The sequence below is a fragment of the Lotus japonicus genome, chromosome 3, assembly GCF_012489685.1.
Source record: "Lotus japonicus ecotype B-129 chromosome 3, LjGifu_v1.2".
In the NCBI taxonomy this organism is placed as follows: Eukaryota; Viridiplantae; Streptophyta; class Magnoliopsida; order Fabales; family Fabaceae; genus Lotus; species Lotus japonicus.
Genome location: NC_080043.1, coordinates 89,744,483 through 89,816,571, shown reverse-complemented (window position 1 = coordinate 89,816,571; position 72,089 = coordinate 89,744,483). Strand labels below are relative to the sequence as shown.

General features: G+C 35.1%; 4 protein-coding genes, 1 long non-coding RNA gene and 1 other non-coding gene across 7 annotated transcripts; 4 read left to right on the top strand and 2 right to left on the bottom strand.

The window, feature by feature from the left end:
- Positions 1-10,912: 10,912 nt before the first annotated feature.
- Positions 10,913-10,993, top strand: TRNAL-AAG (transfer RNA leucine (anticodon AAG)). Its single transcript has one exon. It is a non-coding gene; the product is annotated as a tRNA-Leu (tRNA).
- A 6,388-nt stretch (positions 10,994-17,381) lies between these two features.
- LOC130747185 (arogenate dehydratase 3-like) lies at positions 17,382-18,941 on the bottom strand. The gene has a single exon (XM_057600037.1). The coding sequence runs from the start codon at positions 18,788-18,790 to the stop codon at positions 17,498-17,500; it is 1,293 nt and encodes a 430-aa protein (XP_057456020.1). The 5' UTR covers positions 18,791-18,941; the 3' UTR covers positions 17,382-17,497.
- An 11,593-nt stretch (positions 18,942-30,534) lies between these two features.
- LOC130747183 (nucleobase-ascorbate transporter 12-like) lies at positions 30,535-37,715 on the bottom strand. The gene is made up of 10 exons (XM_057600035.1): positions 36,959-37,715; positions 36,750-36,847; positions 36,496-36,666; positions 35,757-35,857; positions 34,680-34,815; positions 34,489-34,539; positions 34,103-34,390; positions 33,595-33,829; positions 31,780-32,066; positions 30,535-31,199 (listed from the first exon to the last, which is right to left on the bottom strand). Exons 1-10 carry the CDS (start codon positions 37,410-37,412, stop codon positions 30,978-30,980), a joined length of 2,043 nt encoding a protein of 680 aa, XP_057456018.1. The 5' UTR covers positions 37,413-37,715; the 3' UTR covers positions 30,535-30,977.
- A 1,754-nt stretch (positions 37,716-39,469) lies between these two features.
- On the top strand, positions 39,470-44,224 carry LOC130747182 (probable 2-carboxy-D-arabinitol-1-phosphatase). The gene is made up of 9 exons (XM_057600032.1): positions 39,470-39,891; positions 39,999-40,104; positions 40,825-41,041; positions 41,143-41,261; positions 41,495-41,593; positions 42,827-42,880; positions 42,949-43,047; positions 43,252-43,359; positions 43,772-44,224. The coding sequence occupies exons 1-9, from the start codon at positions 39,554-39,556 to the stop codon at positions 44,144-44,146; spliced, it is 1,515 nt and encodes a 504-aa protein (XP_057456015.1). The 5' UTR covers positions 39,470-39,553; the 3' UTR covers positions 44,147-44,224.
- Positions 44,225-46,021: 1,797 nt separating this feature from the next.
- Positions 46,022-50,653, top strand: LOC130747181 (uncharacterized). Of its 2 annotated transcripts, none has more exons than XR_009022336.1 (5): positions 46,022-46,498; positions 47,623-49,348; positions 49,733-49,976; positions 50,052-50,147; positions 50,232-50,653. It is a non-coding gene; the product is annotated as an uncharacterized LOC130747181 (long non-coding RNA). The 2 variants fall into 2 exon arrangements; XR_009022335.1 differs by having other exon boundaries at positions 46,230-46,498; positions 49,271-49,348.
- Positions 50,654-56,360: 5,707 nt separating this feature from the next.
- Positions 56,361-57,927, top strand: LOC130747180 (uncharacterized). The gene has a single exon (XM_057600031.1). It carries the CDS (start codon positions 56,728-56,730, stop codon positions 57,658-57,660), a length of 933 nt encoding a protein of 310 aa, XP_057456014.1. The 5' UTR covers positions 56,361-56,727; the 3' UTR covers positions 57,661-57,927.
- The last annotated feature ends 14,162 nt before the right edge of the window (positions 57,928-72,089 follow it).

Below are 72,089 nucleotides of genomic sequence, written 5' to 3'. Positions count from 1 at the left end.
CCGCTATTCGCCGCCAAATAGCGGCCGAAATGGCGTATTTTTTGCTCACCGCGATGGTCCGCGATCGCGATTTGATAACATTGAGATCAAACAAGATATTGATGCTGAACTTGGTTGATGATGGTTGGGACCACTCAGAAAACAATGTGGGTGTGTTTTCTATCTTCTATATAAGTTTTTAGCTTCCAGAGGACCTAATCCTCTTTCATCATGTTTCGTTAATTCATTGAAGAAGTTGATGATAGTTGATTTATATTTTGCAGTCAACATACTGACAGTAGCATCATACTGACAGTTTGTGATCTTTGGTAAAATGGAATTTGGTAAAAATAAAAAGAGCAGGCTTGAAATTATGAAAACAAGATCACTTTCTAGATCAAATTACTGTTACTTCACATCACGGGTGACTTTGATGCTTCTCTAGCCTGAACTTCTTACCATATTCCACTATAGGTATAGGGTAAAATTACTTGCACAATATTTTGGAAACTGATTGTAAACTTTTAGCTCAAGTTTAAGTTAAAACTGCTTTACAATGACATTCCTTCTTTCCTTTATTGACAACATGAATGTTTGTGTCCATTGCATTTCATTTCTCTTCTATGAGACGACATGTCTATATGGATTCGAGATTAAAAGGTTCTTTACTTCAAGTTTTGTAACGTTTAGTTTTCAGTTGTTTACTTCACTCTTCTAGCCCCTCAACCTTTTCATAAATATCAGTGACTTGAAACTACTGTAGATTTGTGACCAGTGAAGTTAATGGTTACTCCTCATTATTTTCTATATTCCTGACCAGAATGGTTCCAGAAGGGGACATACTGAACCTGTCTGTATCTGTGAGTGCAATTGCCTTCCTAAAGTGGCCAATTACTTGAACTAGGTCATTAAGGTGAATGACTACCAGAAAGCTCAGATTGTGAACTAAGTGGTTTCTTCAATGTTCAACATAGTCTCAGGGAAGAAGACTGTTGTTTTGGGTTTTGCTTTCAAGAAGGACACTGGTGACACTAGGGAGACCCCATCCATTGATGTGGGTAAGGGGCTGTGGGGAGACAATGCTAGGTTGAGCAACTATGATCCTCAAGTTCCTAAAGATCAAATCTTAAGGTGTTTGTCAATGAAGAAGTTTGATTAGGATCACCCTGCTCACCTTTGGCAACAATCCCCACGTCAAATAACAAGCAAGTTTCTGTGGTCTAGGATGCCTTTGAAGCAATAAAGGATGCACATGTTACTTGTATTCTGACTGATTAAGACGAGTTCCAAAAGCTTGATTACCATAAAGTTTAGAAAAAGTGCAGAGCCTAGCCTTTGAAGCAATAAAGGATGCATATGGTATTTGTCTTCTGACTGATTAGGACGAATTCAAAAAGCTTGATTACCAGAAAGTTTATGAAAATGTGCAGAGTCCGCCTGCATTCATGTTTGATGGCCAGATTGTTGTAGATGTTAACAAGCTAAGGGATATTGGTTTGATTGTTTATTCCATTGTCAAAGCACTAGACTCTTGGCTCAAGAACATGCTTGCAGTGGCTTAAATGAGAAAGCACAATCTGAAGTTGCTGCCTGTAGGGTTGAATTTGTTGGTATTTCAGTGAGAATGCCCCATCCTAACATATTATCATTGTATTCTTATAGTTAAGGTTTCTGTTGTTTTCTCTTGATGTTTTTGATCAGTTTTGTTTGATATTTTTCTATCCCCCTGATAATCTCATTTCATTTCATTCCCATGGATCAGTGTTCGAAGGCACAAGTACAGCTTATCCCTTTCCTTTCCCAATGATTACCTTTTTAAGCCTCCAAAAGTCAAATTTGAATTCACCTGCTTCAATCCCAATCACAATGCTGATGTGCATGGCAACATATGCTCGGAAATACTTCTGGTAATGTGAAAATCATGACATTGGAGGAAATTGCTCTTCTTCCTTTGGCATTGTATACTTATCTCATTTGTCATTTGTTATTTATATGATAGGATAAGTGGTCATATGCATATGATGTCACTGTCAGAGCAATTCTATTATCTATCCAAAGTCTACTTGGAGGTAACAATTTAAATAAACTTACTTTGATGCTCTCTTAATTCCTTTTTTAATTTTTTCCTTTTTCATGTATTTAATTGTCTTTTACTTTTTTCTCAATTTAGAGCCAAATATTTGTTCACAACTAAATCCACAAGCGGTAAAGCTTTGGAAAATCAAGAAGGTAAACAAACATTAATAATCTACAGGGTATATTTGTTGAATATATAAAGCTATATAGCTTTTGAAAAAGCTCAAATCATTTTTGTGTTATGTTGTGCTCTGCAGAATACAGGAGGATGGTGAAGAAGTTGTGCAAATTTCATGTTGCTTAGTCTTACCTACGAATTCATCAAAGTTGTTGCACAAGGCCTTTTTTTTTGTCTTTGGGAACGAGAAAAGGATGAACCCAAATTTATTTTTAAGGTGTTTCATTCGTTCCTTATCAGATGGTCCTTCAAATTTTATCTTACGGCCATGCATTGTTTATCTATCCTAATTCAAAGTGAAAGTTAAGAGTTATTTTTTTTTGAAGAATATCCTCATGTTTTATGTTTTTCCAACATGTTCTATACTTCTCACGCCATATGTTGTAACTTTTATCGTTGTATTGCACTTTTTAAAGTTGGATACAAAAATTTAGAGCTTTACCTTAAAAATGGGTGTAAGGGTATATGCAAAAACGTTTGTAAGAGTAATATTAGTTAAATACACATTTGTTTTTCACTCCCCACTAGCCACTGTTATTAAATATTTAATATGATCAATGAATTTTATATTGTAATGTGATATGCCAAAAAATAAACAGAATGAAATTCGCCCAAGACGGAGATTGAAAATAATGGTAGCAAACATAGTGAAGAGTTCTATTTGGCATTATTCCTATTATCAATTTATTTGATATAATGTTAGTATTTATAGAATCCATGGATATATATATATACATATGAAGACTTTCAAAAAAAAATATATATATATATATACATATGAAGTATGAAGTGTATCAAGTGACAACAATGTTTATTGTGAGAGATGCGAATATTAAATTATGACTATTAAATCTAACATGAATTGTGATCATTATATATTTTTTAGTGTGTTAAATTACTCTCGTAATTTCGACTCGGATGTGGTGAAGGCCAAATGTTTCTCTAGACTTCTAAGAATCAAACTTTCGACCTGGGGATTTAAATAACCAGTTTTTACCACTGCGGGCGGCAACCGTTGGGAATATATATGTATATGTGTCAAATACATGAATATTAAAACGAAGAAAATATAAGATATAAAATGAGTATGATATGTAAATTGATTAATTAATTTTAATAAATTGTGTAATTCATTTTAATAAATTGTAGAGTCTCTTTTTCGTGCATCGCACGGGGATATAATCCTAGTACAAGTAAGTAAGGGTGTCCATTGATTCAGGTTGACCCGATGATTCTAATTAAAGTAATGTAATTTGTTCAGATTTGTTTGAGCATTCGGTTCATTTTATCTTAAAATCAAATCAAACCAGTTATAATCGGTTTAGTTCTTAGATTGATTTTTTAAAAGCGAACCAACACGATCACCCGATTAACATTTTTTTATTTACTTTTTTATATATTTAAACTTTATTATTTATTACTCTTTTTATTTTTATCCTTTCTAATGTATTTTGACTATCAAGTGTCTATAGCTATACATATTATATAATTTTAGTATTATATTTTAGATTAGATAAAAATACTAATGAGTTATGTGAATTTATAATTATAAAATGAATTTTTATAATGTGATTTGTAATATAGCACAACACTCACATGAACGAAATATATAAATAAAACTACAAATATAAATAAATAAATAATCATGAGAATTGATAAATAGAAGAAAAAAAAGTAAAATGCATTGAAACATGAAAGTAAAGACATCACTTGTATTTTATGAAAATACGATACGTCATCATGCTAGTGAGTGTTTCCCTTATCATATCATAAAAACTCGTAATAAATTAAATCAATAAATTGAATAATAAGACATTATTCATTGAATTTACTTTGAGAGTTATTAACACGTGTTTACTTTAACGCTTTTTCCGGTTAATGCCAGCTCAGCTCAGCTCAACCTTATCCCTTTGCGTTTTCATCGTTGAAAAGAAAGACACATTTCCATACACTTCAATGACAACTTAAATACACGCATATAACATGTTTGGTTGGAGAAAAAAGCAAGGTTGGAACTTTGAGCCAAAATCAATTTCGACCATAAAATCCGTATAGGCAAAAGCTACTCACGTTTAACAAACACCATTTTGATCAACCATCTATAATGTTTGGTTATATTTATGTTGGACTATATTTATAATATAGTTCGTACTATAGCACAACTCTCACATGAACGAAATATATAAATGATACTATAAATATAAATAAAAAAGTAAACCACAAGAATTGATAATTAGAAAAAAAGTAAAATGCATTGAAAATACGATACATCATGAGCGTTTCCCTTATCATATCATAAAACTCATAATAAATAAATAAATTGAATAATAAGACACGGTTCATTGAACTTATTTTTAGAGTTACTCAAGCTTGTTTGCTTTAATGTTTTTTCCGGTAAAAGCGAGCTCAACCTTATCCTTTTGCGTTTTCATCGTTAAAAAAAGACACACATTTCCATGCACTTCAATGGCAACTTAAATGCACGCATATAACATGTTTGATTGGGGAAAAAAGCAAGGTTGGAACTTTAAACCAAAATCAATTTCGACCATAAAATCCGTATAGGCAAAAGCTACTTACTTTTAACAAATACCATTTTGATCAAACCATCTATAATGTTTGATAGAATTTATGTTGAACCTAATGTGAATCCATGTTAAACTGAACGAATCAAAATTATTATTCTCTTATTCACGTTTAAGTGTTAAACTCAACCTAACAAAGTATAATTTCTTCATTAATATATTAAAATGCCTGAAATCAGATGGCGTTGCAAATCAAAACATACACATAATCTAAAGCAAACATGCACATAATCTATTGATACGATTTTGCCCCAAGTAAAGCTAGCTACTTCAATCATGGTTAACTGATAATAAGTCTAAAACCTTATAGAAAACAGCAAAAAATATCTGAAAACAAAAAGGATAATCATGAAATGAAATATGTCCCTCCAGCAATAGGCCGTGACCATGACTGGGTTGGTCACACCTTTTGACAGTTCAAAATGTCATTGTCCAATGTCCATCATAAAACTATAGACTCATAAATAAAACTATGAAGACTCTAATAAAATTGAAAAAGAAAAAAGAAAAAAAAAAGCTTTACCGTTTTGTGTAGTAAATGACTACGAAAGGTGTCGTTTACTCACTCACGTCAGCGTTTGACGACGGTCCTCCGGCGACGTTTCAACGGCTCCACCACCGAGTCTCTGAACCGTTGCGGCAGCGCTTGGCTCCTTCCTCTCTTGGACCGCACCACAGGCTCTCTGTCCTCCAAAACGTCGCCGTACAAATCCATCACCATCCCCCACCTCTCCTTTTGCTTCTTCTTCACAACCCTCCCTTCTTCACTCACTCTCGACTCAGCACCACCGAGTTGACCCTCTTCCTCCGACTCGTCCGCCAACACCCTCGCCGCTTCAATCAGCAAATCCAGACAATTACCATCCTGCCCCCTCTCAGCAAACGGCGCCTTTTCACCGCCAACCCCATTGTTGTCTGCCTCAAAGCTCTGAACCTTGGTCTCCATGCTCTCTTCTCGAACACCCTCTTCAGATTTCTCTCCTCCTTCTTGATTGTTGCTGCTAATGTTTCCTTGATTAGTTGCAGAGGCTTCGGGTTCAAGTTCAACACTCTGTTCGACGGAACAGAGTTCCTGGTTCAAATCAATGCCCACCCCTCTGTTGTTGATCGGGGAAGAATCTTCCTTTGGTGGTGGAATCGATGAGATTGTGTGGAGAATCTTGAACAGGCACATTTGGGTCTTTGAACAATTAACGTTGGGGTGATGAGAAGAAGAAGAAGATGAAGCCATTGACGAAAGGTGAGAGAGCTTTTCAGAGGAAAAGGGTTACCTTACCCCACCACAGTCATGGACCACGAAGCGAGTGAGGATGAAGAGAAGACTAGTATTGTGTTGTGAGGTGAGTAACCGAAAAAGTAAAGGGCTTTGATTAATTAATTAATTAATTAATATTAAAACTTTTTGTGAGATTTTTCATTTTTTTTAATGTTTTTTGTGGGTTCTTATGAATGTCTTTTTCTGAGGGTGTAAGGTTGTCGGGCTCTAATTGGAGGCTGATGACGTGTCACTGTTGTTGCCATGTCATGAGACACATGGCGGGATGGGATTCACTGTGGAGATGAAATTGTAGGCACTGTCGCTGGCCCCCTGTGTGTGTCTGCACTCACAAACTGGCTGCTTCCTTTGTCTGCTATCAGTATTGAGCAGTGTTATTTATACCTGAAATGCAGTGTCAAGTCTGATTTTTCATAAGTTTCATAACTTGTAATCAAACTAAAATTGATGCTTGTTATTGTTTATGTACGAATGGAGTCTATGAATGTTATGGTTTGATTTCTACTTTCTCCCCCTCCCCCCATTTTTGTTGACCAAAACATTATAATGGGTGGACTGGCCTAGGAGATGGTGCTATGTCAAGCCAAGCGGTTAATGAAACGTACTTCACCTTCTCATGCTTCAAGCTTAGTGTGTTGTGTATTGGTTAGGAGCGTCCCAACTTTTTTTTTGTCAATAGGAGCGATTCTCCCTTCCACTTTACCTTAATTGGGTCATAACAGGCAAATGACCCACTGAGAAGCTCGAGGCAATTCGGCAAGCGTCGCCTAGCAAGTGATGACTCCTTCATTCTGTGAGCCGTATCTTTATTAGGCAAGCAACTACTCGGTGGAGACTCAATTGATATTCTTGCGAGCCAATGTTCAAAGTATAATCAATTTTGTTAGAATAAGCTATACCCAAAATTATTTCTTCCAACACTAAACCAAACATGTACTTTGGGTCATGTTGGTCTCTCAAGCCATAATGGATGACAATTACCACTCTTAGAGAGAGGCATACAATATTGTCCCTTATCGTCATGAATAATTAAATTTAACTTTATCAATGAAAATATAAATGGAATTTTGCCGATGTATATTTCGTTGCTTTTCTCTTAACTTTCATTCTATTTCTCTTTGTATTGAGTTGAAGTACCCCTTATACTTCTATTCAATATATTTTTTTAGCTTATAAAAAGAATAACAAAACTAGATGAAGCTGAAGATTTCATCTTTCAAGCATGGAAAAACACCACAACAATGTAGTGGCTCCATGGTTTGATTAATTCATTGTTCAAAGAAATCAATGCCTCCACCATATGCTCTTCCACTACAATAGGATATTAGGAGTGAGTTCTTAGAAGGATTTTGTAACGCCCCAATTTCTCAACTGAGGAGTCACATTAGTAACCTAACAAAGTCTAAGGACTATTTCGTAATCCTAAGAAAACACGATATATTTTTTTTTCTTTTCAAAACAACTAAACATAGTTGAATACATAACATAGTCTTAATTAAACAACTCGTTCCCGACCTATAATAATAGTATCTTACAATATCATAAGCAAGTTTCCAAAATAAGTACGCACACTTAAACAGTGGCAAAAACAGGGTTTTAGTAGCAGGGTTTTCAGATAACGAAGAAGACTCAAAGCATAAACTACTAAGAGGAAACTATACAGCTTCTTCCATCCTTGCTCCGCCAGTTACTATCCCTCCTCCATCTCAGCATGGCTAAGCATCGTCGGAAGGCTCTCCATCGCCTAATAGCGTTAAGTGTCCAAACAACAAATAACAAACAGAAAGGGTTAACTCCATACAACTACCACATATAAAAGAGAAAAGCATGCTATTCAAATTTGATTACTTAGCATGGTAAATAACCTAGAAACTTAACTCAAATTAGATGACAACTCATCCTATCGATCATGAAATCAAATCTTATATCAGCATATCAGCAAAATCAACGATATGGTTTTAAAACAGATATCAACAAAACTTAACAACATAAATTAACTCAGGAACCAATAACTCAAACACATAGATTAATTCAGATAACGATAACTTCAACAGTATAGATGTAGATCAAATTTCAACAAATCCAACAATACAAATCAACTCATATATCAACAAAACCCACAATATAAATCAAATCAGATATCGTCAAAACAACAATTTAAACCAACCCAGATATCAATAGAACCAACAATATAATCAATTCGGATATCAATAACCTCAACAATATCAATCAAACAATAACGTCTCGCAAGACGGGACAATCACGTGGGACAAACCCACCTCATCGCCACTTTATCGTCTCAAAGGACGGGAGAATCACGCGGGACAAACCCACCTCATCGCCACTTTATAACGTCTCGACAGACGGGACAATCCCATGGGACAAGCCCACCTCATCGCTACTTTAGCGTCTCAAAAGACGGGACAATCGCGTGGGACAAATCCACCTCATTGCCACTTTATAACGCCTCGACAGACGAGACAATCCCGTGGGACAAACCCACCTCATCGCCACTTTAGCGTCTCAAAAGACGGGACAATCGCGTGGGACAAATCCACCTCATTGCCACTTTATAACGCCTTGAAAGACGGGACAATCCCGTGGGACAAACCCACCTCATCGCCACTTCAAGCAAAACAAAACATCTCATCCAACTCAGTAGTCACTCAAACAACAATCTCAAATCCAATAATCAAATTAACATAATCACATGTTATTCATATTATCAACAAACATAATTCAGTTCAATAGCATACCAACTCAGTTCAATGACAGAAACCAGTAAACGGTCGAAGCCTCTCAGAAAACGGAGACACACGTCTCAATAAGTTCACTCGGCCGAAGCCTCTAGAAAACATTTTCCCAGTTCAGCATAATAATCATAATCCAATGCCAATCAATATAAACATCTTCATCTCAAACGCAGGCAGTGCGATAAAAGCATGCAAGACTCAAAGACACTCTAAAACCGAGTTACCCTTACCTTCGTGAGTATAAGTTGTGCATGGAAATTGCGAACCTAGAACAAAGAAAACACAATCATCAACACAAGCCTCACTAGGAGGAACACGATCTAATAATACTAATCGAAATCGTAAAGAAAGCTTTTAAAGCTTCAGAGTTCACATTTGGGCACGAATGGACAACGGAGACTTCGTTCGCTAAAACGAGCATAACTCGAGCTACAGAACTCGGAATGACACGAAACCAACGCCAAAATTTCGACAATTGAAAAAGCTACGCAATGGCTCAGGTCATAGAGACCCAAAAATTGTTTTTGGACACATTACCCTAACAAATAGGTTTCGGCCACTCTAAAAAATAGGGTTTCCGAACTTTTTCTTCGATCTAAATCAATTCCTAGGTATTCTTAGGCGATATCTAGGCCAGGGAAACTCTCAGAAAAATTATCGGATCGAAAACTGTCGCAGGGGTATTTTGGTCAATATTTTTAACTCGGAAACTCAAAATCAGAATTTCGAAAAACAAATTAGATGAGCGTGATCCTAACGACATTTATAAAAACTAATCCTACTGACGCTAAGCTCAGACGAGAGTTTTTGATTCAAAAGGCGGAACCTTTGTCAGAAATGAGTATTTTGAGCAGAATTGAAGTTCGGCGGCATTTCGGCGACATTCGGCAAAATGTAATCCGCTAAACATGCTCTTGGACATGCAGGGAATAAGTTTAGGCAGAGAAATCAAGTTATTTGGACAGTTTTACAAAAAGCTCAAAACTTTGAGCACAGAAAGACATAGAGAAAAGCGACAGAATTTACGATCAGAGGTAAGGAAAAACATCAGTACCTCGAGGCCTACGCGTAGCAATGAACTGTGGGACGATCAGGCAAGAATCGGCGAAAAACTCTTCTCCTCCTCCTCCTCTTGAAGCCGCGGGTTTGGGTGTGTGTGTTGGGGATTTTTTTGTTTTTTTTTTTCATTTTTCATGCTATTTATAGAAAATGAAAAATGCGGAAAAATGAAAATTTCGCGATTCCGATTTCTCCTGTGTCATCCTCTGTGAATTCTAAGATAGGTTCTGGCGACAGAATTCCAGAACTCAAAACAGGTTTCTCATAATTAAAGCAAACGATCCAAAGTCGGTGTAAATCTATTTTACCCGAAAAACTACTTTTTGCAGCGAATGTCAGATGCAGAAATTTCCTTCTGAAGAAAGATTGGAAACATCGAAAGAAATGGGTGAACGCGTGTGGAATCTTCATTTGAAGCTCTGAATAGAAAAAGACTTCATCAACAGTTTACTTTAAGGTTTTTGAGCTAACAGGAACTCGGTTTCGGCAAACTTCCGAGAATCGAAATCGATCGTTCGTACAGTCCAGGGTTTCTTGTCGAAACACTCGTCGTGGAAAGGAATAAGAGAAGTTATTATATTCTTCTGAATATTTTTGAATATCGTTTCTACAGTGCTTTAAGAGCAGATTAGTCATTTACTAACGTTTTTGCCCTAAGGCGGAAGTGAATAAGACTCGTGCTATAACCTATAACGACTATAAAACTATTCTTAGTCATTCCCTGAACTTTCTTTCTCATAATACTAATCCAAACATCAAACATAAGTCAAGTTCCTCTCACGCTTATACAGAATCCTATGCGTGAGGTGTAAATTAATTAATTTATTTTAATTCTAAAATCCTGGGTCTTACAGATTTAGCTAGAAACATGTTTGTAGAAGTTTTTAACAAAAAAATGACTTGCTTTGTTGAACTCAACTCAACTTCAAGAACTTGGAGAGAAAATATCAGTGTTTAGGCATTAGCTAAGAAATTTATAGTTGGAAAATAATTAGCCTCACAAGTCGTTGAGATGGCCGAGTTGGTCTAAGGCGCCAGATTAAGGTTCTGGTCCGAAAGGGCGTGGGTTCAAATCCCACTCTCAACAAATCTTTATTTTTGCCTTATAATTGTTTTTGGTCATAACTTTTTTTTTTGGTCTAAAATTTTGGTCATAACTAAAACAATGATTTATTTTTTGGGCTCATATAATTGTGGACCCAACTCATGGATTTGATATCTGCTAATTGCTAAACCCAATCCATATTTCTCCAAAAAAAAAAACCAATCCATATTGACCATAAAAATAAACCAATCCATGAAAATAGCATCACCGGATTGAAAAAAATGGTGTGGCAAACTCTTCTAAGCTCTAACCCCATCTTTTCTTGACCAAAAAAAGGGGGAGAAAAAACTCCATCTTCTGAAAACTGCAATTGCTTTGGTCAGAGAGGGCTCAATAGTCTCTCTTTGATTTTACTTGACCTCTTAATTTACTCTATCACCCTCTTTCTTAGAAATAAATAAGAAGTATTTTTTGTATTGCATGACATGCAAGTTAAACATTCATATGAAACTATAAATGGATATTCTTTATAGAGTAAAAAAGTTAAACATGAATTTGAAAAAATGAAAAAAGACACATGTCATTCTTGGAATAGCACGCAAAAAAATATAATTTACTCTCAAAAGAGTATATCTCAAATTAATAAAAAAAATTAAATTAAATTTAAGAATATAAGAAGCTGATATATGAGGAAAGAGGAGTTTACACTTTACACATAAAACTTAAAACAATATTATTTTAAGAAAAAATGAGATATAATTTTTTTAAGAGTAAGTGAGATATAAAGATATAAATAGAACACAATTATCACCTCATTTTCCTTATGTCATAAATAATTTGTTAACATTTCATGCAACATATTGAGTAAATGTACTATAAACTGCAAATAAATCTTTAAAATTTATAATTTTTTGTAAAATTATTCATAAATGAAAGAAATGGTGAATTAATATTACGTGCGTTTAAACAATTTATAACAATCCCCATAGGATAGCTCAAGTGGTAGGAGCTGGGGGACATATGGGTTGAGTAGGGGGAGGTCCATGGATCGATTCCTAACGCGTACAACTTATCTTTCCGATGTAAAAAAAAACAATTTATAACAAAAATTGTACGAATAAAGGTTTTGTAAGGGTTGTGCTGCACTATAGAAAAATGCAATGTGGTTGACATTGAGTAAAATCCAATTTTTTCATAGTGAATTTTAAAAGAGTAAATAATATAAGACGTTATTTTGAAATATTTTATTCTAGTGTAACCAAAAAAGTATATATTTTATTATAGTGTGAATACAAGAAAGATTCCCATTCCCGTGTCCAGGTCCTACGTTTATTAAAGTGTTTGTTAGGTAATCCAACTGTAATTTTTCAAGGGATACGTTGAAAGCTTTCTATACGCTTTTCTCATCGACCTGGTGATTGAGATACTTGAACTCTTACCAAGTTACTATCTCAATTTCGTAGTGACATAATCAACAACGTTTGGAACTTTTGCGCCATGTTTCTCATATTATTACATCTCTAAACATTCTTACACTTTAATTTTTCCTAATTCTTTCCCTTCATTCACACTATCACCAAACACAACCATTAAATTATCATCATTACCCAAACACTATTATATCCTACTCTATTCGACATTGCACCTTAATTTCGAGATCTCATTATCTCAATGGAAGAAATATTTCCCATTCCGTGAAGTTACATTGTTAGAAAAATTACGTAAAAATATGGCATTTTCATGTGAAAACAAACTACTATTATAATTAATTAATTTCGCATATTATGTGGTATATGTGTGAAAAAAATCTAAACTATTGTTAAAGGAAATTATATCATGATCCAAACTCTCAAATTATTAAATGGCTTTAGAAAGATTGTGATACTTCAAGTATCTTTGACTATTCCACACAACAAATGTTTAAAAATATTCTTTATCCTTAAAACTTTTATTTTAAGTTGGTTGAATCTGTCCTTTATTTTTTATTTTATTTTTGTTTTAGTTTTTATATTGAATGAAATAGTATTTTTTAATCTCTCAACTAAGGCTTGAGATTAAATAAAAAATAATAATTTGTGGAAATGAAAACGGCAAAAATAATAAGAGGAACCAATTGTAGAAAAATATTATATTCATAGAGACTATACAAAAATTTAAGCCTTTGCATCCATCAATGAAATTTTAATCGCCACTAATATTTGCATATGTTAAAAATAACCACTAATACATAGTATATGATATATGTGTTGGGTGTCACTATTTTTGTTTTATGTTTACATATCATTAAAAAAATATTGACTTTGATTTCATTAAGAGTAATGATAATTAAGTAGACATACAACTTCTATCATACAATCATTAAATCATTTTTTTTTAAAACCCTTTACAAAACTGATGTTTAATTAACAACTGTTTGTAAATGGTAAATTTCTAACTGTCATCATTATTGTTTCATCAATTCAAACCATTATAGTAAACGTTCTCACTTCTCATTGAATCAAATGTAGTGGACAAATGAGGGAAAGTTCCAACACACATAAAATTGGTTTAGATCTAGAGTTCATTTAGACCTTCAATGTTGATCCTTGGCCAACAACAAACAGCTCAAAACCAAAACTGAAGTTAATTAACTCCATTCTTGTTTCGCTTGAGTCAACTTAACAAATTGAGCATAAGTGTTTTTTGAGCAAGTTGAGCATAAGTGTTTTTTCAAATGCACAAGTGGAGCACAAGTTATTCCAATTAGAACTCACTCAACTCAGCTAATTATTCAGTAATAATACTAACAATATTCCGCTGGTTAAATTATAGATGGTCCCTTCCAAAAAATCAATAAATAATTTAACCAAAAATCAATAAATATGAATACTAACAATACTAACAATATTCCGCTGGTTAAACCCTAACCTAACAAAATCAATAAATATGATGGTCCCTTCCAAAAATATGCATCGATACCAACTATGGAAATGGAAGATCCACGCAATGCATGAGCAAAGCAGACATGAGAAATTAAAACTGAAAGGGACCGATGGTACGGACTACGGAGATTTTTTTTGGGACGAAGACACTTGTTTTCTTTTTCATTTTTTCTATTTTTCTTTTCTTTTCCTATTACATTACTAATAATATCTCTTATTTAATTTTTCTTATTTTTAAGTGTTAAATATATTTTTATTCTCTGACTTATGAATTTAAATTTTCAAAAAAAAAACATTTGAATTTAAACTGGTCTTTGATTTTTTTTATAGATTTAAAAAAAGCCTATATGTTTTAATCAAGCTTATGAAGTGAGTTATTAAAAAAAAAAAAAACTTATGAAGTGAGAATTCTATTACCCACTCATCAACCAACGAAAAATTATAGTTAGGTGTAGATTGTACACGCAGACTTTTTCCATTAAATTTAGTCCTTCAAATATCTTTTTAATTATTTTTAGTTCTTCTCTTTATCTTCCCTTCACTTTCTCAACTATGGATGGCACCCGTGCAGAGTGGGGCGGGGAGTTCCCTTCTCACTTATCGTCTCCACATCTCTCTTTAGTCCACGCACTATCCTCATCCTCTATGGCGGAGTGAATTTGTACCCCACTCTCATTCTCCATCTCTTAACGATTCCCATGACCCCCAACATGTTATTAGAAATTTAAATTAAATATATTAAATACATAAGTTAATTTAATAAAATTAAAAACCACAAGTGATTATGCAACTACACCAAATACAATTCAAATTTGTGTATAAATAACATTAAATAAAATTCATCACACGATATGTGAAGTCTACAAAATAAATAATTTGAAGTGTAATACAATGTTCAACTCATTAAAAATGTAAAATCTAACACTTAAAATATTTTATCGAGCATTCAACTCATCCAAAATGTACAGTCTTCATCCTAAGTAATTTAATATTTGAAAGTGCGCGTGTTATTGTATTTTTACTAATTATATGTAGCTGAAACCCTATAAGGTAGGGGGAGCAATCCTATCCTCGTCCCCAAATTCTTTTCAAGAAGATTTTTCTTCCCGTCTCCATTCCTGGAGGAAATTTTTCTCAAGCTGCACTAACCCAAAAATGAGGTAAAAAGAGAAAAGAAATAAACAAATAATATAATATATATATATATATTTGTATATGTGTGTGATATAATAATAATGATATATATATATATATATATAATAAGAAAAAAATGTAAAAATGAGATAAAAAAAAGTTGGTGTGAATGATGTATATTACTCGAATTTTTTAAGAAGATGACTACATAAGATTAGGTAATGGAGCGTCAGTGCCTATATCAACCACAAATCACATATAGTTAATTTGAGAATGATTTATTAACATAACAAATCAAATCCTCACCTACCACTACACGCACACCCTTTTCATCATCACCCTCTCTTCCTCACCAAACCCTCTTTCTCAACCCACCATGCCGCCCAGAACAAAAAAAAAATCAAACTATATTCCTATGTTATATTGATTCCATTGATGCATTCATACTCGTCACTCTCTATACCAACATTATGATATGATTACTACCAAACTAGAAATTATGATATGACTACCTCCTTTAGAAACCATAACTGCCAACAAAGTCTCTACCATTTAATACTTTTATCAAAAATTTAATAATTTGCATTAAAGTATCTTTACAACTGATAGTCATGAGACTAATTCTCTCACGAAAAGACATTGAAATCAGTCAAATCACATTTTATGGATATGTCTATTCCAAATTCTTCATACACATAGATAGACTTTGTATAAAAAATTGATCTTCCATTCTTTTAGTAGTTAAGATTATTTGATGAATACTGATTATATTATACCACTATATATACATTCTATTTCTTGAAGAACACAACACACCTTAAAAAATTGAAAAATAAAATCCCCATTAATTTATATCTGATTGACTTGATAATTGAAGTACTATCAAATTAAAGGATGATCAAGTTTTTTTTTGGACTACCAAATTAAATTAGTGTAACTTATTTGGTTTATACCTTTTGAAACCAAAATGTTCATTTAATTATTTATAATATATTTGTAGCACAAATTGTTTATAATATATAACATTGGAAATTGATACAAAAAGATTAATCTGCTTAAGATATACCTATAATATTGATCGTGGCTAATATAATTGACTATATATCCATGAAACATGAAGAATAGTTGAAGTTCTAAAATGTTTCCCATTACTTCACGAAAAAATCATAACTAGTTTTGTTTTGATACCAGCAGTTTCAGTACAATTTAAAATTTTATCCAGAGTAAAATATGATAAATAATATCATAACGTGTTTTCAAATTTAATGCAGATGGAGGTCGATGAGTTCAAAATTGGAGGGGTTGTTAAAATAGTTCCGAAGGCGTGGAGTGTGGAAAATTCAATTTGTTGGCGCAAAGGTCAGAAACCAACAATTATTTAGCATACATACTCCTTCTAGGAATCAAGTTTTGAGGCTTCTAAGAAAAAGGAATCAAGTTCAGTGCCAAGCTGAAGTTTAAAGTAGATATATAGACTTTATTTTTTTTGGTGAATAGATTTTTAGAGTTAATATTTACACCACATATTAAGGTAGTGAACAGTAGAACACCTCATAACAATATTGGCATGCATGGCTCATTTGTGCTTTGATTTTGTTTTAAACACCTCATAACAATAACCACCATGTTTCCTTTTTTTTTGGGTCAAAACCACCATGTTTCCTTTGTGTCTATCACTACTACCTAGTTTGTGCTATAAATGGAAAGCAATGGTGAAGTTGTATCTCGTTGAAATTATATAAAAGGATTAGTTTATAGAGTGTATTAATCTTTGCCCTTCCAAAACAATAACTTTGGGCAAATGAGTGAGTAACAAAGGAATCAACCGTAGGTCCGTAGCAACATAAGAAAAATAAAAGAGGCTAAAACAAATTAAATATTAATATAACAGCCTAGTGGAGAAAACAAAGAGAGACGTGCTGGTACATATATATATATATAATGCACATTTTCACCAAGACTGAGTATACAAATAACTTGAATTTAAAAAAATATACAAAAACCTTAATCACTCTACTCTATTTTCTCTCCTCTACACAACGTGCAAACCTTCAAACATAAAATATTCACACCAACATATACACAACACAAGGACAATTTAATTTGGTGGAACATTATATTTATGAAGGCACGTTTTGTTGATATATAAATTATAGTAGTATTAATTTATCAAGGCACCTAACTTTTACACCATTTTTTTGACCGACATCTACATCACCATCTCTAATACAATGTACAAGCACTCTCTTAAATAACACAACAACCCCCTTTCACCATATCTCTTCCCCTTCCTAATTACAAATATGAAGAGTTCTAAAAAACTTAACCAACAAAAAAACAAAGAGACTAAACCAAAATAAGAGTATAGTCCAAAATGGAATTGAAACAATCTTCTTAATTTGTTCACAAACTTAAAATTCAGAACAATGGGTATATTGACATGGCACATTTATGCTTTAACTTAGATTTAGAAGGGTGGTGTTGGGAAATGCTAATGATCTCCCCGGTGAGAAGAACAAGAAGGGCTCCAAGGTGTCATATCCATAGGGTAACTCCCCAACACTCTCAAGAAAGAAGTGAACTCTTGAACCTCAGCAAGTGCATTTTGGGCCCTAACCTCAGCCAAAGAGGCATCAAAATCAATATAGAACAAGTACTCAAAGTGTTTCGCTGTACCCTCACTCTCACCATCAACCACCCTAATCGGACGGCTACGATGAGGCCTTGACTCAATCTTGGTCAAACTTATGTTCCTAAACGCAAAAGCAGATAACACTTTGAATAGCACCGAAGTTCCCTTATCATGCGCGAACACGATGCTCGTCTTGAACGGACGATCCGTTCTCGGGATAATGGGTTCTCGGGCCAACATCACGAACCGGGTCACGTTATTCGGGTCATCTTGGATCCCATCGGCGAGGACCTGGAGGCCGTAGAGTTCTGCGGCGCGTGCACTCGCGACTGCGGCAGTGTCACGGAGGTTGTTGGCGGCGATAAACTCGGCTGCGCCGGCGGTGTCGTCGACGGCCTCACGCGCCACGTTGAGGCCGAGCTTTGTTAGCGTGTGCTCGCACTGCGCGAGTGCCTGAGGATGCGAGATCACGCGCGTGAGATACTCCTTCCGGACTCCAGGGAGGGCGAGGAGGCAGTGGTGGACTGGAAGCTGGACCTCGCCGACGATGTGGAGGCGGTGGCGGAGGAGGAGGTCGTAGTTCCGGTGGATCGATCCGCCGAGGGAATTCTCCACTGGAAGAACTGCGCGATCGGCGATCCAGAGCTCCACCGATTGGAACGCTACCTCGAACTGGTCGCACGGGATCGCGTCGCTGTTTGGATAGGCTTTTCCGGCGGCCGCCTCGGAGTACGCACCGGGGACTCCCTGGTACGCCACGCGCAGCTGGGACCCATGCAGCGGCGCCGGAGATAGGTCGGAGATTGTCAGCGGCGACCGGATGAGCTTCGTGTTGGCGCCGTCGGTTTTTTTACCGATAGGGACGAGTTTCAGATCCGCCATGGCAGGGTTGTGACCGTTGACGGCGCCGACGTGGTCGTTGCCAGCGGCGGCCGGAGTTTCTTCCTGTGAAACGACCTTGCTGGCTAAGATGGCGCACGAGCTTTGCCAATCGGCTCGGCTCGAGCCGATTCCTTGAGCGTAACTCGCGGGTTCAAACCCGTACCCGCATTTAACCATAAACCGGTTCGGAGTGACCCGAGTAAAAGAGGGACGCGCCCGGTTCAGGTAGTTAAGAGAATTGGAGTGCGGTGGTGGAGTGAGTGTCTGCATATTAGAGGACTTAAAATGAATTAAGAAGAAAGAGTAGGGACTTAAAGTAGGAAATGAATAATCTAATTTGGTTTGAGATGATGATTCAACTTTGAAGCTCAAGCTTGGTGTTCTCTTTGAAGAAGGGAACCTCAAGCTGAGAAAAGAAAGAAAGGGGTGAAAGGGGTTTATATAGTGGTTGGTGAATGCAAGTGGGTTATGGTTTTTGAGGAGTAAATGGGACATGTCAAGTCTGAGGGGATGGTGTGTGCGTGAAGGTGGTTCGGTCAATCCCACACCTACCACCTCTTCGCTAAATTATTTATTTTATTTTTTATTTATTTCACATTTGTTCCTGGTGTTTAATTGCTTTTTTATGACTAAGATTAATTTATTTGAAAGTTATTTTATATTTTTTAAATTGTTAAAGGTTAGCGTTCAATGCATACATGTAGTCACAACAAAATTTCTTAGAAATAAGGTTGGTTGTCTTTATTTGATCGATGGAGAAAAACGCTACAAAACTCCAAATACAAAAAAAGCACCCTTTTCCAATTGTGCTTGAGGATCTTGATTTCTTTGTCAGTGTAAAATATTCAAAATCTCACAAAAATGGAGGTTTTCATTAATATACACCATTTTTAGAGAGGTATAATTTGCACCACTGCATAAAATGGTTAAGCAGGTCAACATATATTTTTTATATATCATTAAAAATTTGTTATATGTTAATTAAAAAAAATGGATGTGTTAACCTGTTATGACAGGTTAAAGCAGGTGGTGTAAAATTACACCACTGTGGTGCACATTAGAGGTTATATAAAATGTAAGTGTTTTAAAGAATATTAACTGCTTGTATGCCAAAACTTATACTTTAATATTTTAGGAAGTACTTCTATAATTTTTTTTTTTTTGAGATTAAAGGAAGTACTTCTATAAAATCAATTTACTAACTATATTGTGATAACATACAATATTGGCACAGACGCACAGTCAATGCTAGCTGGAGGAAATATGTTTGGAAATAGGTAAGTTTGTGCACAATTATTTCATATGATTGTGTTCCTTGAATTGAAATAATGAATCTTTGTTTGCATTGTGATTGGGTAGTAAGGAAATTTTATGTGCATAGGTGTTCTTCCAAAATCTGAATTGATTAATTCTCTCGATTTTCAGTCATGATGGATGGTTTTGAGAGAATCTTTCACAACAGTAGTGTGATTTTAGCATTATGGGAGAGTACCTGTAAAGACACTCTGATACTCAAGTTAAAATGAAAACATAGAGAGTAACTCAAAGTTACATCAGAACAATGAGTTAGCAAAATGAGCAATGCTTATATAAATGTACGATAAAATTTATAGATATGGTAAGAGTCACATTCAAGACGTTAGGCTTTAATAAAGTCTATGTGCATAACTTTCGAGATGATGACTATAGTGTTCTGGAATGAACAATGACAACGGTGATAGGCCCCAAAACCCCAGAGGAAGTAGGGTATGATAATAACATATTCATTTATGTAATAAAGGCCAAAAAGTCTCTTCTCACGGTACAAGTGTTCCATTTTGTAGGGGTACATAAAACTAAGCTAATTGGGCTGGCAGGGTCTCGCTATTATCGACACAGCAGCCTTACATTCATTTTCCTGCCTTATGGCGGTCATTCTCTACCCTTCAAGTGTTGATAACTGCTCATCGCTCTTAGTCGCCCTAAGCTTGTAGGTTTGCGCGCGAAACGTTCCACGTTTTAAAGGCATTTGCGTGGTGCGACTTCATGCTAAGGGATGTGCGGAACTAGATTAAGGCTCAAGTTTGTCGTCCTCAAGTGTATCTTTTCGTGGCAGCTCTATGGGGAATTTGGAGATGGAGAAATGATATTGTGTTGGGTGATAACAGTTGGACAACTATGAGCATTGTGAACTGGACTCGCACAAAGAAGAATGACTACTAACTTTACCAAGCTAGTAGGCGTCTCCGAGGGATTGGTGAAAAGCGTGCTAGGTGGACAGCTCCGTCAGTTGGGAACCTCAAGCTTAATGCCGATGGTTCTTATGACCTGCAGCAGATGAGGATTAGAATGGGAGGGATTGTTAGAAACAATTTTGGAGACTTTATGACTGGCTTTTATGCTGGAAGTGATGGAGGGATCCTTTTAAGGCAGAACTTAGTGCCTTAGTTCACAGACTCAATATCTTATGAGATGCAAACATTAGACGCGCAACCTGTGAGGTGGATTGCCTCGAGATTTTGAAAACTTTGGCTGGGAATAGGTACCAGTTTCATGAGTTATTATTTTCATATTTTCTAGACCTCCGGAAACTCCTAGACTGTGATTGGAGCATTGGCCCGTGTCACACATCTAGGGATGCTAATGAGGCAGTGGATTGCCTCATTGGTTTCGGGGCCAGGTTGCAATATCACCTCACCCGTCATGAGGCTCCACCTTCTTAGTTTATTCCTATCTTTGCTAGAGATTTGTTAGCTTGAGGTCTTTTAGTTGTTCTTTTACATTTCCGATGTAAAAAATAAAGTATACAAACTTTTATAATATTAATCAATTTTTCATCTAATAATGGTATATAAAAAAACTACCCCATATGCCTAGCAGCACTTACCTATAAAATGTGTCACGTTTAGCACGATTAAGTTGATCTCAAATGAGGGATCAGGGACGAGTGAGTTGTGTTATAGCCATTATTTTTTTAATCAATTATTGAAATTATAACTAAATATATGCACATTGCCTGTCAAATAAAAAAAATGCACATTGCACATGTGTCACAAATTTTAAGATAATTAAAATTCTGACATAGTGGATTTCGTTATTAACAATTATAACACTACACTTTACTATCTACCGGATCCAATGCAATGGTAGATATACATGTTTGTTTGTTTTTGTTTAATGGCATGTCGTCGTGTCATCCAACAATATTATTAATCTTAATCACTATCCATCTATAATATACTGATCAATTTAGAGTAATCTGATCCCACCTGATGTAAGAATTACTGCTTAAAAAAATTACAAACACCACGTGAATTAGCCTCAATTACTTGATGCACTAACTGTGAGGTGAAAGATTAAGAGAGATACTTTAGCTATGACAAATAAAAATAACATCAAAGAATGAAATTATTTGAGGTGCTTATTTAATACACACAACGTACTATATTAAAAGCATTATAGTGTTTTATTTATGATTTATGGAATACTTAACTTATTTATGAGAGTGTCCTGCTGTCTCCCAAATTTTCTTTTTTCTTTATGAAATCTATAAAAAAAAATTATCAGAGAACTAGAGTTGGATTTTTTTTGAGGAATCGGAATTTTAGAATAGTGAAGTTTTGAGTAAATTAATCAAATTAGTTGAATATAATATATATATATATATATATATATATATAATAACCTGATAGCCTAACTTATATGAAAATAAGCTGACATATGCTAATTATAAGCTATGAGAACTAAAACAAATAGGGTTAAAATATATAACCGTCCCTGAACTTTGAGCGAAATCTGAAAACCGTCCCTCGCCGGAAAATTATCTGAAATCCGTCCTCGTACTATCAAAAACAAATTTGACCCATCCCTCCGGCCGCCTTAGCTCCGGCAAGATCCATTTTTTATTTTTACCCATCCCTGAACTTTGAGCGAAATCTGAAAACCGTCATTTTTTATTTTTATTTTTTAATTAAAATTCCCTAATTTCTAAGAATTAAATCTAATACCCTTTAATCTAAGCCTGAATTCCCAATTTAACCACAAATCCCTTAATCTAATCCTAACTCATCCCGGTTTAACCACAATTCCCAAGTTCTCTCTCCTTCAGACCTTGTTTCTCTTCTCTTCTTCTTTCTTCATCTTAATCTTCATCTCATTTCCTCCACCAACAACAACATCGTCTTCTTCTCGTTGTTAGAAAAAATTTGCAATTTTAATTCTTAGAAATTCGGGAATTTTCAGATTTCACTAAAAGTTTAGATTTCAAATTAGGGAATTTTCAAATTAGGTAGATTTAATTCTTAGAAATTAGGGAATTTTAATTTTAAAAAATAAAAATAAAAAAATGGCTCTTGCCGGAGCTAAGGCGGCCGGAGGGATTGGTCAAATTTGTTTTTGATAGTACGAGGACGGATTTCAGATAATTTTCTGGCGAGGGACGGTTTTTAGATTTCGTTCAAAATTCAAGGACTGTTATATATTTTAACCCAAACAAATATATAACAAGATTAGGAGTAATTTGTAGCTAGGGACAAAAGTAGATTAGGTCAGGCCTAAGTCAGGCGATGTAGGTCATTTTTTAAGTTTAAATTGACCTATAGGCCTAAATATACTAATATATATATATATATATATATATATATATATATATATGAGCTTAAATATTTATACACATTAATATGTTTAAGTCAATAACTAAGTTAATAAGAACATAATTTTAAGATATTATTGTTCAAGCAAATTCTCCAAAGCCAAACTCGCCCAGGAACATTTATATCACGAAATATTGTTTTTTATTCTCAATACTCAGAATTCAAAATCTCTCAAGTATATCATCTAAATCAACCACCGGAGTTCATTTATACGTAATTCAACTGCAACTACTCAACTTGTCTCTGCATATGAAGGGGATAGTTTTTTTTCCTTCAATAGTAGTAGGAAGGAGACAAGTTAATTAAAAAAAATCCTTTAGAAATGAATCATTTGTCTAAATATATAGTTTGATTAAAACTTCCTCATACTTATATTATGTTGACAGGTTAGAGGGGAAAAAACTCCCCAAAAGTTGTTAGTTTATGAATTAAGATTAGAATGTACTTTAAAACAAATCCACATTAGATATAGTATTATTTACTTTAGAGATAATTTTAATTTATATCCACCAAAGTAAAACAATTTTCATGAATCATATGCACTGAGTTTAATTATTTCTACAGCAAGTACAATGGTAGAGGGTTGCATTCTCAATGGGCTTCTATAGCTACATCATTTATGGGCCTCAAGTTACTATGCCAATTATAATTAGTTATTATTATTTCTATGTTTATTTCTAGTTTATTATTTAGATCATGTTCTAGAATATTCTATTTTCTATGATGGTGCCACATGTAAGGTCACCTTTCATCCCTTAGAGTGGATAGTTAGTATAAGTTGTATGAATTCCATTATGAAAGATCAACAAGAAAATTGACAAAGTTTTATCTTATCTTCTTTTCTTAGTTTTCTTTTGATTTTCTTCCTTTGATTTTACTTGGTAGAGTTTCTCTCTACCAATTTGGTGCTTTCATTATCTATCTCTTTCCTCCATTACATCATGGTGCTCAGCTATGATGTGTTATCAACCATCCTTGCAGCTCAACATGATCCCAGATCCATTTTCTACACCCACTCTTCACCTTCCTACCCCGCCATTAATGGTGGATTTTCTGGGCACATATCTGCAGATCCTTGGTTCATGGACCAAGTAGCATACCAGCATACCTAACCACCAACAATCCCACCACAACCACCACCTCTTTCGTACTACCAGAATGGATCTGCTGAACCTGTCCCTGTTTCACCTCAATATTCATCCTACCCACAAAATTACCTGCCCACTTTCCCACACCATTCTTCTCCTCCCCATCGAACTTACACACAACACCACAACCCAACCAGGCCCAATCCAAAATCTGCCCCAACATTCACCCAGAAACAGAATCCTACGTTCACAATGTTCAGCGGAGAACACCCAGACTTATGGCTCTTGAATGTTGAGCTCTATTTCATGTTCCACCCATACCCACTTGAAATACGTTTTCACATTATTGCCATGTATTTAGAGGGGAAAGCTCTAACATGGTTCAGATTGTGGGAACACCAGCTGGATTCATGGGATAAATTCAGAGAAGTGTTCACATTTCAGTTCGGAAACCCCATATCTGAACATTGGGAGGAGTCAAGTGCGCCTGTTCTTGACAGCACAACAGTGGTTGTGTCTTCTGGCCAATCGAAGCATCATTTTCCGCAGCCATCTACAAACCTAACAGAAGCTGAATTTGATGAATTTGATGACGGTTCCAGCCACGAGGAGGACAACCTATTGGAGAATGCAGAACAGGTTCAGAATCTAGAAGATCCTAACCATCTGGATGAATTATGCTTTGAAGATATATCAGAAGTTTTGTCTGATGGTCTATCAATACAAATTTCTACCCAGGAGTGTCCTCTATCTGACAAGATAAACAATGGTATTATCAATGATCTGCACTGTGAATCAATTTTCTATAAAACTGTCTTGGATTTGAAGACTACACAGTACATGTTTGATAAAATGGATGCCAAGCAAAACTTTGAACACAATGCTCACAATTTTGATAATGTATTTTTGACATTGGCAATTGCTCGTTCTGCATTTCGTTCACAGTTTATAGGCTCTGAATCTGCACTATCTGGCCTACATGGATTTGTTATACAATTGTTTGATCCTGGAATTCTTGTTGCAAGGTTTATTTTCTCACTGGCTAAGCTTCAAATACTTGGTTTAATTCAGAAATTGTTTGACCCTGGGATTCCTTTGATAACATATGGTTCTGTCTCTACCTGGCTTGATTCTACTATGTTGCCCCTGGACACGGGAGACTTTCCATGTTCCCATTCACACACACTTGAGTTATTTTCATCGGGTGCACTCACACATATTAACAGCATCAGTGTCATCTCCAGTGTTTCAATTTTTGGGGAGTATTTTTGTTCCTACTACAAAAATGTTACACCAATCAGGATCATCAACAACATCTATTATAGAGGACAACAAACCTCATGGAGTCTTAAGGCACGTTCAGCCAGCACACTATCTACACTCTTTGCTGTCATGTTCTCACAAGCCACCATTGATCAGTTTGGTCATCGGTTTACCTCACCAGCACGACAAGATAGGATCAGTAACAGCATATTTAGTGCATATTATATAATCCAAAGGAGATTACTGTATTATGAGAAAAGTTTATCCATATCTTTTCTTCCTGGACATGTTCAAGGTCTTGGTGTTGCTCTTGTGGGACAACTTTATCAACCATCTGAGCTCCTTGACCACCAATGCTATTGTTGTCCTTCACCAACAGTCACCAACCTGATCAGAAACAATATGCTACATTTGAATCTTTTTATTTCTGGGATAGAAGGAAGGGTTGCATATGTCAGGGTGGTTGAAGAGACAAGCAAGTTCGGCTTAAGGGAGTGGGAACTAGTTCAACATTCACAAGAGGGTTATTTTTTCTCTCATGTTCAACTAACACATACAAAGATACAACTGGGATGGATGCTATCTTGGGTCTTTCAAACAGCTGTTTATGAGCTTCAGGCCAAGTGCTCGACTCCAATGCATCAGCCAATGAGATTCACCATTGAGACGAGAGTTTTGCTATTCACCAAATCCAAAGAAGTCTCTCTTGCAGCTATCATAGACAAGGTCCCATCCAAAGCTGCATTGGAACACATTTTGGGGCTCTTGGGGACTGCAACAGTAGCACAATTAATTGTTACTTCTGTGCTTCTTCAGGGACATCCACATCCACAATGTGTATCATTTTCCCCACCAATGGACAGACAAGCCTTGCATAACACTGTGTTCACAAGGGGTCAAACGAAGCTTGCTCACCACACTCAACATCCTTTCAATTGGGTTTTGCTTATATTGGGCTGGACTTATGAGACTCCCCTATGGCCACCACTTGAATTGTCTTTCCAACAAGGCTTAATAGTGTGGCTAGGCTTCCCCATCGGCCATGGAATTAAATGGCGTGAACTTCTTGCTTCATGGGACAGCACACAAGGCATTTTTTTCTACTAGGATGGGAATTGTCGCTACACACCACATCAAGTCACTCTATTGGCCCTTCATGCTACCTTGAGGCTTCCATTAAAAATGACAGTTTCTTATTTTCATGGACTTGACCTCATTGACAGTACTCTCCTAGCATGGATCTTTCTTGTTGCATGGCTAGCTCACTTTTCCATCCTTGAGGACAAGGATGTTTTCAAGGGATGGTAATGGTAGAGGGTTGCATTCTCAATGGGCTTCTATAGCTACATCATTTATGGGCCTCAAGTTACTATGCCAATTATAATTAGTTATTATTATTTCTATGTTTATTTCTAGTTTATTATTTAGATCATGTTCTAGAATATTCTATTTTCTATGATGGTGCCACATGTAAGGTCACCTTTCATCCCTTAGAGTGGATAGTTAGTATAAGTTGTATGAATTCCATTATGAAAGATCAACAAGAAAATTGACAAAGTTTTATCTTATCTTCTTTTCTTAGTTTTCTTTTGATTTTCTTCCTTTGATTTTACTTGGTAGAGTTTCTCTCTACCATACAACAATCAACAAACTTATAAATAGCATGCGGCAATAGCTAATCAATACTTATTCTTCGACAAATTAAACATCAATAAGTTTCAAAAATTATGATAGTTGAAACATCAAAACCTTGAAATAAACTAACTAGCTTCTATGCCCCTATAACATCAAGGGTTGAGAATTACTAATATAAAAGGAAATTCAGTTTTTTTCAATGTATTTAATTGCTTCCGCAATTTTGAGCACTAAGATATCTGTTTTAGCTAGAACAATCATATGGCTAAGTTGATTTACACATACGTGAGAAAATGAAATTCAATTAAAACTTAAAACAGTAACTATAAAATATCTTTTCCGAAAAACAGTTCGTCAATTCTTACCACACATTACAAGATATCAATTCTTTTCATTTACTAAGTATGTTATGTGTTCCAATCTTGTAGATCATGTATGTATTAAACACCTATAACTTCAAAATCTGAAGGCTTTTAGTTGGTCGAAACTAGTACTATAGTAGTAGTAGTAACAATCAATGATGATACACCACACAATAATATTGTTGAAATCAGCAAGAACCGGTAGTTTGATTAAGACGACACTGTCCGAGGAAGAAACGATGTTCCGGAAAATGATACTAAGACAGAGGCAGGCTTAAATTAATGTAGGCATTTGTCCCCCATTTTTGTAGACATTCATTCATTTTTTTTATGTTCAATATTTTTAAAGCCCAACACTAGACCTCAGAAATGATCGAGGAAAAGAGACACCTTGGATATTTATTTGTCAAAGGAAACTAAGAAATTAGGACAAGATTCCAATATATGATATCTTAGTGGACTACAAAGACTCAAGTTGGCAAAGAAAATCTATGGGGCATATCAGGTGAGATAATTTTTTTATTGTGAGAGATGAGAGTATCAATTATTGGGTGTTGGATCAAAATCAACGATTCAGATTAAAAATTCCATTCAGTCTCACATGCCTCTCTTCATCTATTTACCGTCTTCGTATGACACCCACATCGTCCAGGAAAGCTGTGACCACCATGACACCATCTGCATCTGTCCTCCACCTTCTCTTCAAAGAATAGTTCAAAATATTTGAAAGAGAAGATGAATTAACTGTTTAATCTTTTCCAATTACACCCAATAAAATCAAAGTAAAAAATCCCTAAACCAAACAACACAACCATTAATAAATCAAGTTAAATTATCATGTGGTTTCTTTTCGTTCCCATTAGAGGGTGATGCCTCCTCAACGTGAGTGGGTGGGAAGGATTGAAACGGTGATGGGTGACTATCGAGCGCACAAGTTCGTTGTTGCTTGCGAAACAGCCATGGCGTGCAGGAAGCTGGAAATCGTATGGGCAAGAGAAGGAGAAGAACCGGGAGACGCTACCTAACCATCTTCTCGTGCGCGTGAGGTTTTGAGAGGGTTACCGGAAAGTGGAACGATTGGGAAACAGGGTCACGTGACTCTTTTAATTACAAATTAAATATGAAATCCTTCAAATTAATCTAATGTTTGAGCTACAAATATTCACATCATTTTAGGGCTATGTCTCTGTAAAAAAAAATTTATTCGCAAGACTCAAACTAACCTGAGACCATTCAGAAGAAGAATTAGGCATGTGCCATATACCAACCACTAATTGGTCAAAATCTCATATTATCTAACAGAAATGGAGTAATTTGTGATTAAGACGAGGATGCATGCATGAGTGGCCATGCTATTTACACCACATTGACAGGTCTTTGCAAATTAGACCCCTTCATAACATATTAACATATCAGAAAAAAAAAGTAAAATAGAAAAGAAATAAAAGTATTGAATAAAAAACCAAATTCACTTGAACAAATCAAATTCAGTAACAACATATCAGCTCTTCTAATTTAAAAATATAAAAATGAATTCACTTTGAAGGGCTTTAGCTGCCTCTCTAGGCTCCTTCAACTTAGAAAGTGGGCATGGGTTGGCGTGAGTGGTGGTGGATGGGAAGAACCTCCCAAACTTCTCCTGGTGCGGTGAGGGGAGAGCACATAGGAGAGAAAGAGGTGGTGGCCAAGGTTTTGAAAGAGGAAAGATGGGAGAGGTTAGAGTTTTTTATTCTTTGATGAATATTTACAGGGGCTAAAACTAATGCCAAAATGTCCACGTGGGCGTCAGGTGACTAGGCTCACCCCACGAACGGTTGACTAGTCAAAATTGATACACATCATAAATTGAATTGAAAACAGCTTAATTAAGCGCTTATGACCATAAGCGCTTATTCATAAGTTATTTTAAATTTTTTATTGAAATAAATTAAAAATAAATTATACATAAGCATAAGCTGTTTCTCATAAGCTATCATGAATAACTTATGAAAATAAGCTCAAAACAGTTTATGGTAGGTCATAAGCTGTTTGCATAAGCTCTCCCAAACACTGACATAAACGCTTATGCTATCAGATAAGCTCTTTTAAACAGGGCCTTGTTCTAGTATATTTTAAGTTTTTTTTTTGTTACAAGAGGAAAATAAAAATAGTATATTTTAAGCTGTTAACCAAAAACATTTCGATCTTTTTACGCATATTCTCAAAAGTTTAATTATGAGTCACACTTTAAATAGGTTATGGGGTTAGATTAAACTTTCAAGAAGATCAATTCAAAAAATGTGACAGATAAAAAGTTAGATTTAAGCCTGAAAATTTTAAACAAGACATACCTATTTATGCAAAATTCAATCAGAGCTAGCCAATTTCCACCCTAGTTCTAAGGCTTTGAGAACTAGGTTAATTTGTTTTATTTTGCAAGTCAAGCAAGGCTAATTTTTATTTTTGGTAACACGGAGGGACATGGCCCTGAAAGGCTAAATTATTTTGATTATTTTAACTTACGGTAGTTTGGGAGACGAGTTTTTGAAAATACAAGCTATGAACTGAATAAAATAGCATAAATATAATACACTAATAATTACTTTATTATCATAAATGTCATATACTTCTCTTAATTTTAAAGTAAAAAGATTTTCCGATGAATAAGAAAAAAGTAAAAAAATGTTACTCCCTCCGTTACTAATTATAAGACTTAATTTTAAAATTTTCTAGTTCCTAAATATAAGACCTTTAACAATAATTTAGCAAAAAGTATTCTACTCTTCCATATATAACCTTTACATTAATGGTGTGTTTTCAATTTCAAAGTTTTAATTACCACCTACCATTTATTAGTGAGAGAAAATAACAAAGGGTAAATATGGAAGAATGTATGCATTTTTAAAAAACCAACACACTAATTAGACACATTTAATGTTTTCTTAATAAGCGCAATTTTTTGTATTAGGTCTTATAATTAGGAACTGAGAGGGAATATTCCCTTCCCTCCAAATACCATCTCCCAACTACCCCATAGACTTGGGGCAAAAATGATGTAGAACATGATTACTCTTGGTCGGAACACTGCCATTAATTTCGTTCATGAGTGTACCGACAAGAAATGCTATAGATTCTACAACCCACACGGGACAACTGAATATTATACATAGCTTGTTACATCTATGAATACAATGAAGCTAGATAAAACTGCCCAAAAAAAAACATATATACATTCAAAATGATTGGCAAGTCCTCGCCAATAAAGCAAAAAGAAATCTAGGTGGAGATTTAGAATGAATCAAAACTAGATACGTGGTAAATCTAAAAAATTACAACAAAAATAGACCCCTATGATTCCCCCAATGTGTACAAATTTACTGTGTAACATGACCTAATACTACTATCAATATCATAGAGCCCAAGACATGTCAAATTAGAGTGCCTCTTGAGCAGATAAGGATATTTAATGAAGTGAAAATGTCAACCAAGAAGCCCCAGTTCAGAGGCCAACCCACTTCACCCATCTGAAAATCCGACCAACTCCTAAGGGCAATTCGTAGTCACTGGCAACAGCAGGCTCTCTTTTAGCAACCTCAGATTCGGACCAAACGTATACCCCACGTTCCTGCCGACCGCCAGGTACAGTATTATCCAGGATAAAAGCAACAAGAAACGCTATCACCATGTGTAGTGAAAGAAGCGTGTTCAAGACATAGTTCAACTGCAAAAGGAACAAATTAACTAGTGTTCTTTCAGAAAAACAAGAAATGTAGACATCATTCAAGGGCTTAAATAACAAGGGAACCACATAATTAAAGCTAATTCTGCAAAAATATTCAAGATATCCTATACATGCTAGTCAAAACTATGCAGCAGCAGTAGGTCATATCCGACTACACTAGAAGTGGGGCAATGATGAAGTGGCCCTTTGTAAGTTACATCACTAGCTAGCAGTGAGATATTATGATGCCGGCCCGGGAGCAGTAGATATTCCCAATATTACTAAAGTTTAGGAGAGACAATGACTGATAACAAAGTTATATGTAAAAGTAGGGACCAAAACTATAAAATTAGATGTTAGGTACTATAATGAAATCTGGCTGTAAAATGAGGGATTAAAACCTTATTTAAGTCTATTCAATAATATAGTTTTGTCAGCAGAACTCACCCAAGAGATGAAAGTGGCCTTTATCCTTTCTAAACAACCTTAAAGTAGGTAACAAATTGATAGCATTTTTTGACATGAGCAAATTCAAGCACAAGATTCATGATAGTAAATAAGACATGACACAACGACCTACCCCTCCATATTTGCAGTGGAAAGGCCCGTGAGAAGCTACAATGTAGGGCTGAAAGTAACTAGGCACAGACAAGTTGGAATTTGGAGAGATGTCGTATTGTTGAAAGTAAGCAGGCACCGAAAGAGAGAAGAACAATGATAACCCAACTATGATGATATTGCGAGAGCTTCCAGCCTCACTGTAGCGTAGATTTGACAAGCCCAAAGCTGTGAGCATTGCCCACATAAAGCAAAGGAGACCAGCAACCATGACTTCAGGAATTGAAGCAATGAACCCTCCAACCTTACCTGTTGAATGGCATAAACATAATTAAACATGGATAAATTTGCAAATATGTGTACAATCACTGGGAAAGTATCTCAGAAGCTCCATACCACTTTTATCACAGACACTGTGATAGGTAACTGGGGTTAGCTTGTTAGTGGTTAAGTGGGGTCAGTAGTTTGTTAGTTAGTTAGAGGGTTAAGAGGCATGTTTTCTATAAATAAGTGTGATTAGAGAGCATTAGGTTATCTTGGTATTCAGTTAGGAATTGGGTTTAGAGAGAGAAGTGGTTCTCTTTCTAGGGTTAGAGAGGGTGTTTGGCATCTCTCTCATGTATCTTTCCCCTAATCCCCAATTGGGAATTAGGGTTCTATCAATAAACTACTGCTGATTTTCTGAGTTCTATCACACTGTTTTCCTTAGAATTAGAATTTATGCAATGCTATTAACAATACTGCTTTAGGGCATTCTGAATTAACAGAAAAATTTAAGGCAAGATCTTGGAAGATAGATCACTCTCAATCATTAGTTATAAAAGGCTTATACCCAGTAGTTTTTAAGTAGGTAGGTCAAAGTAGTGGAAAATTTCTCCCACAAGCATTCCTCCAGTAGTTCATAGAATTAAATCAAAGGTCCATAAACTGTGATAATTGTTTTCACATTTTTCTATTTGGTCAACATCATATAATGAATATTTCAATCTACATAATTGCTCATTTCCTTCCTAACATTTTGTAAGTTTCGGGCTTAAAGACCAGATTATTCAGTAGCATTATTAGAGCACTGTTAAATGCAATATAAAACTGCTAGAGTTTTAGTCTTGAATCATATATAGGTAATAAGTACACGTGTTTTTCTAAAATGCAGGTATGGAGATAGGTGCTCCTAACTAAAGTAACATTCCTAATGTAATCCCTAAATGGTATCACAATTGTGGTTATATATGAATCTCGAACATTCTACATTAGATTTGACTTCCTCCCACGGTCTCTCAAGCTAAATATTCACAATAACCTAAAAGAATTTCACACTAGTATATAATTTGACATATATTCAAATATTTAGTACTAAGAAGACTTGGACCACAAAAACTATAGCCCTTTGTTTTGGAAATTATTGATCAAGTACATATTGCAGTAACCATTTGTTTGGACAAGAACTGACAGGACTAAAAATTAAGAACTCAGTTGAGTGTAACAATAAATGAAATTAATGAAGGATTTGTTACTCAATTACTTCCTCTCATTCTTCAGGCAGCATGATTTCAAAAAATTATGCTTGCAAACGTAACATGCTAAGCAATAGGCCTAATTGCCACAGACCAGCAACATGAAATTTTAATGTCATTGTGGAACCAAGGAAACCAAGAAATTGCATGATAAATAATGCCACAAACTGCAAGAGCCCCTTATGAGAAATATCAACAATGCATACAATCCAAATGGCTTTTCGGTTATCATCCCAATAACTTGTTGCTCATATAGTAACTAGTAAGTGTATTTCCAGTGAAGGTTAGATCCATCCAAGAACAAAGAGATAATAAATACTTACCCACAAGAGACAACACTATCAGAAAGCATGCACCCAGTTGAACTGCCCTGCGGCTTCCCATTTTAGTCACCGCAATTGTGTGAACATTTTCAGTTAAAGTTGTAGACCCAGTTCCAGTTCCCCAGAGACCAGCCAAGACACTAGAAAGACCTTCCAAACCAATTCCTCGACTAAGAACTCCTGGAGTTGGAGGTCTGGATGCTACCAATAATGAAGATGCATGGTATGACCCAACCTACAATGTTTTAAAATGAAGTCACAAATAGGCTTGGGTGAACAGCATATGCAAGTTCCTTAATTCTGAATCAAACCCATCGGTTTTATTAAACACATTATTTATGTAGGCCCAAATAGTAATTTTCCATCAAAGAACATCGTACAAAGACGGCACAAGGACTCAGTAGTTAATTAGTTTCTCTACAGTAACACAAGCAAGTTAAATTATCAGCATACTAAGACCCAAGATAAATAAATTACAACAACCAAATAGAAATGGAATAAAACTAACCGAATCCACAGATGAGATTAAGGAAACCACACACATTACAAGAGACATTTTCCAGTTGAAGAGAGGGGCACCCCATTGTAGTGGATATGGAAATCTAAACCATGGAGAGGATTTCAATGCCTGACTAGTATCCACCCGACAATGGATCATCCTTGAAAAATGCTTTCTGCAGTGCTCTGAAACCATATTGGATGCAGGTACATTTATATCACATCCTTTGTGACTGTATATTCCTGCTTCAGTCAGCAAGAAAGCAAATGCCCATGTAATTGCTAGACCCAAAGGAACCTGGCAGTTAGGTGAAGAAAACAGAAAACCAGTCATTACACCAATACAAATTTTATTGCACAACTGAAAACTTAGAAAGATCATAACATTCAACTTACCGCATATACTAGAAATATGCGATGTCCAAGAACCGATATCTTGCGAAGATACTGTAGAAAAGCAAGAAATAACAGATTACAAGTTTTAGCACAGTGCAACAACCAATCCAATATACACCCTGGACTTTCTAAAAAAAATTATATAAATGAATATTCAAAAAATAGTAATAAGGTCCATGGAACAAACTTACAAGTGAAAAAACAATGACCACTAATATCTGTACTGCACCGATCTCAATACATGTACCCACTAATGGAAAACCATAACTGTAAAACGAAAGTCCAACTGCAGCAATAGTCGGGGCTACAACAACTGGATTGATCAATCTGAAGGAAAAACATAAAATGGGGTCATTATCAGGTAAAAACTGAACAGAAAAAGATATGAAATGTGACCTTTTTATATCAGAAAATCCTGGCACTTATTTAAATCATGAGAGAAGGAAAAGGACAAAGTTCCACGTTGCACCCGAAAAAAAGGGGAGGGGAGTGATATATATGAGTGGGAAGGAACCATGTGGAATTAAAATTCAAACAAGCTATACGCAACCCTTTGAAACATGGAGCATTTCCATGGAAGAATGATAAGTCTCTTAATTATAAAAACTAAAATTATGAGTACTCTAACCTAACTGTTGCGATATGTGTTTTGTTGTATGATATCTTGAGATAATTCTATTAGGATTATTATCTACCGTTCTGTTAAGACAGTTCTCTTAGGATTATTACCCTTCTCTATCTTTTTGTTAGTTTGCTGGCTTTAGTTTAACCAAGACCAGGAAATCTTATCTATAGTATCTCATATATTTCCCCTAGAATAAAGCAACGTCTTCCCTCTCTTTTGATTTTCTTTAGAATAATGTATCCATCATAAGATGCCAAATGATGTTTATAATCCATTAAATATAATCAACAACTACAAAAAAAATTGTGAATAATTTTTCCACTGTAATATTTTTGGTCAAGTTCCACCACTGCCTCAATGATTCTTTTGCTTTCATTTCTCAACATTTAACATTACCCATTGCCTCAATCCTTAAAATTTTAAAATAAATTATGTTTGATGGAAGAACGAAGCATGTACAGTAAAAACTATTGATTTAAAAAAAAGAGTTGAAACCGGCTTAAAAGGACTTTAGACTAATGGAACAATTTATTTCTTCTACTTTTTCTATATTGGAACACATGAAAGAAATTTTAACTACTTTCAACGTTTATCCAAACATACCCTCAAGAATAAACAAGTAGAGAAAATCTTAAAATCATACCTTACTAAAAGCGACATAAGTCCAGAATATCCAAGTAAAGCTTGAAAAGCTGATCCAATAATTATAGCTCCCTGCAGCTCCTTCATTATATGCCTGAATTTCTGCATATTGAGGAAGAAAGCCTTATCAGCTGTCTAGGTTTCACTTATTCCATCAGAAAATTCAAAATAACCACATATCACTCCAGACCATTTGAGCAATTCTTGCATGAGCACTTATGCACTAGGCGCAACCAATCCAAAAACCCAAAATGCACTAAAATAATACTCCCTCCAGTCCTTTTTATAAGAAAAACTTGGACAAAATCACACAAACCAAGGAAACTAATATTTTTTATAAAATTAACTACTATGCTTAATTTCAATGATGTTTTTTTCCTTTTTACAAGAACAATCATGCTAATTACCATAAATGTTGATCATACCTATTGGGTGCTTGCAATTTCCCTCCATATTTTTGTATTGGGAATAAGTCCCTTTGCATTGGTATTGATTATTTGACTTAATTTTATAAGAGTGTTTCTTATAAAAAGGACCAAGAAAAATCTCCAAAGTGTTTCTTATAAAAAGGACCGGAGGGAGTAATAAAAAGCACATCAAATATCATGAAGTTATTTTTATATTATCTCGCACTTTTGATTGGTTGTGCTTAATTAGCACACTGCTCAAATAAGAAATCTTCGAATAACTAAATAGAAACTATTAGAATTTTGTTAGGTGCAACGGTAAGAGATACATACATTTTCTTTTAATGCTTGAAACTCAGGGGAGTTGATAATAGCCAGAGCCGGCGCCAAATAAACGAAAGAAGGGCCTTGTATTAAGGGCAACCTGGACCCAAAATTTATATGCAAGAGTGTAGTCACCCCCGAGACAAAGAGCACGGTCGATACCACCATAGCAGTTTCCTCCTACATTCACTAACACATCAGATAACAGCACTACCACAACAACTTCACCATTACAAAAAAAAAAAAAATCGAAAACCACTCACATGAGTTCCTCCCATGGCAGGAACAATAACAAGTGGAATGAGAATCAACGAACCTAACATCGAAACGTAATGCTGCATACCATACACACCAATGGGAACTACAATAACCCACATAAAAATAACAATAAAAACCAACATCAAAATTTCAACTATATGAAAAAAGGGGGAAAGTGAAACCACTTTAACTTGAAATTCCAGAACAGTGATACCTAAACCAGGTGAATCTCTGAGCTCGTACTTCATATGCAAGTGCCTGGACGCAAACCCTTCATCATCCACCGTTAAACCTTCCACCAATTCCTCATGCCTCGCCGTCCTCCGCGGCTGCGACGGCTCCTCCACCACCGCCGCCGCCGGAGTTGCCTGGCCGTTGGTGCTGGGAACGCCGTCAGAATCCCTCCGCTTCTTTACACTCTGGTCCTTAGCGGGAACCGGAACCTTTTGGCCCTGTGCGACTCCGTTTGGGGGCGGGCGAACCCGACCCATTTCAAGATCAGGGACGGGTTGGGATTCTCTGGGCTTGGGCTGAGGTCCGGTTATCTGGCCGGAATGAGCGGCATTGGTCTCACCGGAGAATTTGGGCCTGAAGCCGGTTTTCTTGGCCCAGGAAGAAGGCGGCATTGCCGGTGGTGAAGGACTCGGGCGGTGGCGGTTGTCGGACATGACGGGAAGAAGCTACCGGCGCATTGGTTGCAGATCCGGTGATGTGACAATGCAGAAGGAGGAACGAAAGGGTTAGGGTTTTCCAGTGAAGGAAGAGAGAAAGTTGGGAGTGGAATTCAACTTGTTCACCTGAGAAGCAAGTTGAGTTGGGTGTTGAGACTTGAGAGTGTGGATGGAACTACAACAGAGTTAGTAGATATTTGTATCTTTTTCTTCTTTGTGTTTCTTTTTTTGAGTCTTGGTCTTTCCGTGGACAAAAGGTGGAGCTGAAAAATGATTCATGCATTTGGATTGAGAACATGAAATTATACTTTAGTCTTTGAGAGCAGGAAAAGAAATAAAGATCGGAGAACTTGCGGTGGCCCGGTCAAGGGTTGGGTCATAGGACTTAGTAACTCTACGATGACACTCCGACGCTCAAGTTAGAATGTGGTTTAAAAGATTCAGAAATGAGATCAATAATGTGAACTTAACTCTATGCCTTGACTTTTATAGAGTTTGAAATAGTGCGGTTTGAGGCGGTCATGAGTGTTTAGAACATCCTCGAGCTCTGTGCCTTTATCTTGGTTGATGGTCCATAATTACTTAGCTATGTGAACTAATCTTTTTTAAGGATTGAAACATTTTGGGATTGTTTGGTTGGAGGAGAAAGGAGGGGAGGGGAGGGATTTTTAAAATCTGATTTTGTTTGGTTCAAACTTTAGGAGGGGAGGGGAGGGAAATGGAGGGGAGCAAAATCCCTCCCACCTTAGTTTTTTGTTCCCCTCAAAAGTGGGGAAATTAGGAGGGGAAATAAAATTCGGATAAAAATAACCCTGCACGAATTTAAAAATTCCAATTTTTTATCCTATGGTTTCCTTTCTTTTATCCAACAGCCGCTGCCCCCCTCTCTGGTCTCTCTCCTCCGCCGCTGCTGCCCCCTCTCTGGTCTCTCTCTCAGCTGTCGTCGTCGCCTCCTTCTCAGAGCTTGCAATGACGGTTTTTGTGCTTCAAGGGTGACTATCGTCTGGTTTGGGTTGTGAACTTGGCTGGTTTTCTTTCCCTCTTGTGCCTTGTTTATCCCCTGTTTTCTCGTCCCTGTTTTGTCTTGTTTTCTTAATTCTGTACCTTTTTGTGTTTTGCTTGTTTTTTCGTTTTTTCTATGTTCCCTCTGGGAGGTACTGTTACTTGATGATACAATTTTTTTCCTAACGTTAATGATATAGAAATAGAAACGATAAATATAATACATTTTTTGAATGTGAAACTCATTGGAATAAAAAATTATTAGCGATTAATATAATACATTTTTTAATACATTTTTTGAGAGGACAATTTAAAGAGATATAATATTGTTTGTTTTTTTTACGGTAAGATACAATTATTGTTATTTTATAATTGTTATGTTTTTTATGTGATTTTTTCTCACATCAGCAGATTTTATAAAAAATTAAATAATTAGTTAATACAAAAAGGGTGTAAAAGTAATTTACTTAGAAAATTTCTCCTTTTTTAATAAGTAAACAATCATTTTCCCTCCCCTCCCTTCCTTGAACCAAACAAGATAGCTAATTAAAACTCCTCCCCTCCCTTCCCCTCCCCTCCCCTCCCCTCCTAAAATCTCTTCCCTCCCCTCCCCTCCTTTAAACCAAACAGTAGCTTTGTCTCTATTTGATGCGAGCTTCCTTGCTCCACCAATCTTGTGTCCATTCGGTAGAGGACAAGAAGTGCGACACTAAATGAGGCCAAAAGATTTCATTTATCATCCACTGAGACAATCTTATTCAGTCAGGTGTGACATTTATAGACAACAAAACTCTCGATATCAAGTATTTAACACAAATGCATTCATGTATGCTCGAACACAAGACTTCTATTAATTTAGAACAACCACGTCAATGTTAGAAGCTTAGCGGCATAGAAACTTGGAACCTTATATGTGACATGACAATGTCAAGTGAATATCCGGTCCTATCCGGCCAGATTAACTATCACACAGAAAAATTAGTTATCTTTTATTTTTGGTTGTTCTCCCAGCACGTGTCTTCACCTTGGCATCTCCCTCCAACTTAAGTACAATCAGAGAGATATGGAAGCAGAGGCAACCAACCAACCATATAACACTAACAAAAAAAAAACAGCAAGTCATAAACAGTGACAGCATGGTTCTGGTCTTACAACCTTGTTCTTCTTCCGTCAGCGTCCTCCACCATGATCACCACCACCACCACCACCACCACCACCCCACCCGCAACGCCGTCGTTCGATGCAGCCTGCAGGAGATAACAGAGGAGCTAAGTAGCTCGAACCTCATCCATTTCCCTCCACTGAAAACGGCGAAGAGGGTGGTGCTGGTGAGGCACGGCCAGAGCACGTGGAATGCCGAGGGGAGGATACAAGGAAGTTCCGATTTCTCCGTTCTCACCAAGAAAGGAGAGTCTCAGGCTGAAACTTCACGCCAAATGCTCTTCGATGATAACTTCGATGTCTGCTTCTCCAGGTTAGTTCTATCTTCTCTGAAACCTTGAATCATCTTCCTTTGCTTTTTCTACTTTCTGTGACGATTGGGATTTTCTGCTGTTTTTTTGTTCATTTCCTGCACAAAAGTCCTCTGGCACGGTCTAAGAGAACAGCTGAAATCATATGGGGACCTCGCCCTGTACCAATCATCCCCGAATTCGAGTTGCGGGAAATCGATTTGTACTCCTTTCAGGTAATGCTTTTATTGCTTTAGCTTTGTGAATTTGGTTACTCTCTTATAACACTCATTTGTGATCAAATACACTAGGATTGAGCTCATGTGAATATAATGTGTAAGAAAATTAATTGCTTAGATTTTAACTTTAGAAGTTTCTGTTCCTGTTGAAGCTGTTTTATATTACAGATTCAATAATTGATTTTTCAACAAATGGTTATTCTTGCAATTTATCCTCTAAATTAGGCTTTCCCATTAGCTGGGTTTGGCTATATGAATACAATGATGAGCACACATATATACCATTTATCTTTTTAGTATTTTTCTGTAACTCTCTATCCCTAGCTCAGAGTTTCAAGTTGCGGACAAATGTGGCCGCAATTGCAGTCACAATGCCGATGAGGGGGCCTAAGATGCTCTGCGTTGTGGCTGCAATTGCAATTGCGAGCTGCAATTTAAAACCCTGCCCTGGTTATTGTGCTATCTTCTTTCGGATTAACTCTCATTAGCAGCTATTGGTCTATACTATATAATAAATTACCAAGTTATTAGTAAAATGTATTCTCTTGATCTTTTAATTAGCATTATAACTTTATTAATTACATGTTGAGAACTTGAATCTGATTGATTAAATTAATCCTTGAGGAGCTAAATTGATTATATTATCTTAATATCTTGTTTATGGATTATTTGTGCTTTGGTGTGACAGAACTTGTTGTTCTTGTTGCTGGATTTTAGGGTCTACTGAAGCATGAGGGACAAGAGAGATATGGTCCTGCTTTTCGTCAATGGCAGGTGGATGCCTCAAATTTCATCATTGATGGTCATTATCCAGTGAGAGAGTTGTGGGAGCGTGCTCGAAGCTCCTGGACTAAAATCCTAGCTCATGATAGCAGGTCTGTTCTTGTGGTTGCTCACAATGCTGTTAATCAGGCTCTTGTTGCCACAGCAATTGGTACCGGTTTCTCTCTCTAAGGAAATTTAGATGATGAAAAAGGCTGAAATTTTGTGAATTTGAATAATGTGCTCATATTTTCTTCCATTGAAAATGATCAGGTTTGGGATCAGAGTATTTCAGAGTTTTACTTCAGAGCAATTGTGGTGTAAGTGTGCTGGATTTCAACCCAAGACCCGAGGGTGGACCTCCACATATTTGCCTTAACCGCTTAAATCAGGTATATAGTACCTTAACTTGGTGCAACGCAACAAAGCTGACTATCTGAATCTGGATGTCGGAGGCTTTGTTATTCCTGTGACAAAGCTTCAGATTATAAGCTGATGTGACATTCCGCACTTTTATATTGTGTTATTCCCTCTTTGTAAAACATATTATTTAACATTTTTCACAACGAGCAATGTGCTCAACAGTTCAGGCTGTCCTTTACATAAAATTGAACTATTATTGCAGACACCTGGTTCACCTGTTGCTGGTGGAAAATCTGGAGGTAGAGAGTCAAGTAAGCGGATCGTACTGGTTTGTAATGGATCTACACAAGGAAATACAGAGGTATGGAGCAATAATTAGAATGTAATTGAACAGATATAACTGGTCGAAGGATCATCAGCAAACATTATAATACCTGAGTTTATTGTCTATTGCATTTCTGCAGCTTATATGCAAAAGGATACTATGTCTCTCGTAAGCCATTTCTGTAGAAAATTCTAGTCTGAGTAATGAACTCTTGCATTCGTGCTAGTATAAGATAATAGACCCATATACTCCCTACCTTAAAGTTTTGTATCAAGATGTTAAGTTTCTTATTGCAGTCTCATTATTTTTCTTTTGGTCAAAATTGCTGTGTTATTTGTAGATCAGTAATATAGATCTTCCTACTTTTCGGACCTTAGACCCCGACAAATGGTATCAAAGCTGATGATTTGGCTGTCAAATAAATGGAAACATATATTAGTGTAGTTTTCACCTTCAACCGATGTTGTAAAAACATTAGACAACACTTGGGCCTGTCTCTTGATTGATAACCTTGTTTTCTTATAGAGGTTTCCCTAGCCTTGTGAGAAATCAAGTCACACATTGATTTGGAAGGAATGATGGCCCAGTAATTAGATCTTCCTGGTTCGGTGATCTCCTAAACCCCCAGTGATTTCTTTCCTAATACTAGTATCAGAATACGTTCCTAGAGACCTCAAGCAATAGTAGTTTTCTAATAACTCTTTCTAACATCCATTGCAAAGCGTAAAATGCATTTTTTATTACAATGGGAAGTATGTTTGAAAGTGATCAGAGAAATAGAACTGTAAATTTATGGAAGTGACTGTCACTATGGAAGTATGGATTTTTACTAAAACATTGTTAATATGGCAGGGATTCTTAAGTTGTGTTTCCCTGTTTCTACTTTTTTCTTATTTTATCAAAATCATTAATGCTCTTAAATTTGCACTGGGATGGACTATTTTAGATATAAAACCATTCGTGTTCTTTCAATCTATAGTTTAAGCTTTTAAGATAGTTGATTTAAGATATGGTATCAAAGCTGCTATGATCATGCAGTTCCATGTTAACCCCACTCTTCTGAGTATATTTAAATTTCAACATAAGGTAGGGTGGCCCTATGCATTATCTTGTGTGAGGGGGCATGTTAGATATAAAACCACTCATATGCTTTAACCCAACAAATTAAGCTTTTTGGATAGTTGGTTTATGACAAAAGGCTCCTTTAAGTTCTATTCCAAATTCATTTCTTTTTGTCAGGTTTCTAAACAAACTACCTTCTGTTGACAGAATGGTTTTCCTTTTGCTGCTGATCAACCGATGAACATGCTTGGTGTTATACAGGTAGTTCATCCAGTTATCACAAATAGTGAGGCAAAGTTATTTCATCTGACCTTTTGCATGTGTAACAGTCCCAGAAATCTGCAGAGCTACTTCTTGACTTGAATGTGAATTCCATAATCAGTAGTCCTAACAAAGCTTCTGTTGAGACAGCCACGGCCATCTCCAAGGTAAGCTCACTTTTGGTACTTGTTAGTTCCATCATGCTAAACACTTAGTTCTATAATGCAAATTCCTATATCCAATCTATTAACACCAAGTCTTTGCATCTACTTACCAATAGGTTCTGCTTTTGATACACATGTTGAGGTGCATTCCTTTCTATTTCTGTTCATTGTTGTTCTACTCTAATGAAACCTTAGACATGATTTTAGGTACAAGAAGCTGCTGATTGCTTAGGTGCTGACTGTGTGCCACGCTATGTTGAGACAAAGCAGATGGAGAACCTTGATGTTGAAACGATCTTTAAACAATCCAAATCGGCAAGTAACTTATACAGTAGATGTGCTTGTATGTGAAAGCATGACCGGTCATTGATAGACTATTTGATTTTAGGAATGAGTACTTCTAGTTGATGGTATATTTCACACACTGGGATGATCTTGACAGAGCAATGACCATAAGAATTTATCAAATACCTATTGAAGATATAGATAAAAAGCTTAAGCAGTATTGGAATGTGGAAAATAATTGTGACCATCTCAATGTACTAAGAAGTATGTAAACTAGGAAAAGGTTTTAGTAAGTGTTTGTCACCAAACACTACTTTTGGTCCTTATAGTTGTCTCTAGCTTTGATCTCTGTCTTTCTAGTATTCCTAAACAAAAGATTTGATTGACGATTTATGTGTGAATATCAGTGTGTTCTGTCTAATTTTTTCTGTATTTATTGCAGGTTGTATCCAATTTTCCACCATTTCAGCCTGGGTGGTTAAATAGAGTTGAGGATGGATTTAGAACAGCATTATGGGACCAATCTGGAAAAGCCTGGGAATCCCTGTTGGGTGAAATACGTGATGAGTCTATGTCAGGAGATGTTGTAGTTGCAGTTGGTCATCCTATGATCCACATAGCAGTAATGACACACTGTCTTAATTTGACCAAAGACTGGTTGGGATCGTTCCATCTTGATGCTGGGAGCGTGAGTGTCATTGACTTCCCTGATGGACCTAAGGGAAGAGGTGTCATCAGGTGCATAAATTATACTGCACACTTGGGGAGATGGTCCATCCCTATTACAAGACCAACAGAGGATGTTGAAGAATTCTAACTGTAAATTTATTATTTTAAAAGTAACTTAAAATGACACCCAGCACCAAATTTATAGAGCTACAGAGGTTCAACATGATCATGGCTGTTAAAATTTTAGGGCATGAAAGTAGAAATGAAATCTTAGTCAGGGGATATGATGTGACCTTAGGGTGATGGGAATGAGTCAGATTAATTCGTGCATAAACTGGTTATTCTACCCATTTGAAAGGTGTACACCACGAGGCATTGGAAACAACTAGAGTAACTTCTGGATAGCAGTTCTTTGTAGAAGCTACTCTTGCTATTTCCTTTGCCTCCTGGTGTAAAATCCTTATGTTCCTTCACCCTTGGTCTTCCTTTCAACTGAATTATTTTCTCATAACAAACGAGGCATAAGTTTCTATTAATAAGAAATGGATCTTCACCAAGCTTGCAATAGGCAGTACAAAGTCCCATCTAAAGATGATGTTTCTTAATTGTCTTTCAAACAAAGATTCATCAGTTATTCAGATTTAGTAGCCCATTGCAGTTCTTCACTCATTTTTTCTTTTAGGAAAGTGACTTGTAAGACTAATCAAGAAGCTATGGCAGTGTTTTCCATCAAATGATTTCTCAAGGTTCGAATTTGTATTCTCATCCTTAGCTTACTTACTATGGACACCTTGTTGGTATATACATGCTAAAGTAGATGATATGTCATTATAATTTTGATTATTAATAATTATACTAAGATTTTGATTGGATTAGCTTTTAGACTATGAAAGCTTCTCTAACTTATAAAAGAATACTTAGTAGTTAATAAAAGAATTGATTAAAGAACTTTGGTGGAAAATTGAGATGTAGTAGTTTTTTTGGTACATTTTAATTGATACACTAAATTATTATTAGAAAATTCAGAGTCATTGCAGTATAATTTTTGTAAATACTTGTTAAAAAAATTATCCAAATTCATCATAATAAGAATATGAAATTAAACTTAAGAGTGCCTACAAAAGCCACCACTCCAATTGGATGAGCAGGGAATTTCTAAAGTACAAATAAAAAGAAGGAAGTTTTAGTAGAGGGTTTTCGTCCATTGACTTCGTGTCTATGGTTTTTATATTACTATCATTTTTCTATCCTCTATTTGTACCTTGAACTATTTTAGCAAAAGAAAGGCAAGGGCCAAATGAGGTGGTTGTAGGATCATGACACCAACTGTGACAACTGCTTAATTTCTTGTCATGATTACCAATCGCTAGTTACCATAAAAAAATATAAATAAAGCCTATTGTTTGCATATGCAAACAAATGTGCTATGAAATTTAATTTTTTTTTAAAAAGTCACTGTTCTGACTCTCTTCATTAGTTTACAACTCATTTGGTATTATTGATTTGATATCCATTTATCAGTTTTTCTCCCAATTCTTCTAACAAATCATAGCTAGGACCCAAATCATGTTGGAAATATCCTTCTGGCAAACTTCTAGCTTAAGAAAATGCTTAACAGTTAGCATTACCACTTGAAGCAGAAAAATTAAAGTTTGCTTCTTTCTGTGAGACATCATATATAAATAAATTAACAAATATTAAGTAAGGTATGGATATATCTACTAGCAGGGTTAGTTTTTTTTTAAAAGGGTATCACAGCTGATAAGACTAATCACTTCGAGATTAAATGATCACATTAGGTGGTTAGATCATTCTTTATACACATCAACTAAATATCAAACCCGAGTCTAAATCGTTAAATAACTCCCAATATTCCTAATAATAGCTACGTACCACCTTGCATCTTCTTCAAGTTTTTATATAACATAAAGTTTCAATACCCTAAAATAGAATTTATTTTGTTGATTAAAAAATGTAAGGAAGATTTTAGAACTTTTTATAGTTAAATCAACTGTAAGTTGGAATCTTTGGGCACTTGACAGTTGTTTGATACCTGGAACTGAAACTCACTACCCCATAAAATAAAGGAAGAGGCACTACTATAGAATTGGCCTTTTGCCACGCCTCAATTGCCATGGTTATAGGCGGAACCGTGGCAAAAGGTCAGTTACCACGGTTAAACATGGAACCGTGGCTAAAAGAGATAATATTTTATTATATTTTTAGTGCAACCGTGACAATAGGAATTTTGATAGGGAAACACCACAATCTGGCTCGTACTCTTCAATTTTTTTCCCTCCCACACACTCCAAATTTTTTCTGAGGAACCCTAACCCTCATCTATTTCCTCTCTTCCTCTCCATCTCGTTCTCACTCCAAGTAGCTAGTCCTCTTCTCCCTCTCGCTTCGCCGTTCGCCGCTCGCCGCCACGCCGTCACGCCATCTCCGTTCCGTCACGCCGTCTCCGTTCCGCCACGCTCAGTTCCATTCAAGCTCTCGGGTGAGTTCCCACTCCAATTTTTTTACTATTTTTCTTCCTCCTGGCTCTACTCACTGGCTCTACTCATCTCGTTCTCAGTTCTCACTCCAATTTGTCCGTGAGCCGTGACAATTTACTCTGTCTGTTTTGTTGGTACCGATTGAGTTCTTTGTCTTGCTGACTCTGTCTTTCGTTTTTCTAATCTTCCCTTGTTTAGCTTTACTTGTATAGGTTCTTTATTATTTTCTTGCTTTTGTTCCTTTCTCAATGATTTGTGGCTGCTTTTACCTGAGTGCCTTGCATCCTGAGTCAACACTCATTGTTTTTACTTTTCGCATACAATTTTGACTACATTGTTGGTGGGTTGTTTCTGAGTGGAAGTAGTGGCTAGTTGCGTGATGTCACTACTATGAGCACTTGTTCCCCAGGGGTTTGAACTTTGAATCGTCACTTGCCTGTAAAAGTGATTCCGTAAGCAAGAAGGGTTTCGAAGATAATGGACAAAATTTCTATGTTGGAATGCTGTGACATGATGTGGTGATGAATTTCTAGTCTGATAGATGCGTCAGAGAGAGGGAGGGTAGAGGGATAGAGAATCAATAGAACTAGTTAGTGCTTTGTTACGTTTCTAACTTGTACATAGTAGATAAATCATCCTTCGTGAGAAGGCAATTTTGTGGTTCAGCAAGTAAACTTGATGGGATTGTTTATGAGATGGAGGCTACTTTTTCCATTTTGTATCTATCATGGAGGCACTTAACCGTAATCAACCAAGTAAAGAGTACAATGAAGTATCGTCTGGAAATCAAACTGTGTTTTGGGTAATAATTGTGCTTGAAAAGACACATTCAGCTAAGAGCCCGGAAATTCTCATGATTTTGAATAACAATTTTATCAGTATAGGAAGAGATGAAGCTGAAGCCTTCAAGGTAGAGAGTACAATGAAGAGTGCCTTTTGCGGGAGTGGGGCTGTTAAATAACCTCACCCAGTCCCCATTGGCTTAGTATGATTAGAAAATGATGTTCATTTCATTTGAATTGTATAAATGATTTTTTGGTAAATTATACTATCTCTTTGTGACCTTTTTATCTCAAAAAAAGTTTAAACTTATGACCTGATTTATAACCAGTTTTTCTTTTCTTAGAGCAATAATATCACCAAAAGCTACTCACAAAGTTTCTCCAAACATTAGAGGATCTCATTTAAGCACAGAAACATGACAACTATTTCAACAGTTTGTACACCATAATGCATGCATTTATCATACTTCCATCAATCCATGTTTACTCATTTACACCTGATTTAGCTAAATTCACTAATATGGTTGGAGATTTATACCACCAGATTCTCTATTTTTTTTATTGACATCTACTGAAGTAATTGCCATCAAATATCATAATTTCAGTCGCCATCTTGCCATAAATTTGATTCAGCTGGAGGTGTTGTTTTTGCTGATAAGTGTTGTTGTTCTGTTCTTCTTTCTGGCTTGGCTCTGGCGTGAAATTTTTTGCTGCTGTTGGCGTTGAAATTTTTCTTCCTTTGCTTACAACAGTGGTTCCTCATTGCCTTATTAATAAGACATTCATATTTTCTTTCTTGATAAAATCTTCTTTCTTCTTTTGCTTACAGCAATGGTTCCTTATTAACATTGATAACCTTGTGTGGAAAGTTGGTGCAATCCATTTTAATGAGTACTGAGATGAGTTGTTATCTTGTTATAGCTGAGAATTCATTCATGAATATAGATAGCTGAGTTATATATTTGGACAAGCTTCAACTTCTTTAAAGTTCATGAACTCATGTTAAAATTAGTTTTTTTTTAGGTGTTCAGGTTATTTTTTCTTTATGTTTTAATTAGCTATTATTATCATTAGTTCATTAGGGGGGAGATGTTTGATTCAGAGGAGATGTACAAGTGAAGTGAATATACAATGCTTATATTCACTTCATTTTGTCATCCAAGGGTAATGTTGTTGAATTGGTTTTTTCTCTCTTCACTTTAACTATCATGGATTTTTTTTAGAACATGTATAACTTCAAAGACCTTTTCAGCAGAAGCTGACTAGATCTTTATGTAGGCAGAGGAGACTGGGAACCAAGTATATCTCTTCTTGGGAGACTGTCTCAATTCATTTTAGCATTATCCAGTCAAGAATTTCTGGTATAATTGATCTACAAGTTTGCCATGTAGCCCCTTCAACTGAATTTTTCTTTGTTTCATTTAGTGTCAGCATTAACCTGATATACTATTTGGATTTGAACTTCTCTAAATTTTCTACATCATATTAATCTTTATGTGGTCAGATTGTCATTTTAGCCGTTGAGTTAGTTAATTTGGAGCATAAGTGGGTTTTTTCTTTCCTATACATTTGATAAATAAAGGTAATTTTTTTAGTCAATCTTTTGTTTAATGGGGGTATGGGTATCTAAATGTTGTATTCTACCGACATTGAGAGCAGATGCTAACCTTGATTCTCGTATATTTGATGTTTTGGCCCTTCTGGAGTGCTATTTCGCACGGTAAGTTACTATAAATATTGGTTCTGTAAACTGATGAGGCAGCTTGTGTCCTTTACTTGGTGATGTATTACCCCTTGGCCAATCTAAGTTGTAGTTTTAGTATATTTAGCAAAAACAGACCGAAACAGACCGTGGCAATAGGCTGTTTTTTCCCAGTTTTATGTTGCTGCTGGCATTATTTTGATGTTGCTGATGACCTTATTTTGATGTTGCTGATGTGTTATTTTGTGCTGCTCTGTGCCTTGATTATTGCTTTTGGCTCTGTTGAATAGATTTATTCAAAGTTGTAGATTGAAGAGCCAAACTGGTTTCCTCTGACTTAGAGGACCAATCTGATTCTAAATATCCAGGTTTCACTCTTTCCTCTACACCCTACTTTTTTTAGCAGTTAACTCATAGTGAATACTTTATCTGTAATTGGGCCTGTATATCTTTTCTTTTGAATTTTGACTGTGTTGGAATGGGAGATGAGTGAATTAGTTTATTGCTATAATTGATGTGCAAGTTTAATATTATCAAAAACAGAATAGGAGAGGAGTGAAAACAGTATTTCTTTTCTTTTTTAACTTTTGCAATAATGTTCACTAAATGAGCTCATAGAGGTCAATCACATGGTTAGTTTTTTATTTTTATTTTTTATCTTTATGGATGGATGGATTGTTAAATATCAATGTTTTCACCCAAACTAAAGAGTTTTTTGAGCATGAAGACATTAACCTTTGTCTACCACGTAGGTATGGACCGTAAATGGATGTTTGCTAATCGCTTATCCGATGAATATGCTGCCGGGGTGAAAGAAAAAGTCAATTTTCTTTGAGTTGCCATATTGGGAGTCACTTCATGTGAGACATTTTCTTGATGTGATGCATATTTAATCATGAGTTTTTCATTCAATTTGTTAGCGCAATGATGATCTACCGTGCTAATTGCAATGACAAGAGGATTACATGGTCCAAAGCCAAATGGAATACGATAAAGGTATGTATATTTACATTACAGAAATCAATTAGATCTACCAAATCACTTATATAAATTTATATTTGTTTTTTGTAGTGCCCTGCTCAAACTGATGAAATAGATTGTGGGTACTATGTACTAAGCTTTTTAAAGGAGATAGTTGCGCACAAAAAATCTACAATTCCACAAGCGGTATGGAACTTTGACTAACTTTCTTGATTTTTCCTATTTTTTAGTGTGACTCTAAATTTTTTTACTTTTACCATCATTTTGCAGTACTTCTCTGATTGTCAATTTGGCTTCTACGATGAGTATCAACTAAATGAAATTAAAGAAGAGTGGGCTACTTATGTGTTAAAGAATTTTGCCTAGTGTGGACTGCCAAGCTTTGGTGATTTCAAGTAGTGGCTGATGATGAGTCAACCTCATTGCTGTTGGTTGTTGTTCCAGCTGCATGTTTTGTCATTATTAATTCATGCTTTTAACTGATGTAGCTTATTTGGTTTAAGTTCTTGAGAGAGTGTGTTCTCAACAACAATTAGTATTTTTAGACAAATTTGTTAAGTGACATGGGTTTAGTATTGTTTTGTTGTTGGCACATTTGAGTAATTATCTTCTAGAATATGTTAATGTTATTATGAACATGAGATTTTATGTAATTTATTTCTTAAAAAATGTACTGCAATTTATGCATAGAACAGGTCAAATAAAAAAAAAATCTGGATGTTGCAATTTCCCAGACCAGGTGAACCACATATTGCCACGGTTATAACCGTGGCAATAGAGTCTACATATTGCCACGGTTAGGCACTGGACCGTGGCAATAAGGTCTCTATTGCCACGGTTAAGCGCGTAGCCGTGGCCATATGTGTACCCTATTGCCACGGTTAAGTACGTAACCGTGGCCATATGTGTACCCTATTGCCACGGTTACACTTGATGACCTGTGGCAATAGGCTAACCAATTGACACGGTTCAACCTTGAACCGTGGCAATAGATCAATTGCCACGCTCGCTATCGCCACGGTTATACCGTGGCTAAAGGACGTGCGGAACCGTGGCGAAAAGCCTTTTCTGTAGTAGTGGGGCCCTTTGTTACAATGGCTTCAGCTAAGCATTCAGATTTCAGACATGTCATTGAATACCATATTTAAAGCTGAAGCTCATTAGATAAAAAATGTACTCCCAAATTCCATGGTTTTTTTGGTGCAAATTCCATGTGACTTCAAAACATTAATATCAGTACTGCAATAACCGTAACTAACATTATAAATTAACCAAACCCTGAATCAGAGTATCCAGTGCATGTCGTGTATTATTTATAGTACGATCCATGAGAATACTTTTTCTAGTAGTTTTTACAAGACAGGTAGGTAGTTCTAGATATTCACACACAAAATTTAAAAGCAAATGTGTCAATAAGGTTACATAATTTTTTTTGGCTTAATTACATTTTGACTCCTCTAATAATTGAAAAGAAAATGAAATATAATGATTTTGTGCGAATGAAAATGGAGAGAAATGAAATTTACTTAATTTTAAAAGTCGAGGAACTTGATTAGCTTGGAAAAATAGAAGAACCAAAATTACACATATAAACTAAAGAGACCAAAAATACAACTAATTAAGCTAAAATCTTTGCACCCTGAAATACAAAAAGAACAAAGGACAGAGCCATCCGTTTGTTACGAAATGTTTTATGCTATTTGGTTCATGGGGACTTTGCAGCTGCTTGTACTCAATCAAGAGGAATTGCCTAGGAAACTTTGCAAGACCCAGATCTCAATTCTCATCATAGTTGTACCTTTTTTTTTAAATGTTTCTTTCATGAGTCAGATAGCTAGAATTATTATGGAAGATGAAACTTCATATACCAAGTATTTAATGCAACTACAATTATATAGACTCGAATCAGAAACATCTACTTAATATTAAGCTAAAATAATCTCATAATCATTGATCCACGCGCTAGTTGGTTGCTTCTTAACATGCACATGCAGCGTATTGGTATTACTTTAATTTGGAACAAGTGCACACGGTTTGAAGTTTGAATTCCATAGAGGAACCTGATAAATGGACAAAACAACTTTAATTCATGAGCTGTCTCAACGGCCCAAATGGTCCTTTAACTCCCAATATTCCCGGTAATAGCTACCGCCTTCCTTCAAGTTTCATCAAGAACTTAAGAGAACAAAGTTTTAATTCCATTGCTACTGGGAATACTATGTGTCAAAAGAAAGTTCAAATCCAACTTTGTCAGTAAAAGATGCCCCCAATGCGCACTTGGTTGAAGAGAATTTCTTGGTATTACATAAGGCCAAGAGCACAATAGTTTCCTTTTCAGTTGGATTCCAGTTTGCCCTTTTGAATTGTCACCCTCATGTTGCATGTTTGGCATCCTAATGAAACTAAATTTTGGCATCAAAAGAGAAAGAAGAAAACAGTGGGATCCAACTCTTCTTCTAAGTTCAAAGCCACCCCAATTTAATTCTCTAGAACAAGAAAAACAAAAGAATAGGGGGGTCACATACTGACTCGAGTTGCCATTTTTGCAATGGTGTATGCTTGTGACAAGTGGGTTATAATTGGTTAATGATAGCAGATACATTTGATTTATCAGTCCCTACCATGTATCTCTAGTCTCTATTAGACTATTCCAAGCTACCAACATGAGTTTTACTAGAGTTGAGGTCTAAAATGGGATAGGATAAGCTAGCTATTAGTAAATCAAATTCCGTCTATTAGTAAGTTTACATCAGCTTATATTCCTAACTCCGCCTATACTTAGCTTGCATATAGTGGTTCCTAGGCCCTAGGATAAAGGAAGAGGGTTAGGTCTCGGCTAGTTGATATGTTTAATATGGATATTAACTTATTTTCACCAGAATCAGTTCTGACACTTAAAAATTACTCACATAAATTTCTTCGATCTCATAATTGATTTTACTTTCAGAACTAATTGTAGAAAGTTTTCCAAACATGTTATATATGATCTACTAGTTTAACAAAAAAAGGTGAAGGAACTTCCAGGTTACTGAAGTGAATGCATACTTTTTTGTCAGCCCCATCTAGCTAGCTTGGTGGGCAAGCTGAAATGCTTGTGTGATTTATGGATTTGCAATTAGAATCGTATATGGGAATTTGTTGAGAGAATCATATAATTTGGAAGGAATCAGGCTATTATACTTTGTTTGGGGAAAGTTAAAACTGCAAATGAAAAGAAAAGAAAAGTTAGCATGCATTCTTTGTAACTCGAATCACAAGAAGCATGCGTTCTCATTCACCTTTTTATAGACCTTTTTCTCTTTTTCACCTTTGAGCATCAACTAATAAAATTCTGGTACATATGAGCACCGACCTGCTCACAAATTTAAGTTCTAAGTTACTTTAAAATCCTGCAAAACATAGGTTCAATTTAACTCCCTTTCCTTTCCTCCATGTAATCTTTATTGAGTTAACCATCATTTTGATATCAAGATATCAAGTGGGCCGGCCACTTTAGTGTATATTCAGAAATTCTTCTACGATTTGATTCTGAAGTAAAAATTAATTATGGTGGAGAAGAAATTTTTAGGTCTTAAAATAGATTATAAGAAAATAGAAGTTGATTCAAACATGTTACGACTCTCATGTCAAAATCAATTTTTAAGCTGATATTTTTTTAGGGCCAAAATGATGTTTACTCACTTTACTGAGTGATTTGTAGATGCTGTTAATTACATACAAATAATCCTTACGTTTACCATAAGCAAGCTTGATTGAAAGTTGATTCATAATGAGGAAACTAGAACATGCCCCAGGACCAACCTTCAGGGGTCCATGGCCAAAACAACATGCTCCCACACTTGTATCTCAACTAGAGAAAGTAATGATGCCCCCTTATGCGCTGTTACATGTTGTCTCTAAGACAGATTCCCCCATTCCCCTATCCATTCTTTCTCTCATTTAATTCCTCCTTTACATCTTTACATAAATTTAATCCCAACACAAGGCCTTGATGTTCTGTCAAAGCAAGCCTTAGGAAGCTATTTTTCACACTTTTAATTAGTTTGTGCTTAGTTTCAGCTAGCTAGCTATTGAAAGTTCAAGTCATGACAAGCTGTTCTACCTGTCCCCTACCTCTTTTCCCAAACTCACAACTTTAATTTATGTCACCACTTTCTTCATATATTCATAATGTTCAAGTTCGGTTGGAGAAAACTACCAAAAAAGGGAGATTGAGATGGAGAAATGATACAAATTTCAATAAGAATTGTTTAATTTATATGTACCAACAGAACGAAACCAGAAAAATATCAAAGAAACAAAAATTTAACACATTAAATAAAATTAAAAATAACTAAATGGAAAAGATAGGATAAATTTTTTGAGAGGACAGATACAATATTTAAATATTACTTTGAGAGAAAAAAATCTCTATCTCAAGGGTGTGATTGCTCCATTTTGATGGACACAAATTTGTCTTTGTCTCACCAACAATGTAAAGTATTTTTATAATGTTAATTAATTAGAATTTTAAAAAGATGTAAGAGGAAACATTTTTTATTTAATTTGTATATATATCCTTAAAATTCGATTAGTTGATACATCCATGTATATACTCCTACATTATTCTCCTGTAATGCTCCATTAATTCATTCTAATACTTTTCTTTCCTAACTACATCCACTTGATATTTTGAATTAAAAGATGTAACAAGTAGACCTGAACTAATTAAACTAGTCACACTCATTTAAAAAATGACATTAAACAGTTTAGTGTTAATTTAGTATTTTTTGAAGGTCAATAGATGTGGGATACTAGAGAAAGTCATTAGATTCTCTTGCTCGTTTCAATTCCTTTATTTATGAGTGAAACATGCCCGTTTACATTTTGTTAAATACATTGCTCATGGATGAGTAATGAGTTTGCGTTAAAGACCAAATTTATTTTGTGGGCCCAACATTCACTGTCACATATTCATGGCTTCCCCACTATACTATTCATTTTTTGTTTGTTATTGCAAGAAAGAGGTAAAGTTTTTTGGGCACCAGAAAGAAAGAAAAAGGAAACAACATATTTATTCCTATCACATTTTTGCTTCCATGGTCCCGTACTCAAATAAGGAAACCCCATATTTAACAAGGCAAACTCAAAGAAAAAAAGTACCAATTTTTGGGAGGTCGATTGAGGCTGATGGGTCATTTGCAAATTTTAGTGTATCTACCTAGGGTATCTCTGTCTCCAATTTTCTTTACCTCACTGGTAGAGAAATTTAGGCTTGAAGTGAAGGTGAGAGAGCCTTACATTTAGAAGGATGGATAGCGTTTGAACCAGAGTGGCCCCGTGAGACAAATAATACAGGTTTCCAACAAATAGATGAATAGTAAATGGGATTGCAAAGAGTTTTATATGTCTTGAACTTAGGAGGTCAATTATGATCGAAGTTTATTCCTAACTCATCACTAAAATGTAAAAGTAAGCATACCTTTTTTGACAATTTTTTTCTGCACTGACTGACTCAAATTTCACCATACTCATTCAACCATAACCATTGAATGGATGACTCAAATTTCAAGTTCTAGTTTTAACTCTAATTTTTTGCCATTAAATTTAGACCATATAATCTTCATTTGATGACTCTCATTTACTAACTGCAATGACTGCACTATCATTTAAAAATTAGATTTTCACTTGTGATGAATAAACTTTTTTTCTTGTCAAAAGGGATGAATCAACTTAGTTGAAGCTAAATTTATTCACTAGTGCTTCCTTCATTCTTTTATATATGTCACTTTAAAATTTGTAAATGTTCTTATTTTTATTAAAACTAATATCTAACTTCTTAGTATACATTTTATCACTCATTCCCACCATGAAAAATTATATTAAATTAATGATATGATACAATTGAAAAAGAAACATAACTAATGCAGGGAGTAGTAATAATTAGCAAAGATTAGCTTGTAAGAAATCTCAAAACTAAGGAAGCAAAGAAAAAAAGTAGTAGGTGAGTTATAAAGGGATTCCTTTTCTACTTACTTCTGCCTCTCTCCTTATGGCTTATTCACTTATTAGCACAGTGTAGTACAACTGATAGATAGTTGAACTCTTTAAACATCTAGTCCAATGTTCAATCTTGGGCAGTGCATTTTTAGAGAAACGTTTGCTGAAAGAGGTCTACCAACTTAATATAATTTCTAAATCTCGGTAAATTAGTCTCATGGCTACCGATTGTTGGATATCTTCGAAACCAAAGAAACCAAAAAATGGCTTATTCACTTATGTCCGTTTCTTCATTTTTCAACCTTGGCCACTAACGCATGAGATGAGCCTAATTAACCACTCCAAAACATTTTTGCCTTAATTGCTCTTCTTAATGATCACCAAACCCCAGACACCCCTATTAAAGTGCAAAAAACATATTCGTGTGCTGAAATAGAGGATCATCTTTTTTAGCAACCCTTTTTTCTTTCTTTCTTTCTTCTTCTTCTTCTTATCAATTTTTTATTTGTAACATTATCTGTCAGATCAGATTAAATAAAAGTACACCACCGAGGTTTCTGCCTCAACCTTCTAATCTTGTTCTCCTCATCATAAGATGCATAATATTATAAGATAAGAGAGAGACACACACAAACATAGTTTTGTTTTACCTTCTTCCTCTCAGTTTCCTTTCCCTTGTTCACAAAACCAAAATCTCCATGTTTCTCATGATTCCCTTATAGAAACTCAAAATCTAAGAAACACCCTTGAATTATTTCTCCAAAGAGTCTAGATATTTGTAAAAAAAATGAGAGACATAGTTTCTTGTTTCAGTGAGAACGCAGTGAATGTGGCTTCTCATTCTTCATCATGTTCTAGCTATTCTAACAACGCTTGCATCTCTCCAAGTTCAGCACCTTCAATCCAAAACTCAGTTTCTAGTGTCTACAAGCTAGTTCTGTCTTCAACGTTAAAGCAGTTCTTAATCACTGTCACATGGTGTAAGAGTCACTCCAATCAAGGACTCAGCATAAGCTTTGGTGATGATAATCATGACCCTGCACCTGCCCCTGTACCCTTCAGACTCAACACCAATTCAAGGTTTTTCAGGAAGAAGAAAGGTAGCAAGTTGCTGGATTCTTCTGAGGAAAAGATTGAGATCTTCTGGGATCTGTCAAATGCGAATTATGATTCTGGACCTGAACCTGTTGATGGGTTTTACGTTTTGATTCTGGTTGATTCAGAAATTGGTCTTGTTCTTGGTGACATGGCAGGGGAAACAGTGTCCAAGAAGTTCAAAATCAACAGCCCTGTGGCTAAGGTTTCACTATTGTCACGGAGAGAGCATTGTTCTGGAAATTCTCTTTACACAACCAAGGCTCAATTCTGTGACAGTGGAACATGGCATGATGTTTTGATCAGATGCAGTGTGGAAGAGAGTGAAGGGTTGTTCAAGTCCCCTGTTTTGTCAGTCTGCATTGACAAGAAGACAGTGATCCGGGTGAAGAGGTTGCAGTGGAATTTCAGGGGGAATCAGACAATTTTTGTTGATGGGTTGCTGGTGGATTTGCTTTGGGATGTTCATGACTGGTTCTTCAATCCAGCTTCTGGGGATGCAGTTTTCATGTTCAGGACTAGAAGTGGATTGGATAGCAGGTTGTGGTTGGAGGAGAAGATTGCACAGAAAGATAAAGACAGAGTTGAATTCTCCTTGTTGATCTATGCCTGTAAGACTTCATAAGGAAACTTGTTTATCTTAGTTTTTTTAACCCTCTTACTATTTTTTTTTTCTTTCTGTTTCCTTCTTCCTTTAACTCTTAATTGTCCTTTCTTCTTGAAAGGATACATACTCATTCATTTTTATCATAGTATAGAGAGAGATAAGTTAGAGTTTCAGAAATTTGAGTTATAGCATGTAACTGAACTATTATTATAACTTATGGCTTGCATTTCTCTCTGTATATTGGATATCAACCAAAAATAAACATGTAGTCATAGGAAGAAAAAAATCCTAATTGTTTAGAAGTTTTATCTTAATTTTTGTGCTTTTTGTTTCAAGGAAAAAGAAATTTGGGTTCATGCGTTTAGAGCATACATTCATTTTTGCATTCACGAAATCAATGAAGCTGTATTGAATTAAGATCGGTTGGCTCATAAATTATAGTATTAAGATTGATTTGAGTTGTCTAATCTTTAATTAAATGACTCATATTCTTTGACTTTGACTGTGTGAATATCGAAATTGTATGAGTGCACTGAGACCCAATTCAAAAAAATCAAGATTATGAGATGGACATGAACAATTTTTTTCTAAAAGTGCAATTGGAGACTTTGATTGGCATAGTTGATTTGCCAAACCTTTATTGGAAATAATAAAGTAACGAATATTTTGAATATGATTTAGCAGTATCTTGACTTTGCATTCTTATTTACCCTTTGCAATTTTGTTTCTAACTGTAATTTTCCTTTACTGAAACGTTTTTATGATGATAAATGTCCACTAATGAAGGCAAGGTATGATGTGTTACCATTGCTTCTCACAGCAATTTAAAGCTTTACATATAATCAAGCCTATTGCAATTTTACAAAGCATAGGCATGAGTAACTTTAGAAGGAAAAAAATAAAGCTTTGGTTTGGTAGTGTCACTTTCAAATATCAAAATCATTGAAACCATGCTTCAACATTTTAAATAACCTGCTTGTCTTTACTGGCGTGGTGGAACCTTTGATCATCTATGATGGTCTATTCCTCTGTCCTGAGATGCCTTGACATGTGTTTATGACTGGCTCCATGGTCCCTCCAACTCTCAAGTTCACTTGACAGAAACAAATGATTATAGTTACTTTGGGGATGCATGCATAGTAAAAGAAATAGCATTGATGATTCTCCTTTCTACTTCGTTTAAAATAAAGTAAAGGATGGTTTAGGTAGCTCAAGTGTATTTGGATAACGATTTGATGTAATGTGAAGACATTTTCATTTTAATTCATGCTAACCTTGGTCCTGGGGCTTTACACCCAAGAGTATCCTAAATTCACGAAGTTAAGAAATTTGTGTCGGATCAAATGACTTGTATTTTGAGTTATGTTAACCATCTAAATTTGAAGAAACAAATTCATTGACCGCGTAAAATAAAGTTTCTCATCCAAACAAAACCTAACATGTCATCTTTCAATTTTATTTAAATTTCTTTTTGACTCAAGTATATTATCTCTTCCCAAATAATACCCTTCTATTATGTTTTACATGTTAGGATCATGGCAAGAAGATGGAAGGAATAGCATCTTATGACAATTATTTTACTGATTTTTCATGTTAGGTTTTGTTTGGTGGATGTTGCTTTCATAAGTTGTTAATCTATTTTACACACCCTTTAAGAAGACCGTGCACGCTAATAAAGTGTGGATTCATCAATTTCATTGTATAGGTAAAGTAAATCATGCACCTTGGTTTAGTCTTTGCTATTTTTTCAAATGTTGATTCAGCCACTTAAATCATTGCAAGTTAGGTTTGTTATCACCGCCTTGAAGTTGAAAAGGATCAGCATTAATGAAACCAGGGTCTGATTTCCTAGAAGCACTTGGCTGATTTATAATTAACTGATTTCCTTAATATACAATCATTGCAATATTGGGATTTGTTACATATCAATATCTCGCTTAATCACTATGGTTTGGTGCACATTTCTCTTCATTTAGCAAGTACTTTAGGGCTGCATCTACCGTGTGTCAGTTTCAAACACGGTGGACCAATTACTGTTTCACAGCATAATTACAAAATTGTCCATTTTTTCTTTTCACATTCCATCCTTCTCCTTTTCTCTCACTAAGCCTTGCCACACAACCACCACCAAGTCTGACCGGCCACCACTGCCGCCGCACAATGACCTGGATCTCATCCTTAACCACTAGAACTTGTAGATATGAGCTTTCCAGATCTTCTCCTTCAACGAGTTCAAGCTTTTCTTCACCGTTGGAATTGAGCTTTCCAGATCTTCTACTTCCAGTTTCCAGACATCAAAAGCCATCACTTTTCACAAATCAAAGAGCAATCCACCATGGCTGCCGCTTTTCCAATCTTAGTCTTAGAGTCACCTCCTCTGGCCACCACAGGTGACCTTTGCATGTCTTTCTCCTCCACCGATATGGCCCTTTGTTCATGTCACCTCCACTGGCTCTCTCTCTCACGCCTGTGTTTCGCTGGTGGCGAATCTAGAAGTTTTGCTGGTGTCTGGTCGGAGATGGTGGCGGATCTGAACAAGGAGCTCGCAGGTCTGATATGGGTATTATTGAATCACAGTTGTTGGTTTGGTTTTTGTTGGAGGAGGAGAGGAGAGAATTTCTGAGTGTGTTAGGGCCGGCTATTGTTGTTTGGTTGGTGCATTTTTCCTTTTTTCCCCTTATTCTGAGCTTCTAATTCATGGTTATGTATGTTGGAGATTTCTCTTCCTTTCCTAGTCAGATTGCTCTCTGATGTGTGTGTGGGTTTGGTGATTGAGTATTATTTTTTTTGCCTGATAAAATTACTTGATTTTTTGTCTCTTTGTTGTCCACCTCATGAATGACTTTGCATCTGAACCTGCGTTTTGGTCCCCTGTACAATGAGTTTCTTTGGCTGAAAATAGATAGTGATTTGCTTCCTCATTTAGTTTATTTGATTGAAATGAATAATGGCTTGTTTTGGTCTGGAGGTGAGGGGAAGAACGAAAATAATGGTGGGTTGCCAGAGTGCACAATGAAAGTCACCGGAAATAATGGTGTCAAGGGGTAAGTTGGTAGAGGATAAGTGGTATGGGTCTTTTAGTAAATTAATATATATTAAATAAATGATTTTTCTTAATTCAAATTTATCTCAACCATTAAAATTTAAAAACTATTAAATCAAGGGTGTCATTTAAACTGAAGCACCGTGGGTCAGTTTCAAACTGACCCACGGTAGATGAAACCGTACTTTAGTAGTTGTGTAGTTGGAAACTTTGAGATTTTAATTTGAGCCGGCGCCACAATAAAATATGAAAAGTGGTTAATGAAATGTGGGATAGGTAAAGATAGTATGGGAATGGAAAATGTCTCACACACCCAAAATGTGGGTTGACATTAGGGGTGGAAATAGGTCGAGCCGAGCCAAGCTTTGCGTGGCCTAGGCCTGGCTTGCATTCTTTTTTCGTGGCCCAAGCCTGGCATGTGGCCTATCAATAGACCAAATTTTATGGCTTGGCCTGACCTTTTCTAAAGCGTGACCTGGCATACAAACCTTCTTAAAAGCCTATTTAACAGACAATTTTATCAAAAGAAGGTCATTAGACTAGCGGGCTAATAAGCCTTTTATATATCATTGCACTTTCTTTTCAAATAAACAAACTGGTATCATTGCATTTCAAAAACTAAACCTATATCATTGCAGGAGAGGTGGACTTGGCAGCGGCACACGGCAGTGGCGGCTGTCTGCAGCCCGCGTCCTGTGCGGCTGAGGATGTGCTATGTTGAATATGTCTGGAACGTTTTTAATCTAGGTTAGGGTAGGGACTTAGGGTTTTCTTTTATACTAAAATATACATCAGTTTAAAAAAAATTATATATAATTATATTATATTTATTTATATTATTAATAAAAATAATATATAAGTAGGTCGGCCTATCGAGCTAAATAGGCTTTTTAAATTGTTTGAACTTGACATTTTTAGTTAAACAAGCCTTTTAAAAAGCCTAAGTCTGGCCTTTTTAATAAACGAGGCAGGCCGGGCCGAGCCTCAGACGAGCCGAGCCATAGGCCCCTGACGAGCCGCCTGACCTATTTCCACCCTAGTAGACATACAAATTATGAAAAAAGAGAAATGAAGAAAAAAATTAACAATTTATTGATGTGATAACACAATTATGTTATAGAGAAAAATAGAATATATGTAGCATGACAATTTATTTAGGCGTGTCACCAAGTGAGTTGACGTAATGATTTGGTACTTTGTTCTTTAATTAAGGAATTCAAATCCTACTTTTTGTTAATGGAAAAAAACTCATTCGTCAGCTTCATACCGCTTAGTTTACTAACATAGAGTAGGAATCAATCCCACGAACAAAAACTCGATCATACTGCTTTGTGTTTGAGAACTCATGATTATACGTAAAAGTAAGTTTTGAAAAAAAAAAGTTGTCTGCATAGAGTAAGATGAAATCACTAAATAGAATTACTAAAAAATATGTTAATTGATGAACATACATGAAATGTAATAGGTTTTACATTATATCATTTTATTTTTTATTTTGATTAGTTTAGAGTGCGTTTGTTTTAAATTAAAAAATAATAATTTTTAATTACTTAAAAATATTTTTAGAGATTTTAAGAAAGACAAGATCTATTATGTGTTTATGTGTTTGATTACATTAATTAAAATCGTTTTTTTTTTATCTTCTTTCTCATATGTTATGCTAGATTTTTCTAGTAAACTAATCAAATTAGCTTTAAAAATATTCTGATTTCACCTTTTTTTTCTTAAATAACTGTTTTTCAGAAAGCTGAAACAAATCTCTTAATTTTTTTAAATGACTTTAATTTAAAAACAAAAGTGACTTTTTAATCTAAAAAATATGAAATAAATTAATAAACACACACTTCCTATTCGATCAAATAACTTTTCAACCCCAGATTTAAACCAAATCCAACCGTAAATATCCATCTGAGGACTGAAAAGTAAAATTAGTCACTAACATGTTATAGTATTGAACTTGGATTACCTGTAGTTAAGTAGCTGCAAAGTGCAGTTTTTCTTCTTTTCTTTTATATATATTTTTTCTCAGGATGACATTCACAATGAGATACTTAAGCAGTAGACTTTAGGAAAACGTCTCAATACAAATTTTGACTTAAGTTTGCTCAATTTCGTATCATCTTTATCTTTTTCCCAACAAGAATTGTCTAAAATTAGCAGCTGCATTAAATAATGGTTGTGTAGTTTTTCTTTTGTCAACTAATGGTTGTGTAGTTTGTTGTGTGAAAAACTATGACGCGAGATCGTCTAAGCCCAAGACTATGTCATATGCTCTCCCCAAAAGTCCATACCAGCCCAATGGATATTTTATGAGTAGTGGGCCAATTTTAATGTCATTAATTGATTTTTTTTTATACAAAAAAGTATGGGTGTGTTCAACTACAGTTACCATCACGGACCAGAGCATGCCTCCGACTTATAGAAGTATCTACAGATTACTCACTAACACATACCTCACATCAACAAAGGTAATCGAACACAACATTTTAAAGAGCTAGAAATAATATGTCTTTATCAAGTGACATGTGTTGATATTAATTGGTCTTTAAGTGGCCACAACAATAGCATGCACCATTATATTTATGATGTGTGTTTTGATCATGGTTATCAGTATCGTGCGTATCGCACGATACGTATCCCGATACGATATGAAATTAACCTCAACGATGCGTATTTCATGAACGTATCTTTTTGTGTTCGTATCGCGCCCTGTATCGCCCGTATCACACCTGTATCACAGGAATTGTATCCTTGGTTGAATCCCACCATACAAAACGACTTGAAATGTTTGAGATTTCTTATTTTTTTTTAACGGTTACAACATGTTGTTTCACCTGCTTTTCCTAGAAATTAGGGAATATGGCATTTAATTTCATTAAAAAAAACCCTAAAACGTTATGCTTTCTTTCACGTTCAATTTCAGAATTCAGAACATAACCCTTTCACCTTCTTTGTATCACGTTGTCTCACAAAGTTCAAGTTCATAATAGAGGCAAGACAACGTGATGCAGAGAAGGTGAAAGGGTTATGTTCTGAATTTTGAAATTGAACGTGAAAGAAAGCATAACGTTTTAGGTTTTTTTAATGAAATAAAATGCCTTATTCCCTAATTTCTAAGAAAAGCAGGTGAAACGGCATGCTGTAACCGTTAAAAAAAACAGAAAAAATATCAAACATTTCAAGTCGTTTTGTATGGTGGGATTCAACTAGAAATACAATTCCTACGATACGAGTGTGATACGGGCAATACATGGCGTGATACGAACACAAAAAGATACATTCATGGGATACGCATCGTTGGGGCTAATTTGGTTTCGTATCGGGATACGTATCGTGCGATACACACGATACTGATAACCATGCAAGTGACATTCATACAAATAGTCGTCTTCATGGCCGCACATCATCAAAACTAAACCATAGGAAACATGTAAACCCGAAGTGACATGTAAAACAAGAAACTTCAACGTAGTTGAATTATATTATAACCCGGAGAATACCAGTAGCAGAAAATGAAAAATTAATTCAACCAAACATGCTAGACAAGGTTCTAATATAGAAACTAGATCAATCCAGAGTTGGTAAGAGACCCATCCAGAGAATTCAAAACAGTTTCACATCCACAATGCCATATTAGGAAAATAACACTGAGAATGAGACAATGAACACAACAAGAGTTAACAGTAGACACTAGAACATCTTAACCCCAAAACTACTTTCTGAAAGAAAAGACAATAACAACATGAACAAGGAAAATCAAACAAACATTGTGCACAATCGCAGTTTATGTCACAAAAAGTAACAAAGCTTCAGTCATTGAGGAAAAAGTGAACAATTCCATAAAATAGAGACGAGATTCTCACAGTGGCTTATCGAGGCAAACGAAACTAAAACATTGCACAGCGTTACAATGCAAGGGAAAAGCGCTTTACGAGGTCAGATACGACGGTGTCGACAAGCTCAGGTGCAGCGACATTGCGAGCTCTGAAGTGTGAGAGTGTTAGGGTTTTAGCGAGTTCGAGACTGAGAGTTGAGAGACTGATGAATGTTTGAAACAATAATGTTTGAAATGAACATTGTACTGTGAGAGTTTTAGGAGAAATAGGGATGTTTCACTGTTTGGATAAAGAGGTGGAAAAATCAATGATTCTCATAATAATAAAAGAAAATATAAAGGACAATAGTACAACTAATTAGGTACTTTAAAATCTCAATTTATACAACACATATTTTATGAAGATAGAGATGTTGATTGAGGTAAAAAAATACTATATGGACTAATAGAAATTTATGTATTATTTATATTTAATTTAGTTTTTATTTTATTATTAACTAGTACTTTTTACCCGTGCGATGCACGGGGATATTCATTTTTATTTATTTTATGTGTTTTTATGATTTTTGCGTTATTTTTTATAAGATATTTTTGTATTAATATATTATAATTTTTTAAGATTTTTTTTTTGTGATAAATGTGTTTTTTTTGTTTAGTCGTGGCATGGTGATGGATGTAGTGTGTTTGTGGTGTCTTGTCTTCCCTGTGATAACACACCACACACTTTTATCTTGTCTTGTTTTACAACCCTTGTCGTTTGCGTGTTGTCTTGACAATATAGTGGATTGTATTCACATTCGAGTAAATATAGACGTGTCCTATTACACAGTCCAACTGCTAGATCAATGTTTCTTATAATCATCATTGGAACATCAATTTTTAGCCTTAATTTATGATTAGACAAACCTAAGGAGTTTATTCTATTAAAAAACTCATTAATTTGGGGCTAAAACAACACGATGCTAAAAAAATTAGGGATCTGTGAATTTTTTAAGGAAAGATAGATAAGTAGACTGGATTGTAAGAGTCATCGAAAGACATGAATGTGTGATAAAAAACTCATGAAGGATGTTCAAGCAAATTCCATCGCCTATCTGTTCACCTACGTTTATGTCCTATATGCTTAATGTCCATCATGAAAAAAATTAGCTCGACATTTTCAGTATCTAATTAAGCTTCCGGTTAGAGCCTCATGTTTTTTTTTGTCAATGAAAGTACATAATATTGGCTCCAAAAGAAAAAGAAGTGTCATTTTTAGTGTCATTGACAATTGTGTATAGTAAAATACTTATTTAAACTTTCATTATAAAATATTCCTTCAGTCAAAATTGACAATAGCAAAACAATTAAACAATATTAGTTTACGTAGAAATATATGTTTTCCAATGAGATTAATAGGTTTTTGTCCTGTTTTTTTATGAAGCAATTTTTTTCTTGTGACATTAATTAAATTCTTTAATTTTTTGTCATCATCAGCACAATACTTTGAAGTAGGATAACTCCTAAATGATAAAAGCTATTAATTCCTACAATGTAACCACTATTTTTATGCTTATATTTTTTAATTTTAATTATGTTATTGTTAAATGTATAACCAATATGATTTTTTTTGTCATCATTAGCACTTTGTTGTTTTTAAAATCCTATTGAATTTTGTCTTTTAATTTACAAACAAAATGAAACACCAGGTTAAGATTAATAATTTTATTTTATAACTTCTAAATAATAGTAAGCACATGTGAATAGAATTGTAAAAGTGGATAGGTTTTTGTCCATGAATCAAATTATTTATTTTTGTCATCCTTAGGCACTTTGCAAGTGAGATTTAAATACATTTTTATGGATAACTTTTCAACTTCTATATAACTCCTAAATGATATTAATTCATAATATGTACCACTGTTTTTATACTTATATTTTTTATTTTCAATATGTTAATTAATAGATGTATGACTGATATAAAGTTATAAGACTTCTATCGAAAACATTTTAATCAATTTCCCATTTTCCTTATTTTAGATTTACATTGTTTATTTATTTATTTAATATATATTTTTGAATTTTTTCATTTTTTTATTTTACAATTAAAATGAATTACTATGATAAAAATAGGATTTTTATGTTATAACTTCTATGTAATTCAGAGATTATATTATTGCATAAGATGTAGCCTATAATTTAGATATTAAATATAGGTAAATGATATATATGTAGTGATAAATGAGTTTTATTCTATTAATTAAGAGTTTTATTATGAATGAATGAATTTAATATTGTTATTATAACCACCAATGTGTATGTGTGGTATATTGTGGAGGAACCATATATATAAGAATGTTGTTCTTCCAATTAGTGCCCATTTGTATTCAACCTCTAAATGAGATTGTAGAACGTAACCGCTGCAATAGTGTTTTCCTTGATAGCGGCGGTTTCAAATGCTTAATTGTGATGCATAATATTGTGACAAAACAGTAGCTAAAAGCACATATACAGTCTCTGCCCATTATTTTTTGTTTCTGTCATTTTTCAAATGCTCGTTTTCTTGATCTTAGGTGCCTCACCCTCTATTTCTCACTTGTTCCCTAATAGAAACCTCCTCGAGAGGCAACTGCCTACAGCCAGCTTAGAAGAAGTGTTGGCTCAAGTGTCTGAGCTGCAAAAAATACTTTTTAATCTGACACCGTGAAGAAGTGTCTGACACATGTCGTGTCAGTGACGTACGGGTGTCGGTGTCCGACATTGGGACACTCCATATATGAGAGGTGTTCGTGCTTCATAGGTTATATTAAAATAATTAACTTCAATAATCAATTTAAATTCATTCCTTCTCTATATTCTCTTTTATGCTTTGTTTGGTAGCGAAGAGAGAAATAGAGAAGAGAGAGTAGAGAAGAGAGAAGTTGAGTAGTGAGAAATAGAGTAGATTTAAAGGTTGTTTGGTATGATAAAAAAAAAGGAGAGATAGAAGAGAGAGAGAATGAGGTGGATAATAAAAAAGAAAAAAAAAAGGTAACATTTTACCCAAATACACTTTAATCCACATAAGACAAATTTTCTACAACTTTTTAATGGTTAGCATAAGGGTACAATAGGAATCAACTTTTCTTAACATCATCACCAGTCCTGTCTTCGCAAAAGGGAGAGAGGAGAAAAAGCTGGTGGGGCCCACGTATTTTGCATCTCTCTTCTCTCTAGGTGGTAGAACCAAACAACATTGATTCTTTATCTCTTCCTTATCTCCATCTTCTCTATCTCTCTCTTTGCAAAATTGGCTCAACCAAACAAAGCCTTAAACTACTACATTCCAGTCATTATCTAGCTTTGATGCTTTAGATTTGTCTATGCTATAGAGTATAAATGATATCTACTCGCCTGTCAGTATCTACTTAGATATGTTCCAAGCTTACTTTGATTCCAAAAAAAAAAGAAACGTTTCAAACTTATATTGCAAGAGTAATAACTTAACTTTAGTTTTAAAAAAAAAAACCAACTTCAATATGATGATTATTCGAGCAGTTGTATACTTTGGATGCTAAAATGTAATTTTCTCCCCATGTGTTATATCTTAATATCCTCTGCAATAAACCACTCAATTTGTCATAGACTGATTTTATTTCATCGGTCTACACCATTTCAAAATTCCATCAAGTTTCAATTCCAATATATCATAGTTGGTGTCATAATGCCCTTCAAAATCGAAGAATCATCCTTTGATAGTACAAATGGAAACTCAGAATCCTAAACCCACAAACGAAAGAAACTTAGAAAGAAAGAAAGTTGAAAAAATATGAAAACTTTGATACACTTTATATATTCTTTGATTTATCTAGATACACTCATACACTTAACAACTTTGTGAAGTTTGTTGCACTTGCAATCCATGCAAGATTTATGACATTGGAAGTTCAGGAACATGGGCAACATCAACAAATCCAGCCTCCTAAGTCCTTTTAGCAGCACCCTCAACTTGTACACACAGAAATTTTAAAAGAAGAGATGTAATTCTATACACCTCCATAACAACTGTGTCAAAGAAGCATGTTTCTGGAACATAATCAGTACACCCAGCTGCTTGACCATAAGAGATAGATAAAGCAGTTAAGAAGTTAACCTTTTCAATTTAGTAACCTATTCACCTGTGCAAGATCGAAATCAGAGAATGTATGAGATAACAATTACTGGTTACCTTCATAGAAGCCATCTTGGTGCAAAGACTATTTGATCTATGACCATGTGAATGGTCAGAAGGAAGGTGAAATACATCCTGCAAGGAGGTCTCACATACAAATGAGAAAAATGACACACAGATATCCATATGGGGAGAAATAGAATTAGAGAGTTAGAGCTCTTTAAAAATAAGGCAATATGAATGATAAAAAAGCAACATACACTGAATAAATAATAACAACAAAAGTAAATTTCAAAAATATAAAATAACAACAAAGGTTGAAGGAATACTCAAAGTTACACCATGGAGAATCAATAAAAAATGGGTAAAAGAAACATGTTGTATTCACACTTCTGCAAGTAGGAATTACAGCAAATAACAATTCACCTCTCCAAATTAGTAATCTATTCAATCTCATGCTATGTTCTTCTCAATCATCGTCTACTACTCCGATAAGAACCATTCATTCTGAGCCTTTCACTTCAACATATTGATTTCTCCCACAATTTCACTTTCCATTCTGTTATCAGGCGGCATGCTTCGATTTGTCCTCTTCCGCTCCGGTAAAAATCATCTAGTACCAATGTTGTGCGCATCACTACCTCTGCCTTGGATTTCTTACTCCGTCGCAGCATCTGCCTTGTGTAAGTTCCAAAAAATGAAGAGTTATTTGTATAATATCGAATAAAATGATGACAGAAATAAACCGCATAAAATCAAAGTCCAAATTATAGAAATGAGTGCCTAACAACCATTTTAACGGGAAGGAATAAATTTAAAGTGTAACAAAACTTTCAATCGAATTTGAAAGAGGATAAGCCTGTTGTCTGGTGCATCACGAAACAGCAGTAGACTTGAAAAGGCAAAGGTCTTCCATTTTTAACACTATCTGATTGCATAAGAAAACAAAGAGAAAAAGGGAAGACATTCGCCACACAAAGAACAAATGAATTATAAAAATAGTGCAACATACTTATGATTACTTTGGCTGTTCTATAGGTGAACCAAAAGAAGATTAAAAGAAAAAATGAGTGGTGAAAGCTCTAAGTCTTGTAACAATTCATATACTGATGACAATAATACCTTGAGGGAGAAGATAATTTGAATCGGAAAAACAGTAGACTTCCCAACTATATCCAAAAGAAAACCCCATACCTGAAGTTCTCTTTTTATATGCTTACCAGAATTGAAGAGTTCTAGTTGGGAATAAAATAGAGAGTGGTTGAAAATAAAATAAGAAAAGGAACATATTGTGAACTACCCCTGTTACAATATGTTATCCTAAAAATCATGGTGATTAACCACTCTATCATGATCACATAGCATTTAAACTATTGCTTGGACTGATTTCATGTTGATTATAAATTCAACAAAACCATGTCAACAAAAATGCCCCAAGTTTATCAACATGGAGTGATTCATATTCTCAAACCATTGCAAAGCAAGAATTTTTCTGATATCCAATTCCATCACTCCCAAAAGCGAGCATAGTTAAAGCAAACAACCTGGCTTGACCAATCCTTGTTGCTCTGGATGCCTAGCAAGCAATTACATAGGAAAAAGCTAATAAAACATAAGAATTTGTGTTTTACATGGCTCAAATATAGTTTTAAAGCCTTTGAGCTGTAAACATAATAAAAGAGGCTGCTAAATTCAGCTTGAGTAATTGGTAATACCACAATGAGATGCAAAAGTCTTTGGTTTCTTCCGCTTTAGAATCGCCATAGCCTTAAAAAGTCCTCTCATTTGTGTATTTCGGAGGTAGTTAGGTAGTCAATCCAAATAACTCACACCAAAAGAGATTGCCAATAGAAATCACCAGCAGGCAAAAAAATTGACACTTAGATCAATATGACAAAGATCAATATGACAAAGATGATTACTAATAAGAGTTTACCTCTCTAAAGCGGTGTACAATTCAAGTACATTACTCTAAATCAGGACGAACACACATGCATGTTAACGCATATAAATGGGTCCAACAAATACACCACCGCCATAAACATAGAGATTCAGCAGAAAGTTTCAAATATTCTAACACAATAAAATATAAACTCAGCGATGGGGTTGCAGAAGAATGGATAAAACTTTCAGCAATGTAAGGGATTATATATATATCATAAGAATATGAATAACCCCTTGCTGAAGTTGAAAGGCTGAGCAGTTATGTGGAGATATAGGGCCATTCATAACTGTTCTTGAAGAATTACTATCATTAGATGGACTTAGTAGTTAGAAGTGGGGATTAACTGCTTTGTTGTCCAATCCTTCCAAATTCCAATAGCAAATTTAATGGTGAAATGTATTATCGTAACCTCCAACGGAACCTTTAGGGCTCCTCTCACAGCAACAAAAGGTTAAGATCAAACAGAATGGAAGGTCAAGACTCAAGATTGATTCACTGTTTAGTTATTTCTAAATTTACGTAGTCAAAATGTAGTGCATGTGCACTAACTTATTGAATTACTAATTTGCCATCATGGCTGTCAAAACTTCTGATGGAAACTAACTCAAGTCCAAAGACAGCCAGGAGTTGAGACGTTGAGTAAATGAAACTCGACCTATAACCTCAAGGCAGTTTAACAATGTTAGATTATATCAATTAAATTTTATGATATGTGGATCTTAAGTATCTTAGATTATCTCTTAGCGTTAGTTTCCAAATTTCTTCTTATCTTGTTATTTGTTCTTAAACAATTAAGTATTCTACTGTTTAAAAAATAAACCACAAACCATGACATAATTCTAAAGTCCTTACCTTCAAGGGACTCAATTTCTGTTTCCATATTTAGATTAGATTGGCTTAATAGAGCAGAAAGAAACAAACATGTTTCCATTCAAATTTCACCCGTAGAGCCCCGAGGTGGTCAGTTACACAAAATGCAGGCATGCTCATATTGATATGCATTATACATGATAAAGAGAAGGCATAATAAGACTAACCATTACAACCCAAACCCCAAAACATAACAAATAATAGGGACCAAAGAAACAAAACAACCATCTTAAGAAGAAAAAATGAAGTAAATAATACATCAATACATGCAAAGAAAAAAACAAAACAACCATGATAAAGAGAACAAAATCAGCAAACTAATAAAAGAGCTCTTCCAATATTTGAAAAGTTCAACAATTCCTTGGCATTCTACACTCAAAACTTCATCAGATCCAATGCTATGGTTAATTTCATGCAGTGGCTCATGAATTTTTAACTTTATGTTAACAAAATAAAACATAAGTTCATTTGAGATTAAAACAAAAATCCCAAAATCAACTACAGCACAGGCAGCCACAATTATGCAAATGAAAAGTTGACTGTGTTTATTTTTAGAGTGAAGAAAAAAGGTATAAATTAAGGAGAAGCACTTACAGAATTGTGAAGCCGCAAAGGGCTGCGATTT

What these genes read in the sequence shown, in the direction of transcription:
- LOC130747185 (XM_057600037.1), bottom strand. Translation starts at nt 18,790, where the DNA reads ATGCAGACACTCACTCCACCACCGCACTCCAATTCTCTTAACTACCTG.
- LOC130747183 (XM_057600035.1), bottom strand. Translation starts at nt 37,412, where the DNA reads ATGTCCGACAACCGCCACCGCCCGAGTCCTTCACCACCGGCAATGCCG. An exon ending in CTTATGTCGCTTTTAGTAAG is followed by an intron (nt 34,816 to 35,756) that starts GTATGATTTTAA and finishes TTTTTCCTTCAG; the next exon opens with ATTGATCAATCCAGTTGTTG. An exon ending in TGGTCATTGTTTTTTCACTT is followed by an intron (nt 34,540 to 34,679) that starts GTAAGTTTGTTC and finishes GCTTTTCTACAG; the next exon opens with TATCTTCGCAAGATATCGGT.
- LOC130747182 (XM_057600032.1), top strand. Translation starts at nt 39,554, where the DNA reads ATGGTTCTGGTCTTACAACCTTGTTCTTCTTCCGTCAGCGTCCTCCAC. An exon ending in TCGATTTGTACTCCTTTCAG is followed by an intron (nt 40,105 to 40,824) that starts GTAATGCTTTTA and finishes GCTGGATTTTAG; the next exon opens with GGTCTACTGAAGCATGAGGG. An exon ending in TCTTTAAACAATCCAAATCG is followed by an intron (nt 43,360 to 43,771) that starts GCAAGTAACTTA and finishes TATTTATTGCAG; the next exon opens with GTTGTATCCAATTTTCCACC.
- LOC130747180 (XM_057600031.1), top strand. Translation starts at nt 56,728, where the DNA reads ATGAGAGACATAGTTTCTTGTTTCAGTGAGAACGCAGTGAATGTGGCT.